Below are 64,603 nucleotides of genomic sequence, written 5' to 3'. Positions count from 1 at the left end.
GATAGAATATTTGTATTAACCGTTTTGGCTTCATATAGAAATATGATACAGAAGTCAAAATCGCACCACATTACCCTAATCCACCCCATTAAGGGTTATTACTTGAAAATAATAAAATCAAACAAATCAGGATTATTTGCACATGTATTTAAACATGTCGAAAATGTTGTTAACGTCGCAAAAATTGCAAACCTCTTTCAAAGCAAATGTTAAATAAAACATATAATCCTTAATCTATTTCTGTAGAGTTTCCAGCTCTGTTTTGTAGAGTCCCTATAGACCTCAGTCAGGGTAATACCATATTTAATTTCTGACAGGAGTGAAAACGAGGCTTGGAGGGACTGAAGTACAGTATGTTTAATAGTATTTAACAACATACCAATGAAACAGCTTTCTGACAACAACGTTCAGACAAAAACGCCACTAAACTCCATCTGAATTGTGAAAATTACATAATTTAGGATCTATATAAAGTGCATGTTTATTCCTCACAGCCTTGTTTTCACCCATATTAAATTCAATATGGCGTCTAACCTGAGATGCTAGTAATGCAGTGATGATTTCTCTGACCCGGCAGCTGACGCTGTTTCTCAAGATCTCACAGCGTGCAGATGATGTTGATGTTGATGGTGAGGATGATGATGCTACAGCTCCTCCTTTAATTCTGCATGAGACTGATACAGCAGTCTGAACAGACCTCATGTCCTGGGTCTTCTGCTGCCACAAATATATTTCAGCCTATTATGAACGATAAAGACTCAACCCATCAGAGATGCACTATTATTATGACATGTTACTCTCTAAAACTGATGCTGCTGTGGCTTCTGACTGCTGGACGTATTGCTGAATAAAGTCAAGTCAAGTCACCTTTATTTATATAGTGCTTTAAACAAAGCAGATTGTGTCAAAGCAACTGAACAACATTAATTAGGATAACAGTGTGTCAATAATGCAAAATGACAGTCAAAGGCAGTTCATCATTGAATTCAGTGATGTCATCATGCAGCTCAGTTCAGTTTAAATAGTATCTGTGCAATCATTTGCAATCAAGTCAACGATATCGCTGTAAATGAAGTGAAAGAATAGAGTGATATAATAATATAAAGCACAGAAGAAGGTGAAGCTGGCTGGAAACTCATGATGTGTTTGCTCTTTGTGTGAAGTCACGTGGTCAAACAAAGAGAGGCTGAACACATGCAGATGTGAGTCTGAGCACTAGATGGCAGCATCACAGCTGCAGAGCTGAACCTCATCATGCCTCTTCAGCTCAAATGTGTCTTTAGTTCTGTTTAAAAGCTCTTTTCCATCCCGAGTGGATATAATTGATAGATTGACACTGTCTTTATCAAACTTTGCTCTGTGTTTGAGTTGCCCATGATGTCAACAATGACAAACCCTGGAGCCTAAATCCCATCATGCTTCGGATATGAATGATTTCTCTCTTCATGTGTCCTGTTGAGGAGAGCTGTTCTGTGCACTTCAAATGAGTATTATGTCCAAATGTGCAGTATTCATGAAATATGTGTATGTGACATAAACCCATATGAGCTACTGCTTCTGCTGAGAGTCTGAAGTGTGCATCTGATAGATATTACACTGCAGTAGAGTTGTGTCACATCCGTCACATTTCTAAATGGCAGTGAATAGTGTCACGACTGATGTTACCGATCACACGATGTTTCCAACATAGATTTAGGATGTTAGTGTGGAAGACACCATGTGTTAAACAAATTAAAAAATGTGTTTGTGACTTTTTATCTCACTTTTTACTCTTAATTCTGAGTGGCACAGTGGCACTTCTCTCATAACTGCACTCTCAGACATTTCTTGTGAACAAACAGCATCATACTGTGTTTCTACAGTGCAGATGTACTCTGAAAGCATGCAGCATGAACAGATCATGCTGTAGAGTGTTTTTAATACTATTTTTTTGGTTCACTTTTAGCAGTTTGTGTTGTTGGTTTATGTTGTAAGTGTTGGTTTTATTTGTTGAGTGTTATTGTTGTGATTTGTATGTCGAGTATTGATGTCACATCTTTCAAAGATGAGTTTCTCAGCAGCTGCTTCATTGTAAAAGATCCCTCCACAAACAGTTATGAATATGAAATAATTTACAGATTAATCTTCATGCTTAAATAATGCTAAAATAATAACTTCATGTTCATGTTAAGAACAGTTCGACTACCTCAAATTCAGGCAAATGGCTTATTTCATATTCTAACTAGTTATCATCAACATTACTAGATCATAAAGTTGAATATGAAAAACAAATACTAATCACTAATCACCATTATGGTGACTTTAAAACAATTACAGTAGAAAACAACTCCATTTCTCACAGTGGCACAGTTAAAGACAACTTTACAATGTGAATTCACAGTAAATTACTGTGATGTTAGCATCATTCTGCTGTTCATTCACAGTCATTTGTGAGAAAATGACCAGCATGCATTGATTTCACAGTGAAATTCTGACTACAGTAATATATTGTAAAATAATACTCATTAATTCTGTAAATTCCTGGCAATTTTCTTTTACAGTATTAATTAGTGGCTATTTTATTTGCATCAGTAACATGACTGTCTTCAAAACTTCCCTTTAAAACATTATTTATGCTTCAGAAGTAGTTATTTACTTTGAAACGTGCAGCATAATGACACCCACATACACAGAGTCCATGTTTGTGTTTTCTGCACATCAGTGTTGTGAATGTATCTGACAGCAGATCCTTGACACACAGCTGTCAGAAGAAACATGCAGTCTTTATTCAGTGTCTGTTTGACTGGACGTATCCTCACACACGAGAACAGCCTGCAGGCGCTCGTATAGAGACAGACACTGTGATGGTAATGGAAACGTGTAGGTGTGTGTTCATTGTGTTCTGAAGAGTGTTAAGGAACTTGAATAAATAAATAATGGTCTCCAGTGTAGCTGTGTGGTCAGCGATGGGCTGAACTTCATATTTCCTTCCCTTCACTCTCAGCCCGGCCTAAAAACAGCCGTACAATAACAATAACCATATGAATAACGTACAGTAATTCAGTCTTGACCATGGGGCACATTGTTGACACACAGAAGGCAAATTACAGGCAAATGGAGCAAGCTTCAAACCTGCCACTAAATGCAGAGATCTTAAAGTTTCAGCTTTAGGTTTTCAGTATTGGGTCACGTGTGTGTTTATGATCCAGATCTTCTGATGTACTGATACAGCATCAGTGCTTGATGAATGCTGCTGATGTTGTGCACATCTGTACAACCATGACCTCAGCAGAAGAATATTTTTGACTGGAAACTCTCCAATCAGGTGTTTCTGAGATCCATTTACGTGACCACTTTATCTTTAATGTCAGGCAGAGATAGAGCTTGCCTTATTTTTTAATTGATCTCATTCATATTTATGTTACAACTGTACTGAAATTCAGTCTCACAGAATATTGCTTTATTTTAAAGTTATTTATTTATTTATTTTTTCACATCAGCCTGACGTTTAGACATGAGATGCAATAATTAATTAATGGAACCAAGATCATTAAATTAATACACATCAATATTAATTGGGGATTAATAGATGCTCTGTGCAAACGTATCAAAATATGATTTAATCTCCGAGGCTCTAATTTAAAACGTTATAGATTTCAGTTTTTTATTTTTGAGAGCAGCACAACCGGTTAAATTTTTCTTGAACAATAGAAGTCTCCGCCCTGAATTGATTTGAATTCTAGTTTATGTATATTTATTACTTGTAGGTTGCCTAGTAACCTTTCTGGAGCGTCGGGTTACGTAATGTTATTAATATTCATGAATTATTTAACAGCGTCTGCATTTCAACCAATCAGCAAGGCCCAATGGGTGAGCCCGATTAATATTCATTAGGCGACTCTTCGCATTGGTCGTCCTGCCGCCGCCCGGGGGCATAACAATAATGTTGCGCTCAAGATGAGTCGACAGCAGGACGATATGGAGTCAATATAATATCACATATATACGCACAAAAATAAAGTTTTGCAAAGGAAAATAAAGTTTTGCAAACAAAAATTAAAGTATTGAGGAAAATAATTTTGCTTTTTGCAAACAAAAATAAAGAATTGCAAAACATAAATGATACCGCGCACCGCGAAGCAATGATTTTGCAATACATACTTTCCATGGTCATATCTACAATTTATTTGCAACACTGATTTTATTTTGCGCGTCAGTCTAGTTTGAGCTTGCGCTGCAGTTTTTTCTGTGCGCTTCATTTTTCTGCGCGTCTCGCTTTGTGACACTGTTTTGACGTGGGGGTGGAGTCAAGGGGCAGGGGCGTGTACAACATGCCTCCCTGGAAGTGACGTCATCGGCCCGAGACGCAGCTCACTGATCCAGGTACTGTCATGATGAGCAGATGCATGCGAGTGGATCGCTTCCTTTTATTCACTAGCATTAAAACATGCATGGTTTCGTTTTATTAACTTTATTAACAAATGTATATGTGTATTAGCAGCGTTTGCTCAAGTTAAAGAAGTTGTTACCATGCACATCTGTTGTTTATTTCTCTCGATGTGCACTCTTTTACTGGCATAAAGTTGGCTTGACGTTGGACTGTCTATATTCGCAAATCTAGGGACCGTCTCTAAAGTTACATGCGAAGCTACTATACACTTCTCTAAACCTCAATAGCATGCAAGGAGAATGACTAACAGTCATGAAAACAACTGTTAACTGTTCATCCACAGGTGTCAACTATAATGCACACATTTTATATTTTTTGAAAAATATTAAAATAAACTGTAAATCATATGTAAAATATTGCTACTTTTCATTACCAAATGGACGTAAACACTAATTTAAAGCTCAAAAGCTCAAATGAAAAATAGCAATATTTTACATATGATTTACACTTTATTTGAATATTTATGAAAAATATGAACGGTGTGTATTATAGTTGACACGAAGATGAACACTTTACAGTATGTTTTATGAAAGTGAGTCATTCTGTTCAAATGCTATTGAGCTTAAATTTGTATTTAAGTGAATTCGGTAATGAAAAGTAACAATATTTTTACATATGATTTACAGTTTATTTGAATAATTATGAAAAATATGAATGGTGTGCATTATAGTTGACACCTAGATGAACACTTTATAGTATGGTTTTATGAAAGTGAGTCATTCTGTTCAAATGCTATTGAGCTTCAAATTATGGCATATTTTAAATTTGAGCCCATTCGGTAATGAAAAGTAGCAATATTTTACATTTGATTTACAGTTTATTTTAATAATTATGAAAAAATATAAAAGGTGTGCATTATAGTTGACACCTGGATGAACAGTTAACAGTTGTTTTCATGACTGTTAGTCATTCTCCTTGCATGCTATTGACGTTAGAGAAGTGTATAGTAGTTTCGCATGTAACTTTAGAGACGGTCCCTAGATTTGCGAATATCGAACGTCCAACTTTATGCCAGTCACACACTTTTATAACATTAAATGTGTATTGTTTCATTTGGTTAACTGCATTAACAGTGTTTGTTTAAGATCTAACCTGTGGGAGGACGCCAGCGCACAGAAGCGTTCTTTGTTCACATTAGTTCAGAGTTACTGCTAGTTTTAATGTAAAATTATGCAATTCACTTCATAAACTATAACGTACATCATTAAAGAGGTCTACGACTCAAGTTTTATATCGATCTCGACTTCGTTTTTCATTTACATAACTCCTGGCATAAATTAATAAATGCCTGTCATTGTAAAATAAAAAAAAATGAAGCTCGAATCTTTTTGGTTTAATTTTGCCACGAGTTTAATGCATAAACAAACCCGCGTGACCATAGCAACCTGAGATTATCAGAGATTGATCAAATATTTTTATCCATCCCACAGTCCGTTGATCGTGTCTTTTTATGTAATATATGTGCATATAAGGCTTTTATTATTTTTATCATTATATATATATAATATATCCAAGTGCTGCACACTGCTGGTGGTTGAGGAGAGACCCCCCACATGATCGTACAGCGAATTGGGTGTACAACAATACATTATAAAACGCTATATAAATGCATCATTCATTTATTCATATAGGCTAAACGTATATAATAATTGATAATAATATTATATTAAATAGGGCTATATTTTTATATTTACTGTTATGCTTATTTCCCCTTTTAATTCGTGTATTGCTTACCTAAATAACGTTCTTTGTTAAATTAGTGTTTTCATTTACAAATGAAACTAGCGAATTATTCATTTATAATTCTAGTATTTATTATTATAGGGTTATTGTTAAATTCATCCTCTAAAGTGCACTTTAATGAAAAGTGTAATGAAAAGTAGCAATATTTTACATATGATTTACAGTTTATTTTAATAATTTTCAAAAAATATAAAAGGTGTGCATTATAGTTGACACCTGGATGAACAGTTAACAGTTGTTTTCATGACTGTTAGTCATTCTCCTTGCATGCTATTGACGTTAGAGAAGTGTATAGTAGTTTTTTCGCATGTAACTTTAGAGACGGTCCCTAGATTTGCGAATATCGAACGTCCAACGTCAAGCCAACTTTATGCCAGTAAAAGAGTGCACATCGAGAGAAATAAACAACAGATGTGCATGGTAACAACTTCTTTAACTTGAGCAAACGCTGCTAATACACATATACATTTGTTAATAAAGTTAACAAAACGAAACCATGCATGTTTTAATGCTAGTGAATAAAAGGAAGCGATCCACTCGCATGCATCTGCTCATCATGACAGTACCTGGATCAGTGAGCTGCGTCTCGGGCCGATGACGTCACTTCCAGGGAGGCATGTTGTACACGCCCCTGCCCCTTGACTCCACCCCCACGTCAAAACAGTGTCACAAAGCGAGACGCGCAGAAAAATGAAGCGCACAGGAAAAACTGCAGCGCAAGCTCAAACTAGACTGACGCGCAAAATAAAATCAGTGTTGCAAATAAAATTGTAGATATGACCATGGAAAATATGTATTGCAAAATCATTGCTTTCGCGCGGTATCATTTATGTTTTGCAATTCTTTATTTTTGTTTGCAAAAAGCAAAATTATTTTCCTCAATACTTTAATTTTTGTTTGCAAAACTTTATTTTCTTTCTCAAAACCTTAATTTTTTTCTTACAAAAGCAATAACAAATTAAAAAAATAGAAACTTCCCATAATAATAATGTTGCGCTCAAGATGAGTCGACAGCAGGACGAGCGGGGTGTCGTGTTAACCGCTTACACCAGCAACAGCGAGGCTTTGCCAGCTATCAGCTGTAAAGAGCAAACGGAGTTTCTCGGAGCGAGGTGAGGAATCGCATTTATTCATTACTGAGAGCAGTGTGCAGTGCGCTATTTATGGCAACACTGTAACGTTACCCTAGGGCTGTGTCTCGAAACCGAGTGAGCTGCCTCGCGTTACCTAAAGCGCTTGCACGGGCGTGACATGTTCAGCTCACAAGGTCTGTCGTGTTTACTCTGCATGGGATTCATCAGATGGACAGATCTTCTCCATCCTGGAGACAGGCTACTGTTGATCAGTTTAAGTTGTTAACTTTACCCTAATAATGCTGTTCTGGATGTAACATTAGTAGTGATGGTTGAATAGTGGTTAACATGTTGGTGGTCAGATGTAGTTACTAGTTTGTCTTTTAAGGGACTTTGAGAGCATGTCTATTGTCTTCAACTAGATCCTGTCGCTGCTACTATGAGCTTTTCTTGTGTTTTAAAGGGATAGTTCACCCAAAAATGAAATTGACCACATAATTTAAGCCATAAATGACTTTCTTCTTTCAGACGAATCCAATCGGAGTTATATTAAAGAACATCCTGGCTCTTCCAAGCTTTATAATGGAAGTGAATGGGTGTTATTTTTCAATAGTCCAAAAGACATAACATAAAGTGCATCCATCCATAATAAAAGGTTTTCAGTTTTCCCTAATCCATGTCTGAAACTTTAATAGCACTAACTGTGTTTAATGCCTCTTTATGATGAATCACTTGATGTATCACTCATTTATAAGCCACTTTGGATAAAAGTGTCTGCTTCAATGCATAAATGTAAATGCAAATGAAATGTTCCAAAGTAAATCAAAATGCACTTGAAAACAAAACCTACTTGTCCTTGTGTATTTTGAGCTAAAAAACTCTATATGTGAAGTGCTATCAAGATGCCTGTTTAGTAGCTACAAAATCAAAATGTAAAGCTCTGTAACCCTAATCCTGGAGTGTATTAACTTAAATTCTGTCTGATTATCTCAAATGTTAGGGTGTGCAGTCTTCACTGACTCCAAATCAGCATGAAGTTGGTAATCTAGTCTGGGATGTGCATCATATTTGAACAGCGTTGATGACAGATGATGTTCTTCATGTGCTGGCTCCAGAAAACCCTGTAGCAGTCGGTCTGTAGTTTTAACCCAAACTAGCTGAACAAGCAGTGTGTCTGAGGTGCTGGTGTCGGTCGTGTGCAGTGTTAGCGGATGCTGACAGCGCGGTGAAACGGGATGCTGGCTGTGATTTGTGTTCTCAGACGGAGCACAGGTGTCTTCCTCGTTCAGCAGCTGCGAGCAGAAGTCCTTCGTGGATGCTGCCGGCCGGAGCACAGTGGCACACGCTGCTTGAGGACAAGGTTCCTGAGTGTGTGTGTGTGTGTGTGTGTGTGTGCCTGCTTGCTCTAGCATCTGCATTTTGCTGGTTGTTTGCAGACAGAGCGGTCGTTCAGATTTAGCATGAAAGAACGACACAAACACGTGTTTAAACAAGACACTTCTATATTTGGATCTGAGTGTCTATGACGTAGCTCAGAATCAGAGGATAAATTATATTTTGCCCTCCTTGTTTCTGTGTGGTGACATGCATTATTGCCGTCGTGACAGCTTCCCCGCCGGACGTTCCTTGCTGTAATGCAGCCTCAGTGATATTTAGCACATTCCAGTGTGTCTGTATGTTACAGAAATCCCTTTAGTTTCCTGTGTTACGCAGCAGAAACGGTCATGAAACACATGCCTGTCGCACTGCTCTCACGGACACAGCGTGTGTCAGACAGGCCCCTAATGATGATGCTTGCCTCCGCACGCTACATGAACACGTTTTTTGCATTATGGCAATGAGAACTGTGTACTTAACAGTCTTGTGAAGTAGGCATCTGTTTGTTTATGCAAAATATGATGACATTTAATACTTGTATTTTGTTTTTGGGAGTGATATATAACCCAGCTGTAACCATGAGTGTTTTTGTGAGATTCTCTCTTATGCAGTGAACTAAATAAACACATTAAGCCCACTGGACGAGAACGGCCACACCACATTGCGGCTGAACTCACAGGGATCTTATGCTCAAGTTGCATATCACACATTTTTCTTTCATGTTTTAATTTGAACAGTAAACCTCTGTTGTGCAGTACATTGTTTGCCAGAAAATAGAAAGGATTTGTTTACATTGTAAAAGATGAATTCAGTTGTTACTGTTTTAGGCCTTCATTTGATTACCACTTGTAATACATTTGAATTACATCATAAACCCAGAAAAAACTAAACAAACAACACTTCTGAAAAAAAATAAAACATTCCATATGACCCTATTATTACAAAAAAATAAAGAGGTAAAATCAAAAGGGAAAACAGAATTGGAAATGGAAAAGGAAATTGTGATTTCATAGGAATTACTCTTTAAGAATGAAAAAGTGGTGTAGATGAGATTGCAGTTTGCTTTACGAAGAAACGCAGGGCAACAGCCTAACAGTGCAAATGGAAAAAATGTTTCCCTAGACTTCATTCAGACGGTCAAACCACAAAAAGACTTATTACTGAAAAAAGGTTTAGATACACCATGTGTCCTGCAGACCAGTGTGACAGTGAGTACATTAAGCATGATTTAGGAATATAATGTCTTTCAAAGGTGCAGTCTGTAATAATGACAGCTAGTGGTTGAAATAGGTACTGCAGTCCAAACTCAAAATACTGGAGAGAGTTGTTTCTCCGTCTTCCTCCTCCTCAGAATCCATGCTCATGCGAGTTTCCGATGGAAGTCGAGGCCTTTTAGGTCGGGTAGAATCTGTGATCTCTCCAATTCGTTTGTTTACTTCCTCGGCTACAATGCGTTGTGTTTACCACCAACTGGCAACCCGGGGTGTCGATAAATAGTATTGGGTGAAACAAAAATCCAACAAGTAACACACACCACAAAGCAGAATTAATGCTGAAACATAACTCACAAAACAAACAAAAATAACTGGCTGTAGGCTTAAGAAACTTACTATGTTTATTCAATGTCTGCAAACATATTACAGTATTTTTATGCTTTAGTACAGTCAAACAAATACATACAGCACCTTTAATGGAAAGCTATGCGAGTGGAGCTCTGTGGCGTGGATTTTTGTAGCCAGCATTGTGTTGAGATGATAGGACACTCTGTGTGGTCCGGTGTGCGCCCTCCTTAAGGCTTCACTGTAATGAATGTAAAGTATCATCGGGTTGTTGTCGTTGTCTCTTCGTGTGGATGTAGTTCATGAGATCCGTAGAGGTGAACTGTCCCTTGACGTTGTGTTGTTGTGTTGGATGGTGTAACCTGTGCTGACCTGGGAAACATCTCTTGACTTTCTGTCCTGTACCATTGCATAATGAATATTTCATTCAGCGTGCGCTGCATGCTTTATGGTCTTTGTGTGTGATGATGATGATGATGATGATGATGATGATGGTCAGAGCCCGGTCAGCAACATGACTATGAAGACATCTCTGTTAGTTAGTATCACGTACAGCAGCGTACACACCGTGATTAACTGTACAGAATCAACAAGTGCTCTCACAGCCTTTATCTCTTTTCCACTGACACAGCACACAGATCTTGTGCACCTTCATGTCTGTTTTGGAAAATTCACCTGAATGTAATAAAAGCTGAGATTATGTGTGATATGTGGATGCTCTTATGAAGAAATCTCGAAGAGTTTTATGTAAATTGGAATATATCATAAAAATATCTGTTTTTGTCATTGAGAATCAGCTTCAGATTCTTCCTGCAGGAAGTGCTGAAACAAAAGCAGGCAGGAAATAGTTTCCCGTCGCTGTGCCGAGCCTGCTGAGACCTGTAAACTCTTTGATGGCTATAGAGATGGTTTTAAGACGTGATAAACTATCCTGAGCATCAAACACTCACGCATCCGTTCTCCACGGCTCTTGAGTAAACACTCCGCAGTCCCGGTGTATCAGCATGAGACCGCTGTGCTTCCTCAGATCACGCTCTGACTCAAGTCTGGCCAAACTCAGATTTTGAGCCGTTCCTATAGAGACAGGATTTCAGAGTGTGTCCCACAGGATCAAGAAGCCCAAGTCATATTCCATAGCCAAAAACAGACTTATTCCTGTAGAGGAGTGCTATCCGCCAGATGGGCCAAAAACGCTAAAATCATCTGCGTCCCCAAGAGACCAGCTGCGGAGTCAGCCAGTGCTGAACCAAATGTCACTCTTCTACAGTGGTCTCAGACTCAATTCCTGGAGGGCCACAGCTCTGCAGAGTTTAGCTCCAACTCACGCCTGCTTGGAAGACCTTGATTAGCTCCATCAGGTGCGTTTGATTTGGGTTGGAGCTAAACTTCATTAAATATGGCTGCGTTTATTATTCATTAAATGTAAATGCTTGGTAGAAATTGGAATTTTATTCTTTATTAAACACGAAGAAAATGAATTGTAAGTTTGAGTTTTCATTCAATATTTAATTTCTGAGAGGTTTCACACACATGGAAAGTGAAGTCAGGGATGTTTATACAGACAGCTGTACAAATGTCTCAGGACACATGACTAGGAACAAATATTTTTAACAAATAACAAATTTATTCGCTAAAATATAGGGTGTAACAATTTACTCAGCATTTTACGATTCGACACTCTCACAATACTTTGAACAAAATCAAATAGAGTTAAATTATTATTATTATTTTTTTAAGTACTACGTCTAAAGTGTGGTAAACAGTTTACAAAATGTGCTGTTCATTCAAATGCATTTGGTATTGCATCAACTTTAATAGAATTAGACTTGGCCAACAGTGACACCAGAATATAAATAGTCTCGATTCTGCTTCTCTAAAAATATTGAATTATATTACACACATATGCTTGCGCTCTGTTCTTGATTACATACTTATGTTTTGTTATTTAGTAAATCATAATAAATAAATAGGCAATATAGGTTTAAAGTGAAAATGAATTCAAGTATCATTCTGTATTATATTGCGATGGATATTCTGTATTTCACATTGAATGCACTGCACAGATGTGATTCAGAAGCTCACTTTTTAGCCTGATTTGATCATTTGAACGTGAATGCACATGTCCTCGCTGTCTGAAACGCCACATGACCTCTCAGCCACATTCCACAGGTGTACTTTAGGTCATCGTAGCAGCAGCTCATACTCCCGCTTTGCTTTCTCTCCTCGACTCGACTCCATTGAGACTAACAGCAGAACTTCAGCCTGAAGCCTGCGCTGGACCGTGAGCCGCCGGAGGGACACACATTGTGCTGGTGTTTTGTCTGCTGCTCTGCCTCTTTTGTTTGTGTTTGTAAAACGAGAAATACAGTGACGCTTGACCCTTTTGTCCTCTTTCTCTTTCTTTATCTGTGGCCGAGGGCACAGGTTTCACTCGTTTGTGTTGCGATGTGTGCTGTCTGACCTTTAGCATGTAGAGTTCCCAGCGGTTAATAGCTAAACCGTCAGCCGAGCGTCGTCAGCATTTATGAGACGAAATGCAAGGGGGAAAATCATTTGAGATCCATGTCAATATTAGCCACTTTTATTTGTCCTCAACCAATGTGAAGAAGTGTGATTTGTTAAAGAGTAAAGGTTTGATTTGTTCTGGCTGGATGGGATCTTCTCATATTCAAAGACTCCATGAGGTTAAATTTAGTAGTTGCTAGATGCTGCCAGTGCACTCTTAAATGTTGACGAAGCAATGTTTAGCAGATATTAGTAGAAATGTGTTTCTCTTCTGGGAGTACAGAGCAATATAATGAGCATGCACACACTCCTTCTTCCATCAAAGCATGTCCTTCTCTCTGAAAGTGACCAGGAAGTAATGCTTCATGTCTGCGATTAAAACCTATTGGTCTTTTGATTTGTCTGGCCCCAGTGGCCCTTCAGCACTGGACAAACACTGAACACATTAAGAGATTTTATGGGGTTTTTAAGCACGGATGAGGAATCAACTCTTTATGGTTTTGTCTTGCTTTTGTGTTCAGTAAAGAGACAGTATGAGGAGGAATAGATGTATCCCTCGTGCAGAATGAATGGAAGAAACACAGAACACTGAGACTCATGGCTCTATAGGAAAGGAAAGGAAGTCCCGCCAAACACATTATGGGTAAAGGCCCTGGAGTGGTTTAAGAGTGTTCAAGTAAACACTTACTGGTTGAGTGTTTGTTGATAATATGTGATCTGAGTACTGAGTACTCCAAAGGGACAGTGATGATTGATAGTCATGTGACTTTGACAGAATATTTGTCCTGATTTTTGGTAATTGGTCAAGCAGTGTTGAGCAGTATCGTGAGCTGTGCTTGATAAGCGCTGGAAGACTGGAGGACTAAAGTGAAAGTGAAGTATGCAGTGATGCCTGGAATCACTTGGACAATGAAAGACACGCTGTGCCTCATATAATCATAATAGAAGACTTTGAATTCTTTGTGTTTATTTGCCTGTGTTTTAGTGTGTTGTTATGGCAGGAGTGCATATATACTTTCATATAAAATGACTAGAGGTCAGCGGATAGTAGGGCCCTATGATTACCGCGATGAGGAAAACACAGACGGAATCACAGAATCCAGAGTCATAAAAACTGAACATAAAGAATAACTTGTAAACCAAAAGAATTTCACAAAGTTTGGATAAATTAAGCCGTGGTTTACTGTGAATTTATAACAGCTAAGAGGCATTGTTAGGCTTATTGCTTTTATAAAACAGTTATTCCATAATGTAGTAAGGTTTCACAGATTAAAACAGAGCAAATAAAGTGTAATGATATTAATAAAAACAGTGTTCTTCCACCAAACAATGTAGTTCCTCAGAAACAGTTGTGTTTGTAACAAAGTGGTTGCCGAGCAACACACAGAAGTAAACAAAGTTATTGTTTGTAGAGTCATTTACAGCAGCTTTGAACCCAGCTCAGCCAATCAGAATCAAGGACCGGAACTATCTGCTTTATAAATATATTACTTTTGAGCAGTAGAATATAATACTACTACTGCTACTGAAATCACTAAAACTTTATTTTTTTTAAGGAATAAACATTAAACACACAATATTTCTTCCATGTTTCAATTTTAATAGTAAATTCCCCATGGTTTGCCAAAAAATAAAGTTTGTTTAATTTTCATTAATTAAAAGATAAATTAAATAAGTGTTTCGTGCCTTCATTTGATAACCAGAAACATTTAAATATGCAGCACAGAATTACTGAAAAAATAAATAATTAGACATGCTAAAACAGTATTTGGTAACAGTTAAAGGGGTCAAAGAAACAGAAGAGCACCAGTTTGGTTTTCATGCACTGTATAGCCTGTATCATCTGAAGCCATTCCATATCTTAATGTGAGGGACAGAATTGTATTTACATTGTTAAGTTTAAGTTTACAGAAACTGCTCTTCCTTCTGCTGCAGTAATTCTCCGCTCAGCATTCAAACAGCACGTCACGTTCAGTTATGACAGTCATCTCTCCAAGATGATATATTCCTATTATAACACTTGATGTGTGGATAAAGGTCTGGGGATTCTTGCTGGAGTTCAGTGCTCTCTCATTTCTCTTCTTTTTTTGTTTGTACCTTTTTGCTCCCTAGATGTGCGTAAGAGCTTTGTGCCGCTCTGTTTGAAGCGTTTCACATTATCAGAGTTTTGCACACAGAAAGATTATTGGAATCCTTTCTTTTTCTCATGATTTCTATCTTATTTTCATGAATGTTTTTTGTAAGAATACAAATAGTTAACAGAATAAACATGTTTAACCCCTGTAGTATGTTTGCGTAGCGTTCTTGACATTTTATACATTTTGATCTTTTTACAGTATATTGTTTGTCAACACACATTTGGTTTTTCCTCATTTTTAAATACTATATGTTGGTATTTTGGCAGTAAGATTATATAAAAAATATAGTATAACATTATTAAATATAAAAGCATGCAAGTTAAAATAACAAAAAGCATTCATTGATCAGTACTTTTTACTTTTAATACTTAAGTACATCAAATACTTTACTTTTACTCAAGTAAAATTGAAAAAGAGTACTTTTACTGGAGTAATATTTTATTAGGGTATCTTTTACTCGAGCACGTGACTTGTGCTCTTTGTCCACCACTGGCTGCTAATGCACAGTTACAGGTTCAGTCTTAAAGCGGCCGTGACCCAGAAACTGGAGACTGCCCCACACAACCATCAGCCTGACAATACCATCTTTATGTCCTTCTAGCACAGAGGCTTATTTTTCACACTTCCTGACTTGATCCCTCTGGCGGGGCGAGCAGCGGGGCTCTTCATGCCTGCTGTGTCATGCATCGAATGAGAAGAAGAGGATCAAATATTCTGCATTTTTGTAGCATTTCTCCCTGAAGTCCACTTACTTACAGTATAATGCTAGTCAAGGTTTCTCGCACCAAAACAGCAAGTGACTTCAATTAATGCCTCTTACATTCTCAGCATGATTTTTTTCAGTGCATTATTCCCCTAAAAGATTTCGCTTAACTTATTCATATGTGAAATCTGAAGCACAGTTTTCTTTATTTTAGTTAGGGCGGCAACAATTAATTGATGAAATCAATAATAATCAACTAATTAGATTATGAGTGAATGTGCACAGACAGCATGAGCTGGTCACATTACAGTGGTGAATAACACATTTCTGTGGACAAATTGCATATGATATAGCGGAAGACACTGAGTGAGCGGCTGTTTTTTTATTTTTATTTTTTCAGTGTGTAACTCATGCAGTTATGTACATTTTGCATGAAGACACGTCCTGACGTGTGTTAAACTTCACTGAACTAGTGCCGGTGCACTCATGCACATCAGACAGACGGAGCGCAATACAATATGACTGCATTAAAATGACTAAAAGATACATTTCGATAAAATATTTCTTGTCAGTCATTTTATATTGGTTTGAATTGGTTCAATTTACATTTACATTACATTTAGTCATTTAGCAGACGCTTTTATCCAAAGCGACTTACAAATGAGGACAATGGAAGCAATCAAAAACAACAAAAGAGCAATGATATATCAGTGCTATAACAAGTCTCAATTTAACAGAAGTACATGTATATTTATTATGAAGCAGTAACAGTAACGGGACTATTGTAATGGAGTATAAATGTAATATAATTACAGTGTTCAGATGAGTGAATATGCATGTGTCTCCTGCCTTGTATCAGCTTTTGCTTTTCTTTATTATCATTTTTAACGTAGATTTATTTTAACATCAGCTTTAAAAATGGTAAGAAAAATGGTAATGGCATTCCTAGACATTGACTGTATGTGTTTGCATTGGGCATTGTTTGGAGGACAGCGCTGCACAAGATGTGGAATATCATTTTAATAAATAATGGAATAAAATTAATAATAAGTTTTTGAATAATTAATCATTTTGGGATATTAATAATACATAAAAATGAAGTAAATATATTGAGCCCGATGAGCCATGTAATATTGGTCTTGTAAGAAACATTATAATAAAGATTTTTTAAAAACATATGCAACCTTGATGTTCGGATTGGAAAGAGGCCCTGAGCTCTCGGTGATGAATATCAGCACTGAAACAATCATTACAATCAGAAAGTTTGCATTTCCTCCAAACTATTATCAGATGCTGATGATTGAGTCCAGTGCAAACAGAGAAGTGCTGGAGTTGGAGTGGTCTTTGTGTCTGTATTAGGTGTTGTGGTCTTCTCTCTCTCTGTCTGAACTGCTGCACTGGGATTGGAGAGCTGCTGCAAACAGCAGTGGAGGTTTGGTGTATTTCACATCTGTCTCTGTCTCTGTCCCCGCAGCCGCAAAACCGGCCAGTACAATGTCCAGCGGTGCAAAGCGGCCGGTGCGGCTCCGGGCTCGAGCTCAGGTAAGACACCGTACCAGCGCTGCAGCTCCCAGGACTCTCTGGACGAGCAGGCCATGGTGGACTACTTCAAAGAGGTGGAGATCATCCAGCGCAGCGGAGACGCAGAGACGCAGGAGGAGGTGCAGCTGAAGGTGGCTGATGGTAAGAGTCTGTGTTTCCCTCCAGCTACAAGACTAAACAATGATCTACTCTGAAGCCTGACAGATGCAGCTGTGTACAGAAAATAAAACCATTTCTGGATCATTTCATTGAAGACTGCCTTTAAAAAATACCATTAATTATACAGTTTGGGGCCCAATTCTTACAATTAACTAACTATAAATAAATAAACTCTTAATTTACTGCTTGTTAATAGTTAATAAGGTTGTTGTTAAGTTTAGGTATGTTGAATTATGACAAACCGTTTCATCAGTAAAACACGAGGAGGACTATCACATTTAAATTATAATTAATCTACACAAAACCCAAAGGGCAGCTGTAAACCAGTGTTATTTTTAGTATGATTTATATTCTATTATAGTTTTTGTTAATATTTTGAATTGTAATATTTAGTAAAAACATATGCATAACAATTGCTGAAATGAAATGTATAATTATTGTAATATTCATGAAATTAGAAATAATTTGAGAATGAATAAATAAAAAAAAAAAATAAAAACTAAATCAATCAATAAATAATTTATTTTTTTGTCACATCATAAAAAATAAAAAATTGCTTTTATTTAGATGCAGAATGTCTTAATGACCACATCAAATGGGACACTTTTCAGACGAGCACTCCAGCTCTGTATGGCAAGCCAAAGTATTCAAATGGTCAGGTGTCTCATTGCACAGTGACCCGTCAAAAGCGTGTGACTTCACAGCAAAACGTGCATCCTCCATGTGAGATTTTCCATAAAAATGCTGTTTTTTATGCGCACTTTGTGGTGACGGACAACGCATGTCGGAAACGTCTTGTTTTGTATCAAAACTCACATCCTGGACACGTGATTAGGTATAAAAACACATGTTCTCGACGTGCTTTGGAGTCACCTAAAATGTTTTTGACGTGCGTTAATCATAATAAAATGGCCATCACATACTTGCATTTTGAGTTGGACAAAGCGTACGTTATAAACGTGTGAACAGGTAAAACAAACATGAAATGCAAACGTCTGTTTGAAGTCTCCAAACAGGTGAAAAGAACGTCTGTCCTGGAGCTGCAACACTGTCTCCCTCATCTAACACTCCTGATTCAACTCCTCAGCTCAGTATAGAGACTTTAAGAGCTGAGGTGGGTCAGAAAAGGTAGAGAGTCATGAGAAACTACGATGTGTGTCAGATCCACGTCATGTTCAGCAGCAGCAGCAGCTCTTAAAGCAGCCAGAATAACCTCATAACCAGCTGCTGTGATGCTGTTCATCAAAGAACTAAAGAAAGAAGAGGACATCTAGCACCTTTGTAGCTTTAGGGATTCATCTATATTTAATTTAGAGTTTAGTGTTTGATAACTTTATTCAATTTCTGTATATTTCCTACTTGCTGAAGGGCACAGGTAAATATGACATTTATTATAATTTTAAAACACTTAAAATAGAATTAAATCAATTAAAATAAAATTCAAGAATTAGCTGGGGAACAATGAATTTCAGAAAAGATGTATGATTTTTTTTTTTTAAGACATACTGCTGCTGCACAAATAGCATATAAAATAACCCACAGCAGATCTATACAGGTGGAGCTGGGGAAGGTGGAGGGTTTCAGAGAACTCTGAAGTGCGCTGCAATGCTCAAGCAAATGTTAATCAGCAATTTAAATGTAAAGCAGCAAGCTCATTGGCTGCGTATGCAACATGAACCAATCAGCTTGTGACAAGTTGTTTAATGCTAAGAATATCATTGGTTACATAAAGGACCCATAAGCCTGCGCCATCTAGAGTTTCATGACAGAATTTGATATATATCAACTTGAAAGTAATGAATGATTTTTTTTTTTCTCCCAAGATTTTTATGGTTTTATGTTTAGTTAAAAGTGCTGTATGTAGGCTTGACCCCGAGTGGTTGAACTAGGTATTGCAGTCCAAATTCAAAATATTGGAGAGGGTTTTTTCACCCGGCCCCTCCTCCTCAGACTTGACACACACACAGGTTGCCAGATTGACGACACAAACAGGAACGTGCACACTTGATGATGAACGAAATGAAATACGCTGTGTTTTCAGACAACTGGCAACCCGGGGTGCCGCAATACAATTGTGTAAACTGGCAGTGGACGGGTTTCACAAACCAAAACAAACACCGACATTCAGGCCTGGAACACACATATTCAAAGGAGAATAACTGACTGTAGCATTGTTTTTCAGATAAACAAGTATGTTAACGTAGCATGTTTCTTACATATCTGCAAACATATTATGGTATTTTTATGCTTTAGTAGAGTCAAAAACTTACATATAGCACCTTTAACAATAATAACATTTTACGCTTTTAATCATCTGGATTCTGTCAGATTGACTAAATAGAGAGTTTTTGTGTCTCTTTATGTGGATTAAACCCAACAAACATATTTTTTTCTAACCAGTGGTGAGTCATTTGCACCATTATTAGGAGTTGCTCCATGTAAAATACTATATTGCAAAAGATGGTGATGACTGATGGGTTTCTTGTGTGTTGTCAATGTCAACATGTTTTCTGCTGAGTTCAGCAAGCTTATGTGAGGGAAGATTAAAACATGACTTGCACTCACATCTCTGACACACTCCTGGCACACACACAGTACCGAGTGTGAAGACTGTAAGAGCTTAAACACTTCTGCATTTAAATTAATAAAACTGACAGGAAACGGAAGAGAAAAGAGATAAAGGTCTTGCATGCTGTTTGCAGATAGTTCTTCACTTCTTTGTGTAAATGGACAATTCAGCCATACTGGGCAGCCTTCTGAAGAGTGTGCCTTTACTTCAACAATATTGAACTTTTTTCTTGATTTCCATTTGTCACGAGTGTGTTATGGTACCAGCAGGAAACAGTGTTTCTGCCTTTAACTGAAAATTGAGTGTTTACTATTGTCATTTGCATTATTGACACACTATTTTCCTATTTAATACTGTAAAGTTGCTTTGACATGATCTGTATTGTTAAAAGCGCTATATAAATAAAGGTGACTTGACTTGACAGTGTTAGACATATTTCTTCTTATATCACTTCTTAAAGGCACTGCATGTGGCTCTGTCTGTTTATACTCCTCCATGTGTAAGAGCAATAGGCTTAACTTACAGGAAGAGCCTACAATTAAAACCCATCAACAGGATTGTTTGCCCCTAAGAGAACAACAAACTGTGACTTCCTTAACTTCTGTTAGTGTCTAAATAGTGAAGTTACCGGAAAAGGAAGATATTTCTGTTTCCTGTCAGAGCTGGATTAATGCTTTCCTCCTCACCATGACTGTGATGAAAACAACACATTGTGACATATACTGCAGCTGTCACGTGTGTGAGATTAATAAGAGGTTTTAACTCATTTATGAGCCAGAGTGGTTGAGTTTGACAGAGCTGCACGTCACTCTGTGTCAGAAGTTATCTGGCGTATATGTTCATGTTGTGTTCTTCAGAGGGCGAGCAGGAGGAGGCGTGGCTGATGGAGGCGGGGCTTGCGACGCTGTTCGACGAATCGGCTTCAGACGGCGAGGACAGCATCGCTCTGCTGTCGACTCTGACCCGAACGCAAGCGGCCGCCGTGGAGAGACGCGTGGAGACGCTCAAACAGACGCTACGCAAACGCAACAAACCGTACAGTGTCCCGGACGTTCGAGAGATCTTTAAACCTGCTTCACAAAGTAAAGTACGTGTGCACATAAGACCACACACAAATACCTAATATCACTGATAAGAAATAAATAAACTCAATTGACCGCGGCTGAAAATCATGTATAATACAAAATAAAGCCCTATCCAAACTGCTGTAGATTACAAGAGAAAGTCCTTTCCAATCTTTTATATATATTAGTTACATAAAAAAAAACCTACCATTAACTAAAAAAAAAGAAGAACATATTCATTCAGCTCCATAAGATACCTACACAAGCTAGCAACCAGTGATTGGTTGACTGAGCTGAATCTGTGAGTCCGGGACATGATTCAGATCAGTGACAGTCTGTTTATTCTTCTCCAGATGGTCTGATTCAGTCTAAACCGTTGGCATATGCATCAGTGATTATCCGTGCTGGCAGGTGAACGTAGTACTGTATAACCGGGACAAACACATATGCATTAAAGCCAAAGAATCATACGATGTGAATTATATCAATTATTTTTAGAAAGTCAATACAAAACCCGCGGGTCAACCGTGATCACAGTGCGATCATTCAGTTTGGTTTGGGATTCATGTAAACACAGATATCGGATATGAATTGTGTCTTAAGTGAATTTAAACAGTTGGGACAGAAAACTGGAGACGGTTCTGGGAAAAAAAACTCTGATGTTTTTACAGGTCACAAATTACCCCGTCGTTCCCTGTTAATAAAGATTTCAGCACAGTGTAATGAATAACTGAGAAAATGTAAACGTGAAGGATTTTTCCAGTTTGAAGGATGTGTGATAAATCACAGACGGCTTTTATTGTGTCTTCTTGAGTGGTTTATTAAGGACCGCTGTAAGTTGTGATTTATGTTTCTGCTACAGTAGATGCAGACCAAAATAATCAATACGGTGAAAACTGAAAGTCTGAGTCCATGAGAACGGAGCTTCGTGAACATGACCTGATGCAGACCATCCAAAGGGCATCAAGAACGTCTGACAAAGACTCACATGATCATTTACTGACTGCGTCCCTTGTTTTCTGACAGGATGAGGCTGAATCCACAGAAAGAAGTGGGAGCAGTAAACAGGAAGTGGAAGGACTGGGTAAGTATCATGAGTTAAAGTGTAATGCCTCTTCTGTTTTGTGGCATTCGTGAATACGTTCACATGAAGTGTTTAACTGCAACAAAAAAAAAAAAAATGGGTGAGCTGAAATGGCACAGCAACACATTCAAAGAAATGCAGGGATGTCAGTTGCTTTTGTAAAATGTGTCTGTCAGCGTCCTCGCCTTCTGCTTTTAAAGGAGTTTCTTCTGCTCATCAAGGCTGCATTTATTTGATCAAAAACACAGGGAAAAAAATTATATTGTGAAATATTATTATGATGTAAAATAAAGTTTTTCTATTTTAATATACATTAAACTGTAATTTATTTCTGTGATGCGCAGCTGTATTTTCAGCATCATTACTCCAGTCTTCAGTGTCACATGATCTTCAGAAATCATTCTAATATGATGATTTATTATCAGAGCTGAAACTGTTTTGCTGAATCATTTCTAACAATATAAAACCTTCAGTTCAAAAGTTTGGGATCAGTACATTGTTATTCTTTTTTTCTTTCTTTTTTTTTTTCGAAAGAAATTAAAACTTTTATTCAGCAAGGATGTGTTAAACTGATAAGAAGTGATAGCAAATATTTATGTTGTTAGAAAATAATTCTATTTTGAATAAATGCTGTAATTTTTAACTTTTTATTCATCAAAGAATCCTGAAAAAAATATTACAGTTTCCCCAAAAATATTTGGCAGCACAACATTGATAATTCTAATAATAAATCATCATATTAGAATGATTTCTGAAGATCATGTGACACTTTATACTGGAGAAATTCAGCTTTGCATCACAGAAATAAATTATATTTTAAAGGATATTAAAATAGAAACCATTATTTTATATTGTAATAACATTTTGCAAGATTACTGTTTTTTTTTTTTCTGTATTTTTGATCAAATAAATGCAGCTTTGATGAGCAGAAGACACTTCTTTAAAAAAACATTACAAGTCTTACTGATCCCAAACTTTTGATCGGCAGTGTATATATATATATATATATATAAATATATATGTGTGTAAATGGCATTGTTAATGATTGGTTGTCTGCTGCTGAACATTCTAGCATTGCTTTGTTTGGCGCTGCGGTGCTCGTAGCGCAGGGTTAAGTGCAGCGCTGAGACCCTCTCACAGGTGTGGGACGCTGCTGGAATCAGGGCTCATCTGTTACCCAGAGTGAAAGTCTCCAGACAGAGTGTGCTCTCGGGTTGCAGTCGCAGGGATGACTGTGGTTAAGTTAGCGCTGACTGTCCAATAATGACGTCTGGGACTGCTGGACTTTGTCTAGCCTGATATCAGACGGTCAAGTGCACCAACACAACTGCACCTGTGTGTTTTTGTCCATGATTGTTTCCCCTGTTTTAAAACGGTGTGAAATGTTATTGTGGATGTGTTTACTGTTTGGTTAGGTAATGGGGCGGGGCCTGGCACTCCAGGGGGCGGAGCTGATGCTGAGACGGACATTAACCTGGAGGTGTCCTTCTCTGAGCAAGCACTTACCTACAAAGAAGGGCTGAAGGTTACCCAGCCCCAGAATGAAGCTGACGACAGGTTACCCGTGAGTCAGACATTCACCCATCAGGTTAACACTAACACTGCGCGCGTGTGTGTGTGTGTGTGTGTGTGTGTGTGTGTGTGCTGGATCAGTGCAAAGTTTATGCAGCACAGTAAGCCGAGTCCGAGAGATGTCTCGCTCTGATTGGCTGCTAAAGGATAAAGAATGTCAATGTTTATGTGGTTATGAGTCTGACGGAGACCTTTGATCTGACTGAACATGTCTAGAGTGCAGAAATGTCCAATGCAAGATTTAAAGCATTAGTCGGAGACTGAACTGACACTAATGTGGATCCTCTGAGGTGTCTGTGTGCTCGTAATGAGTAAACCTGACCTCTGCTGGACAGTCTGTGGCACTGCATGCTGCTCTGGGGTTTCTCTCTTTCATGCATCCATTCTCTTTTTTAACTTCTTACTGGTGTTTTCCAAAGCAAAAACCAATTCTCACTATTAACTATAACTTTTGCCTTAATAAACTCCTAATTTGCTGCTCATTAATAGTTAGTAAAGCAGTTATTACGATTAGCTATGGGGTCAGATTAAGGGATCTGGCAGAATAAGGCATTAATATGTGCTTTATAAGTACTAATAAACAGCCAATATGCTAGTAATATGCAGGCTAGTAGATAGTGAGAATTGGTCCCTAAATTAAAGTGTCACTATATTACATTATATTTAGTTCAACATTCTGAACACTAACACTAGTATCAAGTTGAGTTTGTGCTCCAGACATGAATGATTCCTCACAGCAGGTGTCTTGTTGATCAGATGCACCATCTTTGGAGGATGCTTTATCAGTTTAAAACATTCTGACACTAAAGGAGGTGCGGTATAATAAGAGATTAGAATATCTTAGCAGCACCCAACACACAACCGCTCAGAATACCAACATATAGCATTTCATAAATGTGTCCATGTGTTTTTATTTTCTTGTTCTGTTTCTCTGTCTCAGGATTTCAGAGTGTCTCAGGATAAGACCGGACAGACCAGAGTCGGCGATCTCTCCGCTGAGGACATGAAGAAGGTTCGCAGGCTTGTTCTGATCGAGATGAGTGCTCTGTTCGACACGTGTGGCATCGAGGTGAAGGCTCATAAAGCTCTCAAGGTCAGAGTGAGAGGTCAGTGCCTCTGAAGTGTGTTCAGAATCAAACGACTGAAGTCCTGATTACACGCGTCAGATCTGTGGCCTAATGCCGAACAGTTCACACACTCACAAAGCCCCTTAAAAAAGAGCACCTTCACGTCCGATCTTTCATTGCTGTTGATGAAGGTTAATGTACTTCTGTGTGAGCACTGTGTCTGATTACAGATCCTCTTGTGGCTGTATCTGAGCTGAAGCTGGATGTGACTGTGTTGTTTTGTCTTCCGCAGAGTCGGGTTTGTTTGGTGTTTCTCTCTCTACGCTGCTGGAACAAGACCAGCGGAGGATCCCGGGAACCAAAGTGCCTCTTATCCTGCAGCACGTAAGAGAGCAGAACCAACCCAAACATGAGGCTAGCGCAGACCAGGGGTGTTCAGAACTACCACAAATCTACCTGACACCCATTACAATATTTAGACTAAATTATTTTGAGTTTCATGAAAGAAATCTGAATGTTACAAACTGCCCTGGCAACCAACCACAGCCTCCTTTCTGTATGTCTGTACTTGTGTTATATACACTAATGTTCTGACCCACAACTTTTGAACTTTAAAAAAAAAAGGAAATTAATACTTTTATTCAGCAAGGACACTTTAAATTGATCAAAAGTGACAGTAAATACATTTTTAATGTATTTCTATTCATCAAAGAATCCTGAAAAAGAAACTGTATCACAGTTTCCACTAAAAATAACTGTTTTCAACACTAATAACAATCAGAAATGTTTCTTGAGCAGCAAATCATCATATTAGAATGATTTCTGAAGATCATGTGACACTGAAGACTGGAGTAATGATGCTGAAAATACAGCTGCACATCACAGAAATACATTACAGTTCAACAGAGATTCACATAGAAAACAGCTGTTTTAAATTATTTCACAATATTACTGTTTTTACTGTATTTTTGATCAAATAAATAGTGAAACCTGTTTCTAAAACATTTTTAGCAAATCTTACCAACCCCCAATTTTTTTTTTTACATATCACATGTGATCAGCTAATTTAAACTAGCACAGAAAAGCTCCAAAACACGAGCTATTAAACGTTTGTTTCCAGTTGATGTCTCACATCGAGGAGCAGGGTTTAGACACCGAGGGCGTGCTGCGGATCCCTGGAGCCGCTACTAGAGTGAAGGTGAGAGACGCTAGCATGTGTTATTGTGAGGAAGACACGACCGGATGCTATCCTGATGTTTTTGTTGGTGTGTGTTTCCCAGGCCGTCTGCCATGAGCTGGAACACAAGTTTTATGAAGGCGTGTTCCCTTGGCAGAGCCTCAAACAGCACGACGCGGCCAGCCTCCTGAAGCTGTTCATCAGAGAGCTGCCGTATCCTCTGCTGACCGTCGAGTACTTCAGCGCCTTCACCTCCGTGCTGAGTGAGTCCCACACGTGACTCTGTACAGTGTGTGTGTGTGATCTGTGTTTCTGTGTGTAAGTGATTGTGTTGGTTCTGATCAGAGCTGCCCACTAAGAAACAGCAGCTGCAGGCTCTCAATCTGCTGCTGCTCCTGCTGCCCGAACCCAACAGAGACACTCTCAAGGTACGACCTTACCTCATTTAGTATGCATGGATCATGAATATGCAAGTAGGCCCCGCCTCCACTCAGTCGCAGCAGATCGGATCGGTTGCATGTTTGTGTCAGTAGGAAACAGAGACAGTCTGAAGGAGAAAATGCTCAGCAGTGATGTGGATTGATGAGTTTGTACACAGAGACATGTAAACAGCGTCATCTCGGGGGGTCTTTCTGTGTCTTTCAGGCTCTGTTGGAGTTCTTCCAAAGAGTGACTGACCATAAGGACAGGAATAAGATGACGCTGAACAATGTTGCAGTGGTGATGGCGCCCAACATCTTCATGTGTAAGGGCTTCCGCAGTAAGATCAGTGAACAGCAGGAGTTCGCTATGGCCACTGGCACGGCTAACATCGTCAGGCTGCTCGTCCGCTACCAGAACCTGCTCTGGACGGTACGCTCCTCACCTTAGATCAGTGTTCAGAGAGACTCTCTCCGTTCTCAGTGGTTTTGCTGTAACAGAATCTCACGTCTGACGGTGCACTACAGATAAACAGAAAACTGCAATACTCTACTCTTTAAAAGTATGGCATTGGCTGCATTTATTTAATCATAAATACAATAAATATTGTGAAATTTTATTTTAATTAAAAACAGCTGTTTTCTATGTGAATCTCTGTTAAAGTGTAATTTATTTCTGTGATGTGCAGCTGTATTTTCAGCATCATTACTCCAGTCTTCAGTGTCACATGATCTTCAGAAATCATTCTAATATGATGATTTGCTGCTCAAGAAACATTTCTGATTATTATCAATGATGAAAACAGTTGTGGTGCTGAATAATTCTGTGGAAACTAGGATTCATTTTATTTTTCAGGATTCTTTGATAAATAGAAAGTTCAAAAGAACAGTGTTTATTTGAAATAGAAATCTTATGTAACATTATAAATGTCTTTACTATCACTTTTGGTCGATTTAATGCGTCCTTGATTAATAAAATCATTATTTTTAATACTTCAGTTAGTTAATTTGCTGTGAAATCAGCACTCTACTGCTGTGATGCTGTAGAAATAAATAGAGAATCGAGAGTTGTCTGACTAGCATGGCACATCGTATGTGAAGCTGGAAGATGACTCAGATGAGTGTTTTATTGTGTCTCAGATTCCCAAGTTCGTCCTGAATCAGGTGCGCAAACAAAACATGGAGAACCAGCGGAAGATGAACCGAGACAGAGCGGTTAAAAAACTACTGAAGAAGATGTCATACGACCGCGAGAGAGCCTCTGACAAGCAGGAGAAAAACACTGAGGTGAGAGGAGCCGCACAGACACAGAGCAGTGCACTGAGCTGAAGGACGGATCCAGTCTGAGCGTCTGTGCTTTACAGTCCTGTGTGTGTCAGCACAAATAAATCACACATACAGAAACTGACCCCCATCTGACACCAAATAAAAAGCTTCAGCTGGAGCTTTGTGTGTCAAATCTTGAGTGATTGTGATCAAGTAAAGGTCAGAATAACTGCAGTAATATCTCCAGATGAACTCTTACTGGACTGAAGCAGCTCAGCTTTACTTGATTCTCCATCAATCATGTTTTAGAGTCTCAAATCTGATCATCAGGATCTTTTGAGGAGCGTTTGATTGTTCATCTCTCAATCATCATTGCATTGCATTATATGTTTTGATCATTTAAACACCATCTTACTAAGACAGATTATTGGAGATAAAGAGTGACGACTGATATTTATACAAGATCATTCACAAGAATCTGCAACACATCATAAAAATATCATAATCTTCTCTGAACAAAACTGAGTTGTTTTTATCTCCATATTCTCACTGTATCAGACTATATGAACCATAAAAGCCTGATGGATGGATGGAAAAATTATACTCATCAATAAACATATATTGTTAACAGTTTCAGCAGACTGTTCCTTTAAAAATGTAGATGTTTCTTTGCATATGTGTCTCAGGACAGAGAACGGTTTGCTGTACATGTTTGGCTGGAGTATGGAGGTGTGTGTGTGTGTGTGTGTGTGTGTGTGTGTTAATGGTGTGTCTGGTGTGTGTGTCCAGGCTGAAGGAGGCTTCATGAGGGTCCAGGCTCCTCAGTTCTCGAAGGTGTCCATGGCCGTACAGCTGACGGAGGATTTAAAAGCCTCAGATGTTCTGACACACTTCCTCAGTCAGGAGAGGTGAGCAAACACACGCATGCACTCACGATCTTCAGGTTCTGGGTAGGATGTGTTTGACAAGTGCTCTAATGGAAACATGTCCAGAACTGTAGTCTGTTGGTTTGGGGGCGAAGTATAATATTTTCTGGTGATTGTGAGATGTTGAGCTCAGTGAGTGTGACTGTGTGTTGTGTCACAGGTCTCCGTCTGTGAAGCGAGAGGATCTGTGTCTCTATGAGATGGGAGGAAACATCAGTGAGTGTTTAATAAGCATCACATTAAATACAGCCACACAATACACAGTGCATTTCGTAAAATGGCACTAACCATACAAACCATGTATAGTTCGGATAGTAAAATAAAGAAATCTTCAACTTTTTGTATTGACATATAAGAGAGGAGAAACACTTCCTAAATCTTTGGTTGTTGATGTCAAAGGCTCAAACTGTATTTTGCATAAAGGCTTTATCTAGCATGTTTGTGATCGATGCTGCTCATGGGAATATTAATACATTTCAGTTTGATTTTACTGTATAGGCATTTTTGTGCCATACACAGTTTTGCGATGAAGTCGGCGCATGATGTTCAGTGTAAAACCAGCAGCCGGATTTATGAAACATTCTTGAGATTAAAATTCATCTTTGCTGATGTTTTCTAATTTTAGAATAAAGTTACGAATATTAGGATTGTTTTGAAGACAAAACATAAGAAGAAGTTTCTCATTCAGTAATAATTGCACAGATTATTTGCATTTCTGTTTCTCTCGAAAAATGTCCAAATAAATCACCACAGCAAATATACAACACTCTCAGGACGCGCTCTCATCTGAGAGTAAGTGAGCGATGCCAAGCGTGCATCCTCTAAACCTGTCTAAACAGACCTAGATCAGAAAAACACCTCTTATTATTCTGCTGGACATGCGTGACATGACTGATTAATTCAAAATCCAGGAACATCTCTTATTTTATTCTAAAATTACATGATTTTCAGCAGCATTCAGCACAAATAAGAGCAGCCACACCGAACACATTCACTCCAGATAGAGCGCTAGAAAGAGGAACGACTGTAACGGGACGATCCATCTTCAGATTACTTTAGTGTGTTTTTGTTTGGTCAGCAGGTCTTCCTCAAGACTTGCCATACAATCAGATAAAACCTTCGGCACATTCTCACAAACTTAGAATTTATCCTAAACATTCTTAACTTCTTAAGAAGCTTTTTGAATCTGTAAGTGCTGTTGTCTGACGTCTGTGTGTTTGTCTAGAGGAGAGATGTCTGGATGAAGAGACGTACATCACGGCTCTCCTGGAGCTCAACCCCAGTGCAGAGTGGGTCATTAAATCTGTCCAGCACTGACTGGGCCTCCCGCAACAAGACACGCCAATCAACCCCTCATGCCACGCGCCTCACAGTCCACCACAAACAGACGAGTAAAGGGAAAGCAGCGGGATTCAGAGCCAGCACGAGCGATCTAAAAATCCTCTGCCACTGCTCAAACCAAACAAACCGCACACCTCCAACACTATAACCTACACCTACACAGATATATAGAGATTCTTCAGCAGCCGATGGATGAGCATGTTTTGTAGTAGAAGCCAAAAAAGCTCATAGTGTCTGTGGTGGTTTAGACTGGTTTGGCACTTTGGCACATTTTAAGGTCCAGGTCATATTTCGTCCTAAAAAAAAAATAAAAACTGTATTTTGCAAGAAAATGTTGGCTGTTTTAAAAGACTTTTGCAATGTAACATTTTTATCATAATTCAACACATTTCCACTCTCACAATCTTATTATTGTGACACCTAAAAAATCTCATCATGCATCTGGAATTTTTCTTTTGGGTTAATTCTCATTACATTCTCACTACTGTTAAAGGAGTGAAATACTTGTATTAAGGCAATAAGGACCTGGGATATGCTTAATTATCATGAAAATTGTTACAATGCAAATAATGATCAGTCTATTTTATATATATATAGTGTCTGTGTAATTAAAAAATAAAAAAAACAATTTGCTTGTTAATTAACTTTTTTCTTTTGGGGTACAACATGACCCAGATACGTTCTTTATAGATTTTATGAGATGCACCCATCCACAAATCTCATTCATATTTAAATGAAATATATTGCATGAAAATATTGCCTCAGACAAGCCAACCTACATTTCTCACACATCTTTCTTAAACATTTGATTGCACGCGAGTGTTCTCTGATTTGAAGCAGAGATTGCTACAATACTAAGTCACATGATACATTAGCCCTCACTGCCAGTAAACGTTTGCACTCTATTACATGTTCAGCCGCTCCCAGGGATCTTAGATGTACTTTTTTTTCATGTTGGAGAAAATAATGTAAGTCAGATGATATTGTATATCTGAAAAGGGTTCATGACTGAAACAACTGGAATCAAGTTTCTCAGTTAGACCTCAGACCTCATAAAATACTTTAATGGAGGGAAACACTTGGCACTTAAACTGACCTTGTCGGTTTTTATTTACAGCGATGCACATCTCATTTCAATGAGTAGTTTTGAACTGTGATTTTTATTTTTTACTGCTACATCTGTTGCTGATGTCATGCATTTATTGTGCTGGAAAACTGTGAATATGGCGGAAAATGGCTGTTGCTGTATGTTTTAATGCTTCTGAAATAACCACTAAATATTTTCGTAAATAAATTTGTAATTCTTCATCTCTGTCCACTGGATTTTATTAACTGGCCTGATTACCAATGAAACTGTGCAGTTTGTAGAAGGAGAATCATTGCATGTTTTGGTCTTTACTGGTTTACAGTGTTGCTGAAAGGCGTTTCAGGACTGGTTAACCTGGGACCGGTTAGACGGCGTATGGAATTTAAGATGGATGAAAACGAGGTTGTGAGGAATAGACTTACAGTCTTTACAACACTGTAGAAAGATCTTAGATCATGTCATTTTAATGAATAGAAATACAGCAGCCACAACAGAATATTGGCAAATTATTATTAAGCATTATTTATGATTTTAATTTTTATCAGAAACATTCCCAGACGCATAAACTATGTCATGAAATATCTCGATTCTCACCTTCACAGTTTATGTTAGATAATATGCGATGGTCAAAGTAGCCTAATAATGTAATCTATTAACTATGCATAAAACCTGTCTGTTTACTTAAGTAGGCTAACAGATATGGGTGTCATGCCATAACATATTTTTATATTTCATATCTTTATATTAAATGTGAATATAACATTGAGTTAACGTGATATAAAAACGGCTACTAATCTTTCATTGTACAGAAAGAGAGCAAATAACTTTATCAAAGAACATTTTCACTGACAGTCTAGAGTTCAACCACTCTCAAAAACTCATTAAAATCACTGAAACTGTTAACACTGTGAAATCAATATCTTATTTATAGATTCGTACACACATCTGCACTTTGTTGTTTCTGACGAGAGAATTCTCCAGAAAGAGGTATTCAGTCAGCGAGCGAGTGAAGGAAGCACCGGCATTTCAGCGATGACTCATCTGAACACCTCTGATTGGTCACTGCATTCATAAGCTCAACAGAATCTTGTGTGATTGGTTATATGTATCGCAAAATCATTGCTTTCGCGCGGTTTCATTTATGTTTTGCAATTCTTTATTTTTGTTTGCTAAAAGCAAAATTATTTTCCTCAATACTTTAATTTTCGTTTGCAAAACTTTATTTTTTTGCGTATATATACGGCATTATTTTGACTCCATAAACGCAGATCTGAATTTAGCAGCTGATGATAGACTCGCTGAACGATCTCACGCCGGATTGTACCAAATATAGAAAATATTAATGACTCATTTTTTTTTTTCTTTTGGAAGCTGCATTCAAAATCCACTTTGCTCAAAAATCTGAATGGTCTTTCTGTATTCGAGTGTAGCCTAAGTTATACCTGTTGAACCGTAGACAGCACACGCGGTGTTCCTCTAATAAAGATCTTCATCGCAAGCAAACAATAGCCTTTGTAGATTTGCTTTCAATACAGTGCAGAACCAAAGCCACGTCTTCAACGCTCTTGATGTATGGGGGTAGAACTGTTGCATTATTCCAAATAAACAGATTATGGTCCACAAATACATGTTAAGAGATTTACAAAAAATTTAAACATATTGACAAAGAAATAGAATGAGACCCACAAATAAATCTCAGAGTTTCACATTCATTAAATTCACAAACAAATCAAATGAGATTTGCAAATAAAAACATATTCACAAATAAATGTTTATGTCACAAACACAGTTTTGCCTGCTATTAATTTGTGAATCACGTCCTGTACATTTGTAGATCGCTGCATACATTTGTGGCTCGCTGTGCATTTGTAGATTTTGAAACATTTCTAGCGTCAAGACACCAACAACACACAAATGACCAAACCCCACCCACCGTCTACTCAAGCCAATCCAATAACAGCCACATTTTGTTGACCAATCGTATCACGATCTCACTATAACCAATCATGTTTTGCTTTACATTGAGGGCAGACTCAGCGCGCGCAGCGGGAACTGAACGAATCATTCAAACTGATTCACGAACCAATTCACTGGTTAGCCAACTGGTTTGATAAAGCATTTGAACAGGATTGACTCAAAAGAAATAAACATACATAAAAAAGCACCACACAATCACCACAGAAAATTAGACTAATCATCACAAGTGGAACCATTTAATAACAACTTGTATTGTATGGAGTCAATATAATACCACATATACACGCAAAAAAATAAAGTTTTGCAAAAGAAAATAAAGTTTTGCAAAAGAAAATAAAGTTTTGCAAACAAAAATTAAAGTATTGAGGAAAATAATTTTGCTTTTTGCAAACAAAAATAAAGAATTGCAAAACATAAATGAAACAGCGCGAAAGCAAAGATTTTGCAATACATATTTTCCATGGTCATATCTACAATTTTATTTGCAACACTGATTTTATTTTGGGTGTCAGTCTAGTTTGAGCTTGCGCTGCAGTTTTTCCTTTGTTTCTTTGCGCTTCATTTTTCTGCGCGTCTCGCTTTGTGGCGCTGTTTTGACGTGGGGGTGGAGTCAAGGGGCAGGGCCGTGTACAACATGCCTCCCTGGAAGTGACGTCATCGGCCCGAGACGCAGCTCACTGATCCAGGTACTGTCATGATGAGCAGATGCATGCGAGTGGATCGCTTCCTTTTATTCACTAGCATTAAAACATGCATGGTTTTTATTATATTAACTTTATTAACAAATGTATATGTGTATTAGCAGCGTTTGCTCAAGTTAAAGAAGTTGTTACCATGCACATCTGCTGTTTATTTCTCTCGATGTGCACACTTTTATAGCATTAAAATGTGTATTGTTTCATTTGGTTAACTGCATGTGTATTAACAGTGTTTGTTTAAAATCTCTTAACCTGTGGCACAGAAGCGTTCTTTGTTCACATTAGTTCAGAGTTACTGCTAGTTTTAACGATGCTTTTGGAAAACGCAGCCCTGAAGAGTTTTTTTAAATAATAGCCTATACTGTAAAAGCCCGACATGCCAATAAAGATTTTTTACTGGAAGTGCACTTTAGAGGGTGAATTTAATAATAACCCTATAATAATAAATACTAGAATTATAAATGAATAAATCGCTAGTTTCATTTGTAAATGAAAACACTAATTTAACAAAGAACGTTATTTAGGTAAGCAATACACGAATTAAAAGGGGAAATAAGCATAACAATAAATATAAAAATATAGCCCTATTTAATATAATATTATTATCAATTATTATATACGGTTAGCCTATATGAATAAATGAATGATGCATTTATAAAGCGCTTTATAATGTATTGTTTGTACACCCAATTCGCTGTACAATCATGTGGGGGTCTCTCCTCAACCACCAGCAGTGTGCAGCATCCACTTGGATATATTATTTATATATATATATATATATATATATATATATATATACATATATAATGAAAAAAATAATAAAAGCCTTATATGCTAGTGAATAAAAGGAAGCGATCCACTCGCATGCATCTGCTCATCATGACAGTACCTGGATCAGTGAGCTGCGTCTCGGGCCGATGACGTCACTTCCAGGGAGGCATGTTGTACACGGCCCTGCCCCTTGACTCCACCCCCACGTCAAAACAGCGCCACAAAGCGAGACGCGCAGAAAAATGAAGCGCAAAGGAAAAACTGCAGCGCAACCTCAAACTAGACTGACACGCAAAATAAAATCAGTGTTGCAAATAAAATTGTAGATATGACCAAATGGAAAATATGTATTGCAAAATCATTGCTTTCGCACGGTATCATTTATGTTTTGCAATTCTTTATTTTTGTTTGCAAAAAGCAAAATTATTTTCCTCAATAATTTAATTTTTGTTTGCAAAACTTTATTTTCTTTTGCAAAACTTTATTTTTTTGCGTATATATGTGGTATTATATTGACTCCATAGTATTGCATTAAGATAAAGTAATGAGAGGAGCGTCCCCACAGTAATGAAGTAAAAGTACAGATTTTTCGCCAAAAGTTTAATTAAGTAATAGTAAAAGTACCCATCTTTAAATATACTCCAATAGTTTTACTCAAGTAAATGTAATTCGTTACTACCCACCTTTGACGTCACTGTGTGGGAAGATTTGTGTTTTTCACTGTGAAAGCGAAACTACTTTGTTTGGCCTTCCAAAAAAGGACGATATCCGCTTCGTCATGCCTGGAGCTGATCCGTACTGCTGGTCGCTGAGGAAATACATCAACTTTGCACTGTGGATCGCTCGAATCGGCTTTCACCGTGGATGAAGCGGAGTCCAGCCCGGGGTCATCATATGTGGTTGCCGCAAGCTCCTTCGTCGAATCCCCCAGCCGTGCCGTTCTCAAGCCGCCAGCCTCTGCTCACTCAAGGCGTGTGACACAATGTGTGTGACGCTCTTTCTTTGAGAAAGTGAAACTACTTTGTTTGGCCTTACAAAAAAGGACACAACTAGAAATCCTGTTTATATCACGTTTATAATGGGTTTTATGTTTATGTCTTGTCGCTCCAGCCGGACATGGCATCACAGTATGTTAAGGAGCGTAACATTTCCGTCACATGCTTGAGGTATTCGGCCAATCACAACACACTGGATAGCTGGCCAATCACAGCACACCAAACTTTTCAGAGCGATGAGCTTTGTAAAAATCGCTGCGTTTCAGAAGGCGGGACATAGAGGAGAAACAATAATGTACAGTATGTGGAAAATAATGTTTATTGAACCTTAAACTGCATAAACACTTACATTTACATTTAATCATTTAGCAGACGCTTTTATCCAAAGCGACTTACAAATGAGAACAGTAGAAACAATCAGATCAACGAGAGAACAACAACGGTATACAAGTGCTATGACAAATCTCAGTTAGTCTAGTACAGAACACGTAGCCAGGATTTTTTTTTTTTTTTTTTTTTTTTTTTTTTAAAACACAATTCATTACACAATTCATTACACCAAATACACAAAATAATGTTATTTTTAGCAGCATCATATGACCCCTTTAACTCTGATACAGTTGAACTAGAAGTACATGAAGCTTGATGTTCCATGCATAACATCTGTGCTGTGTAATTGAAACAGTGATGTTTGAAAAATGTAACAGTAAATGAAAAAGCTTGATGTGAAGTATATTTAGTATACATACTAATGTCAATATACTTCACATCCTCAAACAAAAGACACGTTTGAAAGATGGACAGGTTTTAATAGTGACACCAGACAGAAAACAGAAAATATGATATTTAATAAACCTTAAACCCCATACAGAACATTTTAAATCAATAAAAACGATGACATGCACTAGGTGTTTATAACAGATCTGACACACGTGCTGTTTTCCAACCCTGCACTGCACTGACCAACAGACAGCCATTACATTCATGCAAACAAGAATAATGCAGCTTTTTGAAGAATAATGCAAGCATGTTCAGTTGTAGACATTTGTTCATGATGTCCAATATGGTTCTGCAGAGGATCGGAAGAACATGACGTTTTTTGTTTTCTACATGATAAGAACGTGCTTGCGGCTGTGTGATTGCACTGTGGCTTGTAATGCATGTGTGTACTGGTGAAATGGTGTCTGGACACAGTGTGGTGCAGACAGCTGTCCACCTCTCATGAGGTCACACACAGCATTCAACATGGCCTTCAGCTGGGCTTTATCTGCAGAAAGAGAGGTCAAGCACAAGAGACCCAACTTACATGAGTGCCGACTCACAACATCAAGATATGAAACAACCATGTTCTTACAGTTTCATCATATTCATTCAACCCTTCATTTGACTTTCAGTAGTATTGTGTTTGTTGGTTTACCTTCCTTGTGTTTTCTTTTCCACTGCGTCAGCCAAAAGCCCTTTAGAGTCACATTGTGGAAGATAAAGGATTTCTGCATGACAGGAAATTAAATATAAAAAATTTACAAAGTTTGTTTTATAAACAGGGATGTTCAAGGTTCAATACAAGTTAAACTTGATTACACAGAAAATAAAATACTGTACATGAAGATAATAAACTCACAGCAGGGATCTGGAGGGGTCTTTTGGCCATCCCTCCGTATGTGACCATTGTTCCTCCATAACTGAAGATACAAGAGGACAGTTGTCAGCACCCTCCCATTGATCACAGTCATTTTTTTATAAACTACTGTAAAACTGCAATATGTGTGACACTTACTCAAGATTAGAGAACACAATTCCTCCGCTCAAGCCTCCTACACAGTTCAAGCCCAGTTTAGGTTTGGGAACCTCCTAAGAAAAAATTCTGTGTTTAAGCAATTCTTTAAGCAGAAATCACTGAAAATTAATTTGTTGCAGAAGAGCAGAATCCCCCACCTCAAATACCCGATGAAGACCTGTTGACATGACTTCCTCTTCTGTCACCACATAATCAGCTCCCAGTGACTGAAGCTCATCAATCAACTCAGCACAGTTTGGTCTGAGTTCAAGAAACAGTTTGAAAAAAACATTATATGAAACTTTTTATCACATGAGATTATTACAAAGTAGAACTTTTTCTGTAATGAATTTGCGGCCTGTTGTTGCCTCTTGCTCCAAAGGTCTTCTGTACCTCTAATTCAGGGGAAATATAAACTTCAGGCCCAGTGCTGCAGCGATCTGAATCACAGCCTGTCCCACTGCACTGTTAGAGGCATTCTGAATCACTGTACAACCTACAGATCATGACAAACCACTGATAGCCATTGATAAGATTTGGTAAGATAGAAATAATAAACCATTACATGAGTTTTCATACCAGGGGTGAGTGTTTGAAAGTCATGCAGCATCCTGTACGCAGTGCAGGGGTTCACGAAGATGGTGGCAGCCCCCAGAAGAGAGATGTCTTTAGGAACAGAGATGAGCTCATCCTCTTCACACACAGCACCTGTCCTCCATGTACCTGACACACACACAACTGCACAGTCAATAAAATGAAATACAAACTTTTTCATGACACTCTAGATGGCACAGGCTTATAGGTTCCAGCTCAGTCTGATATAGCCATTTCGTCAGAATCTTTTGACTGAAGTGATAGTGATTGATTCGCATGCAGCCTTATACCATGGCAGCCTACGCAACACTCGTTCCCTTATCTCAGGGAACCAAGGTTATGTTATTAAATGGAGCTTTCCATTTGGAATGGCCTCTCCCGTTGCATTGACACGCTTATGGTTAACGTGTCCAATAGTGCTGTGCTATAAGCAAGTGCAGAATGAGGGCTTCTGTAAGTATAAGCCAATAATGAGACCCAAACCGTTTAGGCTGAGGACTACATAACATAACCCTCTCCACTTGCAAAGGGGATTAGGTAGAATTTAGCAGACAAAATCCGTGCCTGCAAACCTGGTGAATGGAGAAAGTGATCTCAGAGTCACTCTGTGATTTGTTCTTGAGTTCCAGTGTTGAGTTTGGGTGTTGAGTTTTGCTATTGGTCTTTGTTTGTTGTAGGCACTGTTAAGTCTACAGGTACTCACTTACAAGCACTTTGCTGCCACACCACCCGTTTTGATTAATCACTCCCTAAATCTGATTTGGGTGTTGTGAGTTTTGCATTGGTGTTTGTTTGGACATGTTTTTTTTACTTACAAGCACTTGCCGACATTATCATAAACTGAACATACATTTTTTTTTTCTTTATAGCTAAATAATTTTTGGAAAAGAATGTCAGCAATGAGACCCAAGCCGTTTAGGCTGAGGACTACATAACATAACTCTCTTCACTTACAAAGAGGATTAGGTAGAATTTAGCAGACAAAATCTGAGCCTGCAGGGCAGGGATGTCCAAGTTATAAAACCTGGTGGAGGGAGATGGTGATGAAACCTGGTGGAGTGGGCCCTCACACCTAAAGGGCACTGCAAGCCTGCCGAGGCATAAACCAAGGCTATAGCATCCACTATCCACTCTGCTTCATAACCAAAAGCCTTTTAGGGTGACCTCCAGAGCACACAAAGAGCTGCTCTGACTGTCCAAACAGGCCATAGTGCTCAACATACACTCTAAGTGGACTGGGACCCCACTCACCAACTGGATTAGGGAGCACTTAAAGGGTGATGACTTGTGCCTTAAAAGGATAGGAGAGCACTTTTGGCATATAGTGTCTCGGTTTGAGGACGACTCTACAGTCATTAGGCCAAAACTTAAGACAGGAAGCACTGACTAAGAGTGCTTGCAAGTCACTCTTGACTAGTGATGTCCGATTCGCGAACGAATCGTTCGATTTAACCGGTTCTTCTTAGTGAACCGGTTGAACCAGTTCACCAAATCGAACCGAATCGTTTGAAACGGTTCGCGTCTCCAATAAGCATTAATTCACAAATTACTTAAGCTGTTAACTTTTTTAACGTGGCTGACACTCCCTCTGAGTCAAAATAAACCAATATCCCGGAGTAATTCATTTACTCAAACAGTACACTGACTGAACTGCTGTGAAGAGAGAACTGAATATGAACACCGAGCCGAGCCAGATGACGAACGTACACGCCCACTGCTGGAGCGGTTCTCGTTCTCGAGTCAAGAACCGGTTGCATCGGTTTTCGGATCACCAGTACACTGAACCGAAAACCGTTTCTTTCAGACGCGTCCGATTTGAGAACCGATGAACTGATGATACTGCGCATGCGTGAACTAATGATAATTTTTTTCAAGCGTTTTGTTAAACATCAGAAAGTGTGATGAAATAACTATATTTTATTTTTCTTTTTTTTTTTTCTTTTTTTTTTAAAGATGAATGTATCTTATCTGTGTATTTCGTTAAATTGTAGATTGCTAGATTATAGGCCAAAAGGGTTTTCAGGGAAGTTGGACAATAATTAAGACTCTAAAGACTCTACGTTTAATAGGAATAAGGGATGATTTATGAAATATCTGTACTGTATTTATAGTTAACGATGACACATTCACAAATTGAGTTTGTAGTAAATAGAACATGAACACGAGTAGAGCAGCTGATGATACTGAACTGCAGCGAGTCGGTTAGAGCGGTTCTCGTTCACGAGTCAAGAACCGGTTGCATCGGTTTTCGGATCACCAGTACACTGAACCGAGAACCGTTTCCTTTGGACACGTCCGATTCGAGAACCGATGAGCTGATGATACTACGCATGCGTGATTCAGCGTAAAGCAGACTGACACACAGCGCGTCTGAACCGAACTGGTTCTTTTGGTGATTGATTCTGAACTGATTCTGTGCTAATGTTAGGAGCGCGGGTAAACCGAGGGCTTGAATCAAGGGCAATCTGGCGAAACGTAAGTTTATTTAATAACAAATAAATCGCAATGGATTATGTATAGTAAGTGGATCATGGTTTCTGCGCTGATGACACCTAATTTATTTACTTTATATCTTCAAGACTTAAATCCTCGTATGCACATTACTTCTGTTACTGTATTTGGGTGCGTTGTTGCAAAACTTAATTGTAAACTTTTCATGATTATGAGGTTTTTAACTTACTAAAGTTATGATTACTGACTTTATATATTTGAATGTTTGATAGACTTGACGCCATTACGTCATCGCCAATGGCGTCATTACGTCGAGCGTAAAAGAACCGGTGAACCGGTTTTTTCAACCGGTTTACTGAATCGAACCGTCCGAAAGAACCGGTTCGCGGAAAAGAACCGAACTTCCCATCACTACTCTTGACCTTGACTTGACCAACGATAAAGCCAAAAGGAGAGTGACAGGGGCTACAAGTCAGTCAACTGGAGTGGCTCAAAGGGAGGGCCCCTTAAGACTATAGATAAGTCCCAAGTTGGCACAGTATGAGGGTGAGGCAGGATTCAATCTCCAAGCTCCCCTCAGAAACTTAAGGACTAAGTAGTTTCTGCTGACTGACTCGCCACCTTACGCAAAGAAAATATATTTTGTAATATATGAATGATCAATATATTAAATAACATAATGGTATATTAGAAATAATACAGAGTAATATATTGTGTAAATATATTACAATGTATTGACTAATACATAAGGAATTGCCGTTTTCATATATGAAAAATATGTGACAATATATTTACTTATATATACTTATAATTTTATATTCAGTAATACACTTTAGGCTATAATATATAGATGTACAGTACATGTGATAAGATATGGTACTGCATGTGCAAAAATATATTGAACATATATTTAATCATGCAGTATATACACACATATACACACATATTTTTTTTATCATTTATGATGTAATATGTACACGTTTTATATTTTAAAATATAGTTAGCTTACAATAGCATAAGCACACCTACTTATCTTCCTAACCACAGGCTCTACTCTTCTGCACACCACAAACTTACACATACCAGAAACCCTTTTAAATTTAAAAATAATACAACATTAAACACTATAAGATCTCCCTTATAAAAAACACGACATAACACTTAATTTAAATTCATTTTTTTACTCTCCTTTAACAGTCTGAAGCAAAGGATGCTGGGAAATATAGATTTGCTTTAACTCATTGTGAGAATGAGTAAGGGCAGCCACAAGAGAATGATTTGCCACATTGGTTGCCACATACACTTTGAGTATGGAAGAGGTGTGCCCCTTATCTAGCAGCTCTTGTAGAAAGGTTAGCACTTGGACACTTCACAAGAGGACGGGTCCTCGTTCCGCACTGCACACCAGTCAGTGAAGACTAACCATTTAAGGGCATAAAGACATCTTATACATGGAGCTCTAGCCTCCAAAATAGTATTAGTTACACTCCCGGGGAGCTGCAAAGACTCCCGTCGAGGGGCCAAACATGAAGGTTCCACAGCTCTGGCTGGGGATGCCAAATCATGACCTTCGTTCGTGAGAGAAGGTCCTCCCTCAGTCAGGGGAGAGGTTTACCAAGGGGCCATGGCTCAGATGCAGCAGTGGGGAGATGAAAACATCCCAGGTGCAAAGCGTGGGATGGGACATTGGCTTTGAGCCAGTACTGAAGGGGCTGCATGTTGAGCAGGCCCAGAGGAATCACAGAGGAAGCAGATGACATGAGGTCTAGCATCCTCTGGAAAGCCCTGAGAGGACATGAAGTCCATAATTTGAATGACACCGTTAGTCACTAAACAGTCAGAGAACATTCTGATGTAATTCATGCCACCATTCGGGCAGAATCAATTGTCCCCAGAAAGCCCACTTGCTGCCTGGGAGACAAGGAGCTCTTAGCTAAATTAATTCTCAACCCAAGGTGCTCCAGGTGACTGAGCAGCAGCGACCTGTGAGCAATGAGTTCCCACCTGACCAGGCAAAAATCAGCCAGTCATCGAGGTAGTTAAAAATGCAGATTCCCACCTGTCTCAGAGGGGAAAGAGCCACATCTATGCACTTTTGTAAAAGTGTGTGGGGCCAGGAACAGTCCGAATGGCAGGACTGTGTACTGATAGGCCACTCCCTCAAATGTGAAACTCAAGAACTGTCTGTGATGGGGGGCTATCTGGATGTGAAATAAGTGTCTTTCAAATCCACTGACAGAAACCAGTCCTCGGGACATACTTGTGTGAGGATCCGTTTTAATGTTAACATCTTGAATAACCATCTCAGAAATGAGTGGTTCAGATGCCAAAGATCAAGAATGGGTCTGAGCGCACCATCTTTCTTGGAAACAAGGAAATAATGGCTCTAAAAACCTGACTCACTGTTCACTAGAAGAGCCTTTTCCATGGCTCCTTTTGCAAGCAGTGTTTGTTCTTCAGATAAGAGAACGTGAGCATCATTGCTCGGTGTTAAGAGGAGGAATGGAGAGCGAGCGCAATCTTTCTTAGAGGGAGTTTTTGGTAAGAACTGGCCCTCTTCTCTTCCTCTCTGCTTTTGGATCAGGATGGCTTCTGAGGCTCAGTGAGCAACATCACTCTGGGGTGGGGACCTTGGCGCTTTGGTAACGGATAGCATTTCCAGGTTTAGGCTGGGGCTGAGGGAGTGCCGACTTGGCAGGCTGCTGAGTGGATGGAACCTTCTGGTGACTTGAACAAGCTGCCACACTAGAGTGCTGCAGTAGGAAGTGATGCATTGGCTGTGATAACTTCTGTGCCGCTGTAAACCATTCGGCAAGCCCATCCAAGGCAGGGCCAAAACAGTCCCTTAGGAGAGACTGGTGAGTCTGGGAAGGCGACCTTGTCAGCATCCCTGAACTCTGTCAAATTCAGCTAAAGATGGTGCTCCAGCACCACTATATTGGCCATGGCCTTGTCTATCGCCTGCGCAGTGGCCTTAATAGTGTGCAGAACCAGGTCAGTTACAATGAGCAGTATGGTGCCGAGAAGTTTGGCATGGAACACTTGAAGCACCGCCATCATGTGAAGTGCTGAGGCAGCCTGGCCAGCCGGATAAGCCCTGTTTTCTAGGGCTGAGTTAGTCCTGTAGGGCTTAGATGGATACGCTTCATGGACTTTCAACCCCAGGGACGATGGATGGCACAGATGCACAGCTACTGCCTCTTCCAGAGTGGGGAGCTTGCTATAACCTCTTTCTTTAGTGCTATAAACAATGGTGAGAGTGGTGGAAGTACAGTGATTAATACGCTCTGAGTATAGGACATGCCATGTCCTAATGAGTTCCTCGTGAACTGCTGGCAGGAAAGGAGTGGGCTGTTGGCAAGAGGAATGTTGACGGCATCCCTTCAGGTACCACCTATCATAGAGGCTGTTGGTGGGTGCTTCCGGAGCCGACCAAGCCAGGTCAAGATCCTCCACATCCTTAGTTAAAACACAGATCAGCTCACTGTCCATGCTGGGCAATGTTGTCTCCATCAGAGGCGGTTTCAAGCTCTTTGCCAGAGCACGCTCACTCTTCAGCATCCAAAGCCATTAATGACATGAAGTCATCAACAACGGCTTCCTCCTCAGATGGAAATCAAGACACTCGCAGCCGACGAGAGGTGCGGAACCTCACGTGTAAAGCAGGCGTGAGTTCACTCGAGCTAAGTCTTAAAGCCTGCTGTTTCTTTCTCCTAGGGGATAGAGGAAATGGGATAACAGAGTGGGGAGGACCACTTCCATTAAAGAAGGAGATCCGCAAGTGGAGGAGGGTGAGACTCATGCTCTGTGCCGGATGTGCTGGATGACCGCAGGGGAAGGCTTCTGGCTTCTTCCACTGCCAATGGCTTCTTCAACGGTGGCGAGCAGCAAGCTGTGCTGAGCTTCTTCCTTCTTCGGCTTCTTGCTTGCAGAGTAGGCGAGGAGATGACCTTCATCACTGAAGGAGATTAAATTCTGACATAATGGCGTCTAGAGCTGACTTATAAAGAGGTCTGCTCCTCCCCTTTTGGCAGGTTGAAGGACCATTGGTTCGTACAGCTACACGAATGTGAACAAATCAGGCTTCAGTATTAGAGTAACAGGAGTTTTCCTATAAGCATGTCAACTCAACTGGAGAGGCCTTGTTTCCCTGAGATACAAGGAATGAGACATTGCGTAGCTTGCCACATTACTGTGCATGAACTTCAGGATGAACACATTGCTCTCAGTCACACATAAATATTTGGAGGTAATGACATTCAGCAGCCACTTATAATTATACAAAGATATCAGGTGTGAAAGCCTGCATTTCAGTTCTTACAATCAAGACCCACCTTAAATATTTTAGAATTTTATTGCAATGCACTTGCATTTTGGAACTGAATTCCATGATGACTTCAAGGTTTTGATGTTTTTTTAATCCCTAAACTGAAACACTGAATATCTCCTTACCAAAGCCGGCATCTATGGGCATGACCCAATCACCAGGTCTGAGAGATGTGACATCACTGCCCACCTCTATCACTTCGGCCACCCCCTCATTACCCCCCACTGCTGGGAGAGGGCACAAGACTGGGTACGAACCTATGGAGACAAGATCATGTTCAGCCTCCATCACCCCAAAGAGTAGAACAGAATTTCTATAAAATAATCTCAGATTTAACCATCACTAGAGTGAAAGGATGTAAATAGACATGAAGGTGTATGAGTGGTGACTTTACCCTGGATCATGTTCATGTCTGCAGGATTGACTGGTGCTGCGAGCATGTGGAGCCTCACAGAACGATCACCTATGGGGGGCAGCAGCAGCTGCTCCATCCTGAAGACAAATGACATGTCAGTTTCACAAGTGTCCAGCAGTTAATCCAGTGTGTACCAAAGAGCAAGACATGGAGTCTGTTTGCCCACGTAATCTTTAGCAAATTACGCTTAATTTATTTAGCTTGCTGTTCACTGATGAGGGGCTCGATGAAGCAGCTTCAGCTCGAGCTCTGATATACCCCCCACAGAGATTTAATGTAGGATATGATTACAAAGGGCAAGGTACCTAAGATGAAGGTGGAGATTTGGGGAGGTGGAGGGATGCTAGAACAGCTGAGACTGGACAGAGGTAAGCAGCTGCTTATATACTCTGGGTGTTGATTGAAAAATAAATGTCATCTCTCATACATAACTTAAAATTAACAACCAAAACCAAAAAAAAAAAAAAAAAAAACCTCAAAAACATGACGACTTTGATTCTGATTGCTGGATCATGCCAATCATGGTTTAAAAATACTGTTTCCAAATTTCCAAATCTCGGATGAATTTACCCTGGTAGAATCCCAAATAAATTTAGCAATGAACCATTATTATTATTATTTTTTTATAATTAAAACTACTTACCATTGCAGTATAACGTAATCCACTGCTATGAACTAATATAAGCATATTAACAGTCTGATATGTCCATACCTCACAGTATCGATGTCATGTGAGTGTTCTCTGTAAACTAAAGCTGAGCAGTGGTGAGTCTCTCTCCACACTGTAGAGCATTTCTGACGGTTTCTCAGCAGGATCGTCCCATCCTGGATGGCTCTGTGCAACAGACTTCTGATGAGCATGACTCGGTCTCTTCTGCTGTCCTCTGCTATGAGTTAAATGGTCTTCAACATTTGTACACTGTTGAAAAAAAAAAGTGTACTTCCTTGTTTTTTTTCCCACTGTTGTAATTCCAGACTGTGTGGTGATGAAACCAACCACTGCACTCATATCTTTTATAGTTCTGCTTTCAGATTTTTTGGACAGGAAACCACACTGAGTTAACTGATTTTTATGAATACAAGCTGTGTGTGTGTGTGTAGTGTATACGTGATATAAAATGTAAAAACCACTAAATTATCTGTGAGTATAAAGTATGAACATTCATAGGAAGACAGAACATTATATTCACCTTAATTCCACAATTTTCCAGAGTAAAATGAAGGACAGATGTTCAGTCAGTATCTAAAGGCCAATCAGACTGTATGATGTCTATAAACATGATCATTCATTTCTAGAGGCATGAGAATAAAAGTAGCCTGAGAACCAGCCCTTGTGGAACACCATGTGATATATTAAGTTTCAGTCACTTGAGAAACAGCCTTTCAGAAAGATCAAAAACTGTTTAAAAGTCTTAGTATTTAACAGTGGTCTATTGTACCAAATGCTGCACTTAGCCTAAGACTTAAACTGAAGCTTTATTATGACCTGTCCTACAAACAAGTACATTTTTTGAATATGAATTTAACTTAACCTTAACTTCTTAAATATTTTACTGAACCATGATACATTGGAAGTCAGTCTAAAATTGGAAAGTGTGACTACTAATGACCCTTCGAAGGACAACAAATTCATGAGCTTTAACGGTTATTTCGACACAATAAAAGGAAACACAACAGACCAAATCAAGTGCCATCAGAGGGGATACTTCTTTATTTTGAAATACTGAACATTACACAGTACATGTCATCACTCCATGCAAAACCACACACTGAGACCTCAGAGAAAAGTGTCTCAGGGCTCGACACAAGGTCTCTTTCCATGAATGTGTCTTACAATCTCTTTGGCTCTTAGATGAAATATGTTGCTCCTCATATATGCAGCCAACCTGATTCTTCAAGTGTGGTTTGATCATTAAGGCATTTACACTGCGGTCACACTTAAATCTGAAAATCTGATCTGTCCAACTTTCCTACATCTGATTTTTATTTTTAATACAGCGTGTCTGTGCTGATTTTTGGCAAGGCTAATTCATTGTGAACAGTTCCTTAATTTTCTATGTCAGTGTAACCTTTCTAAATGCAGTTTATGTAGTATCAGAGCAAGGCACAAACATTTTTTGTTTGTGTTTAAATATTTCTTGATGTACTGTATCAGGTGTCAAATGTAGTCACACTTTGAAAAGTGGCAAACAGAAGAACTCGAAATGCACAAATGTAAGACCGTAAGTCCAACGCTCTCCACGTAATAAAGTATGATACTGTTTTAAATGAGTATCAAGCCTCATCTATCAATGTCTGAGTTTTTAAATGATACAATCCCGATTCGTTGGGTCATTCACTCTTTAATGGTTTTGTTAGGATCCTTTTGGCTGTGTAAGATGTAGTTGTGCTTCAGAGATTAAAAAAAAAAAGTTCTCAATGTTTTACTACAGTTTCTGTTTTGGTTTTTGGTTCCTTTAACACACAAATACATAGTTTGATAAAAGAACTACAGCATAAAAAGTTGGTAGCACCTTACAATAAGATTTCATCTGTTAACTACATGAACTAACAATGAAAAATATTTGAATATATTTATTAATTCAAGTTTTTATTAATTTCAATATTTAATAATACATTATTAAAATAAAAAATCGTTTCTGTTATTTTTAATTGACCAGATCAAACATGAATTAACACAAAACAGCTGTATTTTTATTAACTAACAACAGATAATTACATATTGTAACGTATTTTTCATAGTTAGTACATGTTAGTTAATGCCTGAATTAATGTTAACTTATGGGACATTATTGTAAAGTGTTACTGAAAGTTTTTATAAAAATGTTCTCCTATGACATCTGATAGAATCTGATTTAAAGGATTTTTGTTATCTGGTTTCCATTTGGCTGGGTTTGTCTAAAATCCTTGGTTTTTTCCAGCTGTTTGTTTGTTTTTTAATATTCCTTGTGTTATTTGGTTATGAGCGGCACAGCTAGTACTTCACAGTTAGTTCTCTGAATAATTCTGATTTTGATTCATGAACTGATTCAGTTTGAGTAGGAGTCAGACGAGTGTGTGTTTAACTAGCGGGGCAGGTGAGAGGCTGAACTCCTCGGAGCTCCAGGACTCTGTTCATCTGCACCTCCAGAGTCTTCCCAGCTTTAGAGATCTTCACATTTCTCATGCAGCCTTTAAACGGTGTGTTTATAGTGAGTCCGAACTGCTTCAGACCCTCTGCAACAGACACACACAAGACAGATATCAGTCATTTATCTTTCAGGACACATTTCAACTCATCCAATTGTCAACGTGTCTGTGTCCACTAAGATGAGCTGAAAGAAACAATGCTTAAAAAAACAGCTTTTCTAGTTTAATGTATACGTTATAAAAGCAGCTGAATCTATTGATTGTCTGTTCCTAATTTCAAGAATGTTGCAATGTTAAATTTTCCAGAACTTCTGTATTTTAGGATTGTCCCCAATCCAGGTTTCTTACGTCTGCTCTATATTACATTTACAAAGTCTTCAAATCAAGAGCTTCAAAAAAAATCACATTTTCAATTTTGTTTGCTATTTGTAAATGTTTTGCTTTATTACCAACTGCTGTCATGAGCGTCAACAGAAGTTTCTGTTTGTTTATGATGTAAATGAGAACGAGCCACAGAATCAGAAATGTCATCAAATTTGAGAATGTTTTGATTTATCATGATCAAACAGAAGCTTTATTATGCCATTGCATTTTTAAGTTACTACTGCTTTCTTAACTATGACACCATGGCAACAGGGTTTGATTGACATACCGGGGTATCCGCCCACATACACAGGGTCATTGGTGTCGGCGGAGGCAGAGCGGACGTCTGGACTCGCTGCCTCGGACTTCTTGCCGTCCACGATGAGCTCCAGGCGGTGCTTCAGCTTGTGGGCGGAGACTGTGTGCCACTGTCCATCACAAAGCCCCGCCTCCGGATCCGGCTCATATACGGCTGTGAAGCGTCCCACTCCATTATCAGCATGGAATAAAAGCTACACCAATACACACAAAAACAGACACTCTCATTAACAAACAATTCACATATGTGAGCCTGGACCCCAAAACCAGTCATCTGAAAGCTGAATAAATCATCTCTTCATGGATGTATGGTTTGTTAGGAGGACAATATTTGACTGAGATACAACTATTTGAAAATCTGGAATCTGATGGTGTATTGAGAAAATCAATATAAATGAGAGAAAATCATCGATCTTTACTGTAAAAATGAAGTTCTTAGCAATGCATATTACTAATCAAAAATGAATTTTTTATATATTTACAGTAGGAAATTTACTAAATCTCTTCATGGAACATGATCTTTACTTAATATCCTAATGATTTTTGTCATAAAAGAAAAATCAATAATTTTGACCTGTACAATGTATTGTTGTCTATTGCTACAAATATACCCCAGAGACTTATGACTGGTTTTGTGCTCCAGGCTCACATATAAAGACAACTTCTCAATCATTTACCTGTTTCCCACCCAATTTACTTTAGTTCTTTAATGAAACTGAAAACAAGGAACTCTAGATCTCTCTTTCGTACCTTTCCATTGACAAGTTCGATTCCCAGTCCGTCCATCTTCTGGCTACTGACTCCTAACAGAACGCCGCTGCTCTGTGACGTCCTGAACTCCAGATCCACGGACACATCATTACCCACTCGATACGTGTCCACTGTACACACACACAAATCACATCTGTGTTTTTAAATATTCCTGCTGAATGACTAGCTGTTAATGACTACAGTGGGTCCTCACCAGCTTTAGCGTAGCCTGTGCCATCAAAATAAGTTCCTTTTTCTGGGTTGGCGAAACAGGAGCCCACGCGGTAGCTGGATGTGGGTTGCTCCATGTCCAGCGGCAGATTCATCATCTTGAAGTTCCTAATGCAGGCGTCGATACTGTACAGGACCTACAAGAGCACAGGCAGCATCAGATGGTGCCAGCTTTGTGTTGAGCAGTCAGACTAACTTCTAACTTCAGACTCTTCTGAATGTGTGTGTGGCTGTATGCTCACCGGTCCGATGCGTTTGGTGCTGTAGTTGAGCGGTAAACCTCCCACATACAACATTCCCACCACATCCAGAATATCAGCTTTCTTTGGGCTGGTGGTGTGTTTGGAGTAACGGCCGTCAATCACCAGGAATCCTCTCTGCTTCTCTCTCGTCACACGGATCTACACGCAGAAAGAGAAGAAATCAACACTTGCTTGCTTTTAATACTCTGACCATCAAACACATCAAGTTCAAAAGTTTGAGGTCTGAAAAAAAAAAGTCTTTTCTGCTCACCAAGGCTGCATTAATTCAATCAAAAAGACAGTAAAAACAGTAATATTGTGAAATATTATCACAGTTTGAAATAAGTGTTTTCTTTCAGCATCATTACTCCAGTCTTCAGTGTCACATGATCTTCAGAAATCATTCTAATATGATGATCTGCTGCTCAAGAAACACTTCTGATTATTATCAATGTTGAAATAGAAATCGTTTATATCATTATGAATGGCTTTAATGTCACTTTTGATAAATTGAATGCGTCCTTGATGAATAAAAGAATTCATTTCTGTCATAAATAAATAAATAAATAAATAAATAAATAAATAAATAAATGTGACCCTGGAGCACAAAACCAGTCATAAGAGTCCATTTCTCAAAATTGAGATTTATACATCATCTGAAGCTGAATAAATAATCTCTCCATTGATGTATGGTTTGTTAGGAGGACAATATTTGGTTGAGATACAACTATTTGAAAAAATCTGGAATCTGAGGGAGCAAAAAAATCTAAATATTGAGAAAATCATCTTTAAAGTTGTTCAAATTAAGTTCTTAGCAATGCATATTACTAATCAAAAATTAAGTTTTGATATATTTACGGCAGGACATTTACAAAATATCTTCATGGAGCATGATCTTTACTTAATATCCTAATGATTTTTGGCATAAAAAAAAATTGATAATTTTGACCTGTACAATGTATTTTTGGCTATTTCTACAAATATACCTGTGCTACTTATGACTGCTTTTGTGCTCCAGGGTCACAAATGGTAGTTCAATGACGCGGCATGCTTGATGCTTGTAATGAACTGGATAAACATTCATCAATTATGTTTTTGGCCTAATTATGACCCATAAATCCTTTCCATGATCCAGGTCATCATAGAATATGAGACAAAATATTATTCAAAAGCATGGCCTTGTATCTGGATGAACCAAAAGCTTTGCTCTCAGTATTCTGTGTGCTGTGAATCAGGTCAGACAGTGAAGGTGTGTTGTGCATCAGGGGTCACAGGCCAGACGCTCTGACCTTGTGCCACTGTCCGTCGTTGATGATGCGCGGCACGCTGACGGAGGTGTTGCCGCTGCCCAGATCGTAGCTCAGGTGAGCCATTCCCTCCTTCAGCTGGATGGTGGCGAAGTCAGCGTGGTTTATCCTGGCCATGTAGAACACCAGCCCAGAGGCTGCTTCTGTGCGTATCTCGAACTCGATGATCAGCCTGAGGAGCAGACACACACGCATCAGGAGGAGGAGGAGGATAAAGATGATGATGATACCTGACACTCACCTGTTCTTCACCTTTTTGTCATCAAACTCAAAGGCCATGTGACTGTTTCTGGACAGACCGAACTGTTTGGCCAGTTCCAGCACGACAGGCTCCGCCCCTGCTGCACACGACACCTGCGTGATTGGACAGAGCAGATGTCAATCAAACATTACATATTACAGAATTCAGTAACACTTTACAGTATATAGTACTAAAGTACTTATAAATCATTTGCTAACTAGTTAATTGATAGTTTAACTAGTTAATTGATAGTTCACTGTAAATACATTAATATTTCATATAGTATATAGTTCTTCATTAACTGTCACTGTAATATACAAATTGTTATTGGTTAATTAGCTAACATGTAAAGAGTTAGATCATATTTCTTTTTTATCCTAAACCTAACTGATGTACTTCATCAAATGTGATCTCAACAACTCTACAGATCTGCAAATGTTTACAAATCCTGATTTAATCTGTGAATATTGAATTCGTGGAATTCGAATTCTATTGAATTTGTGATGATTGAGATTCTGTTTTCACTCACATTTAATGCAGCTGACTCGTTTTACTTAAGAGAGGGTGAGAGAAGCTTTAGTTTAGAGAAAGGAGAGCAAAATTATTTATATAACAGTATATTGTATAAAATATACTGCATATATATTGTCACGATACATTTTTCTGCCTATTTTTGTTTTTTAGTTTAGGTTTGGGAATCTAAAGGGATCTAAAATATATCTGCAGTTCATGAAAACAACAAAAAAATGATAATCAGTAGAAAAGAACTATAAATAAATGTTTATGTATAAAGTTAAATGATACATTTATGCTTAATGTATTTGTAAACATTTAAAAAACAATTAATGCAATTCATGTCCAAATAAGGTAGGTTTAAAACACTTAATTAATGGCAATTAAGTATTTTGCATGATGTGAGAACTATTTACTACTGGTTTAAAACACTGTGCATCAGTTAGGTATGGTTAGCAAGTTGTTAACAAATGATTAAAATTATCTAACTCCTTACATATGAGCTACTTTAAAAATACTAATTTGGTAATTACAGTGAATGAATGAAGAGTGTAGTATGTGTGTAATATATAGCCTGTTAATGTATTAACAATGTAGAGGACTACAGTTTATAAACTACGAATTAACAATAAACTCGCAAGCTCGAAAATTATTTGAGTGCTTTGTTACTCTATACTTACTATAAAGTGTTAATGTAAATTCTGATCCACCAAAATATTTAACTCAAGATCTAAACAGCAAGAACCACAGCAGGAGTTTCAGAAATGTTCGAGTACAGGCAGTAGATGGAGCCAGAGAACAGCTGACGGAGCTGCACTCAGTAATATCTTCAGCATTCAGTTCTCAAGTGAGAATAAAGAGCTTGCTGAACAAAGAAACATACTGTGACTCAGAAATCAAACCTCCTCCAAAGACGAAGCTGCAGAAACAGCACAAGCAGCATAAAGCAGATGAAAGCTCACTGAATGTGCGTCTGAATGGAGGAATTACAATATTTACACTATCTCTGATGTGTGTGTGTGTGTGTGTGTGAGAGAGAGAGAGCAGGTTAATACCGCGGCTTCTTTGACACTGGTGGGTGTGTCTGGGATGGGCGTGGCCTCGGTGAGGGGCGTGGCCTGAGAGCAGCAGAGTGACAGCAGCAGAAAGAGACATCATGGAGACAGAAGAGCTCAGGTGAAGCCAATCATTATTACAGCATCAAAGCATTATGGTGCATCAAACAGAAAATAAACACGGTTCCCCCCGATTTGTGTCAAATTGTTAAAAATTATGTATACAAATGTTGTACTAATAATATTATATTATAATAAAGTAATTGTCAGTGTTGACTAATTTCAGTTCAACATCTGACCAATTCAGATTCACATTCATGAATTTAAAAGAGAGTCAGTTCTGAAATTCTGAATGCTGATAGATGTGTACTGAACACATACACACACACACACAAACACACATTTTCCTTCATATACCAAAATGTATTTCAACATTTATTTCAGCAGAGGCACGAAAGTACATTTCAATATTTTTTTAGATGTTTTCAGCAGAGGCACGAAAGTACATTTCAATATTTTTTTAGATGTGTTACTTTATTATGTGTTCTAGACAACAAATAAAGTTTTTTTTTTTAAATGTCACGTAAACATTTTCTCGGATTCATTTTTTCGGGAAAAATACATATTTTTAAATGCTTTTAAAAGATATATTAATATTTTTATTATTTTTATTTTTTAAATGTACAAAAGATGATTGAAAATATATTGGTAGAAAAAATATTTTCATAAAACATTCTGAAACATATTTTAGCAAATATATACATAGTTTTGGCGATTGTTTTTTTATATACTTTGAAATATATTTAAAATGTAATTAAAAATACATTATTTTGCCTTAAAGAAAATGCACAACGCAGTTTCATGTACGGCTCACTGCATCTACTTTACTCAAACTAACATGTAAAATCATCGAATCAAATGTTTGTGTGCGTTCATCCCTGTTAGGATTTCGAAGCTACCGCTTGTTGGAGGCAAATATTGGTGCAAACTATTTAGAAGGACATATTGGTCCAACAAAGCACAAAACATTAGCCAAAGGACTGAGTGAACAAAATTAACTAAATGAAACACTTAACAATATTGCCTTTATAATTAGAGTAATATTAGATAATGCTTTAAGTATCACAATCTGACAATGTTTAATTTATACATGAGCTAAAACATTTTTTATATTAAGATTCATGATTCCTAATGCATTTAATAATACATTATTTAACGTTGATATTTTCAGTTTTTCCATTAGAATTTTTTTTTTTTTTGAAAAGCACAATATGGTCACCCTCCTATAAGTGCTTATATAACTGATTAGAATTAATGAAGTGAATGAAGCACTCGGAGAGTCAAACATAATGAATGAGAAAGAATCTATAGACAGTGGCTGCCCAGGAGACTGGCATGATTGCTAATGCTGTTAGCGTTAGCTCTGTCAGCTGAAGAGGAGATCTGTGTTAGAAGTAGCATGCAGTGCATGAACCACTGCCGGACTGCATCCTCCTCTTTCTCTCTCCCTGGAAATCTGTGCACAGCTCCTGTCTTCAGCTCATCTACGAGGCTAACTGCTCCAGCTTTTACTCTCTCTCACTGCTATGCTTCAGTCCATCATCTCTTTCTCAGGATAACACAATCCTATGATCAGTTTTTATATGCTTTGTGCTAATTCATATACTAAATTAGTGAACGTGCAATTAGTGTCCCAAACCAAAGTGTGTTCAAAACCGTTTAAATTCATAAACACAGTTTAGGATGTGTGTTTTGGGATCATGCTGGTGTGCAGGTGCATGTGTTAGCTTGACCATCAAGACTTCCTTAATCAAGATCACACTCTGCGCCAGTTAGACCGGCTCTAACCAGAATAAACCAGCCTGGATGAGCATATGCATGCATACTGGACTCTTCAGCAGGGGGGATTTGTGCAGTGTGGATATATTTTTTCAGTCAGTCTTAAACTACAGGAATCACACAGGACTCTCTACCCACAATGCATTTGTTAGGACGTACAGTGGAGGCTGGTGGTGGAGGCCGAGCTGCTTCTGTAGGGATGAGCGCTGGTTTGGTTGGAGCCTCTTCCTCTTCTTCCTCCTCCTCCTCAGGGGTCTCGGGCGGGGGTGGAGGCGGGGCTAGGTCAGGACACTGCCCAATCTCTGCGTTCTCAAAGGCCACGGGCTGAGAGAAATCCACGGGCCTGTTTCATTGACAGAAACGAGACACAACACACAGCCGCTCTTGAGGGAACGATGACACAACGTGACTCCAATCAGGTGAATAATGAACACGCTTATGAGCAAGGACAGACTCATTTAAATGAGTCTGGTAGAGGGCAATGGGGTTCGCTCTAGTGGAAAAGACGCACAGGCCGCTGGCAGAGATTCATACTCCTCATTAGAGCAAGAAAAACTGTGATTATTAATGCCATAAAGCGTTGAGCTTATGACTGCACCTCAAAACTGCACTGGAAGGAAAACAAGACCTTTAATCTACAGCCACGGGAGGCTGGAAAAAATGGGTCAATGTTTACACCAGTGGCTTGTGTGTACGAGTCACTACAAACAGTCCAGTCGTGACATATTGCAGTGCATTGTGCACTGGAGGTCAGTACATTTATCTTGGGCTGTTAAAGGTGACCTCGAAAAGCTTGCTAACATCTTTCTCTTGCTATTATCTGTATAACAGAAAGCTGTGATGTGCCAACATTAATGATAAGTCTGGGGCTAAGACAGAACGAAAAACTAGTTTTACCAAACAAAAGGAATGCCAAACTAATGCTTGAATTTAACTCAGCTTTTGAAACCATTCAGTCACTCTATATCTAACACCTAAAAATAAAGGTTTTCATTACAACCAAGAATCCAGAGCAACTGATAGGGCACACAAAACCAGCCCAACTGCTTATTCAAAACAATTTTTTCCCCTGTGATCAAAATCACATTCCAGGGTAAAAACTGCAGACCTGGCAACACTGATGGGGCAGTTATCAGGAACTGTAGCAATATGTGGTTATAGTTCTAGTTATAGTTCATCCAAAAATGAAGATGCAAACCTGTATGACTTACTTTCTTCTGTGAAACACAAAGAACAATATTTTAAAGAATGTTTCAACAACAAAAAGAAACACTGTATGGACAAAAAATATCTAATTAGTATCTTGTCAAATGTACATGTTTCATTTTTTCATTATTAAATTTAATTTAAATAGAAACGTCACCTTCATTAGTTTTTATCATTCATTATTATTTTTTCTTTTTCACATAAATTTTAAACTATTAAGCATTAACTTGCATCAAGCCATTCGAAGGTGCAGTGTGTAATATTGACAGCTAGTGGCTGAAATGGGTACTGCAGTTCATATACAAAATATTATTCCTCCTCAGACTCAATGCTCATGCGGGTTGCCAGATTGAGAACACCCAAATTGAACGAGCGCAACTGACAATGGAAGATGCCAAGCCTTACACTGTGAGTTGATGAGTTGATTTTTCAGCGTTGGTTACAGAGTTTTTTTTGATGGATGCCAAGTAGAATCTGTGATCTCTAACCCAGTTTATATGTTCACTTCCATGGCTAGAAAACGTTATCTTTTTCATCAACTAATACTTATAGAACTGGCAGAGGGCGGAGTCACACAGAGCAAAACATTAACAGACAAAATTACATACAGCACCTTTAACTCGACCAAAAACATGTATTTTTAATAGAGATGTGAGGTCAGGACGGATGGATGATGAGTTTGGACATACACAGTGTTGATGAGAAGGTTCCAGATGCAGCCCTCAAACGGCACGTTGGGCCGCTGTACACCTGTTTCTATGTCCGCTGGGATGCCTCCGATGAAGAGCCGATGGATGCTCAGAGGATGATCGTTGAGTAATGTCTGCTGGAAGAGTGGCTCTTCATCCACCTGCATAGTGAATAATCTGCACACACACATGCTCCATTAGTTTCAAAGTGGCCTGAAAAACATGATGAGAGAGAGAGAGAGAAAGAGAGAGAGTGGTCTTACGCTCCCGAGAGTCTCTGGATGCGCAGGGAGTGCTCTCTCCCATCATGCAGTATTCCCTTAGCCGCTTTTCTGAGAGCTCTGTGTGGACTCCTGCTGCCTGTGAACACCAGCACCTCCAGAGCCCCTTTATTCAGCTGCACAGACAGGAAGGGCTGCAGACACACAGACAGATGCGATGGAGCTTAGACAGCAAAGTTGTGCGATAAAAGATCAGTGGAAATCACTATTACTAAGCACTTGTGTTACTAGTCACTATTGTGTGCAGTGTTAGTGATCTAAACAAAAAATAACACTCAGAACACTATATCAGCCGCAGAGCAACACCCTAACAACCACCTAGAACAAACTATTCACTATACACCTCCATGATAAAAAACACCCACTCAACACCATAGCAACTGCACAGCAAACAACTAGAACCTCAACAACCACCTAGCAACACCACAGTATAAACCAATCACTACATACTAACATGATAAAAAACACCCTTCGAATCACTATAGCAACCACATAGCAACAACCTAGCAACCAGCTATTACACCCTAGCAACCACTTACAACAAACCACTCAATACAAACCACCATGATAAGAAACACTCAGAATACTACAGCAACCACATATTAACACTGGCAACTAGGGATGCACTGAAAACAAATTTTTTGGCCGAAGCCGAACAAAATAAAACACTGGGCCGAAGGCCGAACACCGAACATGGTTTTTCCCTTATAGGGAAATTTTTTTTTTCACCATTGCATTAATTAAACTGCCAAAATTAAGCTTTTCACTGTTCTGATATTACAAAACAACAATTATAAATATTTACTTAACACTAACCATTTTTTAACGTTCTAGAAGACATTATAGAAACAACACCCACTTTAACTTAAATTTAATAAGTTAGTAAAATAATATTTTTGAGACTTGAGTCAGGCATGTATTTTTTACTGTACAAATAAAGACAGAGAGCAGAGAGACTTCTTTTAAAACATTAGAATTTATAACAGATCCCAATTTGAACACTTTATGTGAATGTTATAATAAATGTATTAATAGAGCCGTTGCAGGGTAATTATTATTATCATTATTATTGTCTTACTTTTTATTTTATTTTACAGAATGACAGTAAAATTACAATACTATCATTTATGAATGTCGATGTAGTTGTTTCGTTCTCTCGGCTTTTATTTTGGCAGAAACCTGCAGGAAGATCTCAGTGCTTCTTTTTGTTGACAACAGCATGCAGATTTATAAATGATTCTCATTACGAATTTGGGAAGATGTTTGTCGCACATATCACATTGTCACATACCTTTTAAAAAATTCTCAAAAATGTTACTGAGCAACTGACGAGTAACAAGTTCAGCGCAGATTTTCCTCGCGCTTTGGACTGTGAACACTGGCGATGCGAGCTCGTGCAGCACTGTCAGAATATATGCAATTTGTACATGCATTAGAAAATATAATATTCTGCAGTTTATTTATGCTACTAATCGTCTGAAGTAATTTCTCGATTTCAATCATCATACAGTAACCTAACCACCAGAAGCAGCCACCTCTTCTCATCAGAGACATGATGCAGCACTAAACAGTGTTTCGCTGTCGGTGCTTCATGCTTGTAATGATTTCTGCATCTTTCTCTGATGGTTTTAAATTCTTTCACACTGCCGACATGTTTGCTGCATTAGTGCGTGCCTCTATTTGATTGCGTTAGTCATTGTTCGGTACATTTTATTTGGCCTTTTCACTTATTTTGCGAACACCGAATGAGATTTCTATGCTATTTTCGGCCGAATAATTTTGGTTGCCGAACATTCGGTGCATCCCTACTGGCAACATAACAACGCCCTGGCAACAGAGCAGAGCTACTTAGAATACTCCAGCTACCATCTAGAAATGCTTTATAAACCAGCCAGAATACGTAAACAACCACCTAACACATATTTGGTTAACCCACTATGCTTAAAATACTCAGAACATCTTAGCAACACCCTAGCAACCACTTACAACGCTCAAGCAACTACATAGCAATGTACTGAAACCACTAAGAACACCTGATTCAACATTCAGAACATCCTAGCAATGTGAAACATTACTAAGATAACTTAACCACATAGCAACATTTTAGCAAACACTGAGAACACATTAGCAACTGCATAGTAATGCTCTGGAAACCACTCAGAATACCCCAGCAACTACATAGAAATGCTATAGCAACCATCTAGAACACGCAACCAACAAGCTTACAACGCCCTGACAACTTACTGTGCAACTGCGTAACACTCTAAGCCACTCAAAAAACACCCAAGCATTTTAATGGTGAGATTTGTAAGCTAAGATAAAACATTTAATGTTTCTTTATAATATATGAAAATTTAGTCTAAAGATAAAAAGTGAAGTATTTTTGATAAGAATGGTACATTCTGAGGTTCAGAATGGCTCACAGTAATATATTTGGGGGGAGTGAGCTGAGCTGAGGGCCGGTAATCAGACAGACGGCTCTGAGAGCACACACTCATGCTCTTCACGCTGCACTGTAATTGAGGAGAGCGATGCAAGAGCAGGATCCTCTTCAGGCCGATGGCGACACCCACGCAGCGCAGTTGACCCTGGACATGCCGTAAATTGGAGGAATGAATGAGGAGCAGTGGAGAAAACCCTTGGCCTCTCCGAAGCCGCACTCCCGCAAAAAAATGACACCCACTTAATTTACAAGCAATAATGATTTTCAAAAGGTGGCGGTCCGGCACCCTCTCCCAGGAGGGTTAGCGCAAATTGGACGCGATCTATCAAAACTGCAGCTTGTAAATCTATTTTTACAAAATGAGTATCATGGGGAGGTGAGAGAGGCGACTGCTTACTATGAATACTCAGCATAATTGATGTGCTGCCCCTGAGCTGGCGAGAGAGAAGGATGATGAAGACGTTACTGACAAAGATGTAGAAAGTCATATTTTAATTAAAATGATCACCGTGCCCCTGGACTTTAGTCCACCTGGTTAAAAAAAAAAAAAAGATCAACTTGTGTTTGCTGAAGGGCAGAGGCAATTACAAACCTGCCTGGATAATAAATCTCTTTTATGGGCTATGAGACCCCTGTAACCCTGTGGACTCATTATGATCTCATACTGAAGGCCACGGCTCCTTGGACTTCCACCATTACCCATAATCACCATCCTAAACACTCAGACAGGCAAAAAGAATAGCATCGAACCATCTCACACAGTCTCGAGTGTGTCTGTGCTTGCAATTGGCTGGAAGAAAGCTGGATTTCTCAAAACTACACAATGCAGCTAACACTCAGACTCAGCCATACCAACAGGAACATTGTGTTTGTGGGGTTTAAAAGACAATTTATTTTCAGCAACTTTTTTAAACGGCAACATTTTTTCAGCCATATTTTATTTTTAATCAGATGAGGACAAAATCTGAATTGAGCTGAATAATGACACTATTGTGTTCTGTAGAGCTACTTTACAGCTTAAATTGAATTTATTTCATAACTGATACATTTTACAACACTGTTATTTTGTGTATTCGAACTATAGACCTGTTTCAAAATGTTTTTTGAATAAGTACTCAGTTTTCAAAGTATTTCTCTCTTTTGTTAGACAGTATCATAGCACAGAAACTTCAATTTTAAAGGCTCTTAATTATTTCTTGTTAACTGTAGACCCTGGGGATGCTGCAATTTTGGGGATAATAGCATTTTAGACTATAGACCATAAAATTCTTATTACACAGCTTGAATGCTTGGTATGGATTTGAGGTATTGTTTTAAATTGATTTAAGTCCTATATAACAAATAAAGGTTTTACAGTTACCTTAGGTGAATTTGTATCATCTTCAGCCCGTTTTATATATGGGGTTCCACAAGGACCTATTTTGGGACCTATTATGTTTTCACTATATATATATATAGGTTTATAAAAAAAATGGAGCATCATTTCACTGCCAGTAAAGATGGAAAGTAACTCACCAGAGCCTCTTCTTGCATGTTTGATAGACTTAAGAACATGGTTCGTTGTGATTTTTTTTTTTTTTGCATTTAAACAAATGAAGATTATTATGTTTGGAGCCTCTAATGCATCATGTCCCCTAATATTTATTTAGCCACTTTAAAAAAAAAAAAAAAATATATGCAATTTTAAAAATTAAAAAAACAAATTTGACAAACAAAATAAAACTTCAGATAAATTCTGTTGTCAGATCAAGCATTTTTTTTCTTTGAAATAAGAAAACTGGCAAACTATCGTAATGTTTTTGTGATTTTGAGAGAGTGATGCATGTTTTATTCCTGATCTTTTTATTTTTATTATTATTTTTATTTTTTTTGACAGAAAGGGGTCCACCAGAAAATGTTTGGGAACCACTTTTCTAAAGGAATAATGAAAATTATTTTGAATTATTCGGAATGCAACTAGTAATTTCTCATCTATTCCACTTCACTGATGAAGAAAGTTTTTGAAACAATCAGTACTTCAGGACAGAAATGCTGTTTATGAAGTCCACACACATTTCCACTCATTTCTTATGTTATTTTTTTAAGCCGCTTATTTGTCCCTGCTGGTCTACTGCTGTGATTTTTTGATAAACCTGCCTCTAAGTGAAATGTAAGAACAATAAGTCTGGCTGCATGAAACTGTTCAAAGCCTCCCCACAAAATCTGGATTTGATTTATAAAGAATTTTCCTCCATTGTTTACTGATAAACGAGAGTACTATAGGACTGTTGAGTACAGGACTGCTGTGCAGTTAAAATGTCAATCTACTATAAAAAGGGTTTATCAGCATTAAACATATTTTGTAATCTCATGACTGAATAAGAGTGTGAGGTGTGTGTGAGCACCTCTCCGGTCTGTCTGCGTGAGCGGCGTGGGATGTGGACGGGCGTCAGGCCCTGCCTCCGCTGCATCACAGAGGTCAGTCCTCCTCTGCCGAACAGGATGATGCCGTTTTCACGCTTCGTGCTGAAGGAGAGAGAGATCTCTGAGCCTACGTCAAACGACACAGGTTTCAGCTCCATGTACCCGGGCCTGGAGAAGCTCACAGTGTGCAGGTTCTGACAGAGAGAGAAAGCCAGAGTTTAATTTGGAGTTTCAACAAAAATCCTCCTGTGGCTCATCAGCTGATGGCATCAGACTGCTCTTGGGTGTTTCTTCAGCTATGTCAACTGTCCTGGAAACAGGTATCATGCCTTCATTTTTTTTTCTATACTTTTCAAATGGCTTTATGTACTGCATCTAAAAGTTGGTCACCAGGTCAAAACTGCATTGTTGAGACAAAACAAACAAACAAACAAACAAAAAATTCTGCGTCAAAGTATGTCACATATTTACCAGTAAATAAAACAAAACATTTACAAACATTCTAAACAATATGAACTTAGTTTAGTTCCTCTCACTCCACAACAAATTATTTAAATTTAATGCAGAACATGAATAAAAAATACTGAATTACTGGCATGTGGAAAATGTGCTTTACAAACACAAGCATGTGTTGAAGCTGAATGTGAGGACAGAAACTGAAAACTGAATCTCATGACATAAAACATTTCTTTATGAGACAAAGGCCAGTCATTTCTAATGCACCAACAAATGACCGATATTTACTGAATTTGAATAAATAAATAAATAAATAAATAAATAAAAAGGATCATTGATGATTTCTATTGTTTCGACAAGTACACATGTCTGATCTACAGCGTTTTTCAACTTTACCACAATAAAGGTTGCAAATATAGGGATTAAAAGTGGACAAAAAGAGAAAAATAAATGTTTATAGCCAATAAATCACCTGCAAAAAAGACAAAGGGTGAGGATTTAGGAAGAGAAACAAGATATTCCATGTGTTATTGTTACAAAAATTGTGTAATGTATTTTTTTTTATTTCTTTTGTAAAATGATACTGAATTTCTAAATTTAACACATTGATCAATGTTGATATGCTGTAGGAAATGTTTAATGGACAAAGTTACTAATGCACAAGTCTAAAACTCATGATATAGTATGGTACTCTTTTGTAGTGATAATCATAATTACAAGCTGTCAGCACTGTAAACCTCAGCAGTACCAGAGTAAAACCCTCTTGTTCAAGACAAACTACTGAACACATGTATTTGTGTTAAGGAAATGAGGATTCATAAGTCAGAAGAATAAAAACGTTTATATGATACGAGCAGACCAGGGGTTTAACAAGGGCTCTTTCCACTGTTTTTCTATTAACAGTGTATGAGTAAAATAAGGCCTGATGATATCTTCATATTTGGTTTAAGAACATAAATTACACACCTCAAAAGTGAATTCTGAATCTGGAAACTACAGGTCATCTTTTAATCTCACCCTCATTTTATTAACCTGTTATGACTGACTTTCTTCTTTGGAACATATTCTAAAAAAATAGGGTTCTAACAACATTGGACCCCATTGAAAAATAAAAATGAATAACACTTTCAAAATATTTTATTTTGTGTTGCACACAAAAACTTAAATCATACAGGTTTCAACAACATGAGGGTGAGTAAATGATGACTGAATCGTTAATTTTGGGTGACTATCCCTTTAAGTAATATTAACACAGACTTTTTTTTACTCTTTAAAATGTGATTCTAAAAACCCAGAGAAAAGTTCAGAGGGAACCGACAGCTCAGAAATGCTAATTCTCTTCTGATTTCAGACTAAACACTCTGTCTCTTGACTTGTCCCTTTAAAAGAAAGAGTGTTTGTGGAGAAATATTTCAATTGAGCAAATGTTGCCTTTAGTCAAGAGAGAGAATAACAAAGACAGGAAGGTGTTGTCTTACTGTACCTCAATGGAGCAGCCTTTGGTCAGTCCTGTGTAGTCTGGGCTGCTCAGCAGATTGTACGGCGTTCGGGAAACTTCAATGTCTTTCATACAGCCAGAGAACCTCTTCAAAACCACCTCTGACCTGAGGAAACGTGAAAGAAATTGAAAACCTCATCCAGCAAGTGAGATTAAATACAGGAGGAATTTATCTAATAGCATGAGAGGCCTATCTCTGAATACACATTTGCACACCTGTAGTTTCCAGTCTTGGGTACACCGCCAAAATACATCCTCTCATCCTCCCTCAGGTTGAGGCCTGTCGCTCCACCTGGAGATGCCAACCGCAACCGCTCATCCTCATTAGTATCGATGTTCACTATGGAGATGGTTGCTAAGCAAACGTAAAAGAGACAGTGTGATCAGAGACAGACAGTAAAGACCCAGTCCCAGACAAGTGAAACACCGCAACGCTTTCAAAACATCGACACAGCAGCACTCGCTCAACCAGTGGAGGGAGTCTGATCTGTTTGTTTGACCATTAACTAAAGCAGATTTCACACCGGCAGTTTAGTTTGAAACAAAGCACAGTTTGCATGAAAAATTGTTAATGTGAAAGTTCAGTTGCAATGGAACTGTAGTGCTATTTGTGTGAATGTGATCGCAACTCTAACTGGAGTCCGCAATTGTTCAGGAAGTCAAGAAACATGCGTGTATGTTTTATTGGAGGACAACGTCGATAGTTAGTGGATACAAGCAAGAGTGAGCCTGTGATTGTGCAGTGTAATTCTGCAATGAATGCAAATGGGCAAAAAAAAAAAAGGAGTCTGCAAGCAGCAAAAAGACACCGTTATGTGACACGCATACAGTAGA

At 38.4% G+C, this 64,603-nt stretch overlaps 3 protein-coding genes across 3 annotated transcripts in view; 1 reads left to right on the top strand and 2 right to left on the bottom strand.

Annotated features, from left to right (window-relative positions):
• The first annotated feature begins 7,147 nt into the window (after positions 1–7,147).
• On the top strand, positions 7,148–31,021 carry arhgap18 (Rho GTPase activating protein 18). The gene is made up of 15 exons (XM_042777271.1): positions 7,148–7,284; positions 17,002–17,210; positions 20,655–20,884; positions 21,888–21,945; positions 23,361–23,509; positions 24,458–24,623; positions 24,877–24,968; positions 25,705–25,782; positions 25,865–26,024; positions 26,107–26,189; positions 26,407–26,613; positions 27,321–27,467; positions 28,236–28,354; positions 28,533–28,588; positions 29,598–31,021. The coding sequence occupies exons 1-15, from the start codon at positions 7,175–7,177 to the stop codon at positions 29,687–29,689; spliced, it is 1,956 nt and encodes a 651-aa protein (XP_042633205.1). The 5' UTR covers positions 7,148–7,174; the 3' UTR covers positions 29,690–31,021.
• A 5,053-nt stretch (positions 31,022–36,074) lies between these two features.
• On the bottom strand, positions 36,075–45,711 carry LOC109058225 (enoyl-[acyl-carrier-protein] reductase, mitochondrial). Its single transcript, XM_042777270.1, is given in 10 exon segments — positions 36,075–36,508; positions 36,659–36,731; positions 36,863–36,923; positions 37,019–37,092; positions 37,177–37,279; positions 37,412–37,514; positions 37,598–37,741; positions 44,516–44,647; positions 44,785–44,882; positions 45,518–45,711. Coding segments are annotated over 10 exon segments (1,098 nt in total). The 5' UTR covers positions 45,667–45,711; the 3' UTR covers positions 36,075–36,347.
• Positions 45,712–46,488: 777 nt separating this feature from the next.
• Positions 46,489–64,603, bottom strand: part of LOC109058224 (laminin subunit alpha-2-like) — a 182,467-nt gene continuing 164,352 nt past the window's right edge. Inside the window, exons 53-66 of the mRNA XM_042777209.1 lie at positions 63,986–64,124; positions 63,755–63,875; positions 61,797–62,009; positions 56,952–57,103; positions 56,689–56,865; positions 54,953–55,136; positions 52,955–53,017; positions 51,387–51,499; positions 51,128–51,317; positions 49,839–49,997; positions 49,580–49,733; positions 49,366–49,496; positions 48,587–48,809; positions 46,489–48,021 (exon numbers count right to left, since the gene is read on the bottom strand). Coding sequence (XP_042633143.1) covers positions 47,867–48,021; positions 48,587–48,809; positions 49,366–49,496; positions 49,580–49,733; positions 49,839–49,997; positions 51,128–51,317; positions 51,387–51,499; positions 52,955–53,017; positions 54,953–55,136; positions 56,689–56,865; positions 56,952–57,103; positions 61,797–62,009; positions 63,755–63,875; positions 63,986–64,124 — 2,174 coding nt within the window. The 3' untranslated portion in view covers positions 46,489–47,866. The remainder of the gene's footprint in view (positions 48,022–48,586; positions 48,810–49,365; positions 49,497–49,579; positions 49,734–49,838; positions 49,998–51,127; positions 51,318–51,386; positions 51,500–52,954; positions 53,018–54,952; positions 55,137–56,688; positions 56,866–56,951; positions 57,104–61,796; positions 62,010–63,754; positions 63,876–63,985; positions 64,125–64,603) is intronic.

Source organism: Cyprinus carpio, chromosome A20 (genome assembly GCF_018340385.1).
Source record: "Cyprinus carpio isolate SPL01 chromosome A20, ASM1834038v1, whole genome shotgun sequence".
NCBI lineage: Eukaryota > Metazoa > Chordata > Actinopteri > Cypriniformes > Cyprinidae > Cyprinus > Cyprinus carpio.
This window is presented reverse-complemented; position numbering and strand designations above follow the sequence as displayed.

Excerpts from the sequence above, each read along its gene's own strand:
- arhgap18 (XM_042777271.1), top strand. The coding sequence starts at position 7,175 with ATGAGTCGACAGCAGGACGAGCGGGGTGTCGTGTTAACCGCTTACACC. Across the intron at positions 26,614-27,320 it reads ACCAGAACCTGCTCTGGACG|ATTCCCAAGTTCGTCCTGAA; the intron begins GTACGCTCCTCA and ends ATTGTGTCTCAG. Across the intron at positions 28,589-29,597 it reads TGAGATGGGAGGAAACATCA|AGGAGAGATGTCTGGATGAA; the intron begins GTGAGTGTTTAA and ends GTGTTTGTCTAG.